Raw genomic sequence first — 58,612 nt, 5'->3', positions numbered from 1 at the left:
TTCGGATCAGTGCAGCACCAGCCATGGCAGCCATTTGGGGAGTGAACCAGAGGAGGGAAGACCTTTCTCTCTGTCTCTCTCTCTCACTGTCTATAACTCTACCTGTCAAATAAATATATATATAAAAAGGTCTAAGAAATATTTAGTATTGGCAGACAAGTCTCTTAATAATAAAACTATTGGAACATTGGACCTGCTCATGGTTCTGTGTCTTTAACTTGACAAAACTAGCCATTTTCTCAGTTTAGCAAGTTTAATGTCCCTAATACAACCTTTTTCCTTCCTCTTCCCACATCATAAAAGAGGCAACATTGTAACTCTAAAGTTCAAGTCCTTTCAGATCAGTTATGGCAAGGTTTGAAAATGAAGAATGACATACATACTAATAAAGCAGGATGTGTATATGTAAATTCCTTAATAAACATTCAATTACTGTTTCAATAAAGAAGAAATAATGTTTAGCTTGATGATAAAATGGCTAGATATTTGTCAAATCTATAGTCTCACCAGACCCTGTTACACATGTTATGCTTCATTTGAAGATGTTGCCTTGTTCTTCCTGGATGCATGCTCACTGTATACAGGTAGGCATTATTCTATGAACAATGTCACAAGGTGGCATTACTAGAGAAATAATAATAGACTCATATCATATTGTCATCCAGAAAGCAATATTCACTTTCCAAAATAAGTGAATGGTGAATTCCTGATAGCTGTGATTCATGACAAGATATATGCTTGAGTTCAGTATTTTTAAGCTTTTGGGCTCCCAAACTTTCAAAAGTTAGCTTCAAGCATAAACTAATATATTAGGAATGCAGTACACTGAACAGTATATCAAAGCCTGTAGGGTAGGTGAGAGGTAAGACAGAGGAAGAACTTTAAGTAATGAGGAAAGGGAAAAAAATTCATAAAAGTGAGAAGAAATTTTTTAAAAAAGCAGAAGCCATGATTGGATGATTTTCTTCTGATGTCACAATTGCTCTACTCAACAATAAATGTAGAAATTAGGAAAGACCCACCAAGTTCAAGTATAAAATAGAGGTCCCTACCCATGCACTCTCCTTAACACAAGATATGCCTACTCTCATGCTACCATTCCAGATGGAACCTTGATACTGGTAAGTTATATGAAATGGCTTTTAAGCCAGATTTCCTTGCTCAGCATTGCTCATCTCTTATCATTAACATATGCCTTCAGCCTGTTCTTCATGATAGTTTTAGGAATGGCAGGATCAGGGCACTCCTGATACTTTCTCTTCTAATCTCATCCTCTAACTCTCATCCTATAGCAGCAGTCCCTATATTCCTTCAGTATTGTTTGATTGTGAATAAATCCCTCTATTTCTTAATCTTCCCTCTAATAATTACTCTCTCTACCCCACCTTATCTGACATCTATTTTTACTGAAAACCAGTTAAATGGACATTTCCTCTTCTTATCTCTCCTTTGACTCCTGAAATCAGAGAGAAAGACTGTACTGTCCTTCCATTGTTCCACTGTAATTCTCTTTTAAAGTTACTTCCTTCTGATTATATCAGATTCTTTTCTATTTTCAACATGGTCCCCATATGAACACAAGATGTTCTCCAACCTTCTCCAGTGGCTTTAATGGCTCCTCAAAAATTTGAGATATAACTCATCTTTGACCCTTCATTTCTCATTTTTCTCCCATATTCCATTATCCAGAACTTTAGTTAGCACTATTGGCTTTGAAATCAAAATATATCTTGATTCCAGCTGCTTCCCAGCTTCACCAGCATTTTTCTAATCTTAGCCACAAGCATCTCCCATCTTCATTTCTGCAAAGCCTCTTAACTAGTCTCTCTGCCTCCGCTACTGGTCCTATATAGTTCCATCTTTGATTAATAGATAGTTATCCTAAAGCAACTGTCAAATCATTTTATCATTTAAAACCCTAAAAACCTTCCCTTTATATTTAAAAATAAAATCCAGAATTGCTAGAATGGCTACCAAAGGCTACACAATCTAGTATTCAAACCTCACCTCCCTTCAAGAGAAGACCCCACCAAGGAAATACATGCAAACTAAATGGAGATCAGGCAACCACATCAACAGAGATCACCAGCATCACAAAGAACCAGACAAACCCAAGGGGAGGCCTTGCAATATTATGCTCACCTGGTGGTGGTTTAATAAGCCCATATGTTTACTGATGAAGGAGGCATTGTTGAGTGGCCAATGAGCCAGAAAGCTGCTGGTGTTCTACATTACTTTTCAAGGATTACCAATAAGGCAAAATAGCAAGAAGTGAGTGTTCAACAGTTTTAGAATTGGAGGCAACTATTGGAAAAACTAAAAAGTAACTAGTTACTTTTTAGTAACTAGTTACTCTTTCTGACCAGTAGGACTAGAAAGGACAATCTAATCACAACAGTGGGACTATAATCTCTATTCTGCAAGCCTTATCAATTCCTAAACTACATTGTAAATATTTGGAATTCAGTGCTTATTTCCTGCTAAATCTCAGACCATCCCTAAAAAGGTCTTTAGCTATTTACCAGTTGTTCTTTCTATTCCTCTAACTTTCAAGCAGAATACAGTTTTTTTCCTTAGGCCCAGATGAGCAAGGCAATGAAGAAATGAATGAAAGAGATTTTCAAGAGATCCAGGGATGGGGCCGGCGCCGCGGCTCACTAGGCTAATCCTCCGCCTTGTGGTGCCAGCACACTGGGTTCTAGTCCCAGTCAGGGCGCCGGATTCTGTCCCAGTTGCCCCTCTTCCAGGCCAGCTCTCTGCTGTGGCCAGGGAGTACAGTGGAGGATGGCCCAAGTGCTTGGGCCCTGCACCCAATGGGAGACCAGGAAAAGCACCTGGCTCCTGCCATCGGGCCACAGTGCACCGGCCACGGCAGCCATTGGAGGGTGAACCAATGGTAAAGGAGACCTTTCTCTCTGTCTCTCTCTCTCACTGTCCACTCTACCTGTCAAAAAAAAAAAAAAAAGAGAGATCCAGGGATGATATTATTGCAGGCCTTGGTTGTATATGGAAATATGGTGAAAAAGATCAAGAGAAGAGACAATCAGTCCTTGGGATTTGAAATAACTGCTTCAATGAATGTTTATATGGCCTTCACAAAAACCAACACTGTACTAAGCTATCTAAAATCCAAAAACACATGCAGGTCATCCATATACAATAAAACTAAATTTCAAATCAACATAAATTTTGTTCACTCCTCTGTAAAGTCTCTTCTCATTAAACAACAACAACAACAAAGCCTGGACCTGGAGTACATTATGCTGTGAAATAAGTCAGACACAGAAAGAAAAATACTGCATGATCTAACTTTTATGTAGAATCTAGAGAAGTGGAATACACAGAAACTGAATAGCATGTGAGGACAATGGAAGGGAGGAAATTGGAAGAAACAAGCCAGAGTAGAAATTCATAGTTATATATAATGACTAAATCTAGTCTTATCAAACACACACATACACATAGACAGACTCATATAGAAAGATAATTATGGAAGGTGATAAGTTAATTTGCTTGGCTGTAGTAATCATTTTACTATGTATATGTATATCAAAACATGGTATATACCTTAAAATATATACAACAAAAATTTTATTGGGACAGTTCATGAAAGATTGTTTCAGATGGAACAAAATGACTGTTAACATATCTAAGTATAGTTTGCACATTGAGGAATAAGATAAACTATGGGATATATACCCTATGGACTACTACATAGCAGTAAAAAAAAAAAAGAAATCTTTTCATTTGCAACAAACTTGATGAATCTGGAAAATATCATACTTAGTGAATTAAGTCAGTCCCAAAGGGAAAAATGCCATATGTTCTCCCTGATCTGTGAGAACTAATAGAGCACCTAAAAAGAAATCTGTAGAAGTGAAATTGACAGTTTGAGAAGGGATGAATTGAGTTGTCCTTGTCTTGACTGTTGAGGAACAGTTTCTTTTTTCGTTTTTTTTTTTTTTTCTTTACTTAACATAGAGTTAATCATATGTGTATAAAGCCAATTTAGGATGGATCTCAGTGAAAAATAAGAATGGGAATAAGAGAGAGAGGAGGAAGTTTATAATGGAAAGCTGCATAGTTCTGCATACGTTCCTACAGACTTACTTATAAGAGTACAGTTTAAAAATTGTCATGGGACTCCAAATCCCATTTAGCTTGGGGGTAAAAATGCCATCTTAAGTGTTAAAGTGATCATTTTAAGTGTTAAAGTGAACATATAGATAGGTTTAGTTGCTAAAGTGATTATAAAAATAGGATCAAGTATCTAGTAATATTAATAGATGGAATTAAAAAGGAGAGAATGTTCCAACATGGGAAGCAGTCCACACAGTAGACTCATGGAATGACAATTGCTTTAAGTAGCACTCTGGCCTGAGAATCAGCCCTTAGGGCTTCCTGATCTGGCTTAAAAGCCTGTGAAAGCTGCTGTGGGGCACTCCTGGTGGAAGTCCACCAGGCCAGTGTGTGCCTGGATCTCTAGGTGGGCAGACTTAGGGGAGCAGGGTCAAGGGAACCCTTGTGCTCAGTGACTGGTGCACAGCAGGGTAAGGATCCTGAAAAAGCACACCAGCCTCAGCCTCCTTGCTAAAATAAAGTAAGAAAATCTAAATTAATAGCCAGCCTGGAAGTTGCTATTAACAATACGGGCTGTGTGCACACTTTAGGACAGAAGAAAGCCCCACAAATAAAATTTACAGTGAGATAATACCATGTAGAAAGATGATATCTTTCTACAAAGATGTGGAAAAAAATGAGATGCCTTTAATCTGGAAGGAGTATAAATTGAAGAAACAAACATTTTGGCAAACTCTAAAAACTTTCCATATGGTCAGGAGATGTGGTGCCACAGGTTAATCTGTGGCTTTCAACATTGGAATCCAACATCCAGAAGCAACAGCATTCCCTGACTCAGAACCTCCTATTGACTGTAGAGAAATCATTTTACACATTTCACAACAAGAATTTCCAAGGGTTCTCTTGCTAGAACATCAGCGTTTTTCTGCATATGGAATCATAAAAACAACAGAAAAAATCTATTAATTTATAAGATGTAAAATTATAATAGGAGAAAATTTTATACCTATTTCTTAGGCACATTAACCTGGGCTTGAGAATGATATAAGACTGCTTATCACTGAGTTATAAAATGAAAATTCCTCTATTTTCAAGGTTTAAGGTAAAAACTTGAATTCATTTCTTTGGACCCTGTACTCACCTGACAATTGGAATTGGTCTCTGCAACTTCTTGGAATGTATACTGGATCTGGTAGGCGATTCTTAGTTCCTTGGGCTCTGAAGGATCAGAAGGTCTCCACAACCCAGTCAACTCAAAGTCACAGAGCTGAATAAACCTTGATTGGGAGAGGTCTTTATATGAAGATGAGTAAGCCCCACCCTGATGTGGTTACTGCAGCACAGAGGACTGGGGAAAGGGGCACTATTTACATCATCCTTTGGGTGAAATCTTAAATCATATTTTTACATTCACAAATCAAATCAAGGAAGTTATGTATAGTGTTGTACATATCAATAAATATCAATGGAATATTTTCAGTAGCTGATTGCCGAGCCAAACATAAACAGTAGTGAATAATAATACTAACGCTGATAATAATGATACAATTACTATGTGAAAAAATGTAAACTGCCACACATTTTGTAATTTCAGTTACATGAACCAGTAGATTAAGGGATTATGAGAATGATGGAGGCCCATTTGTCTGGTGAGTGATTATTGGTGGATTACATACAGGTGAAGGGTACAAAGTTAAGCCAGAGGGCAGAAAGAACCAGAGAGAAAAAGTGGAAGATGAAGATTTTATCTAAAGTGAAACAGAAACAGAAATTTGACTTAGAATGCAAAGATTGTCAGAAACTAAACTAAAACATTTTTTTTTGTTTTTCTTAAAGTTTTTATTCCTTTATTTAAAAGCAAGATTATGGGGGGTGGGGGGGAGAGACTGTTAGTTCACTCCACAAATAGCAGCAATGGATTGGGCTCATCCAAGCCAAAGCAAGGAACTAGAGCTTCCTCCAGGTCTCCTAGTAAGACGTAGAGGGCTAAGCTCTTGGGCATTTGACACTGCTTTCCCAAGCATGATGGTAGGGAGCTAGATTGGAAGTAGAGTGGCTGGGACTCAAACCAGACCTCCCACATGAAATGCCAGCATTGTGAGCAGTGCCCTAATCCACTATGCAGAAGGCCATCCCTAAGTTAACCATTTAAGAAAACATCTGAGACCATGGAGCAGAGGTCTGGGGACCACTCTGGGGAAAAAAATACTGAGAAATGTTCACAGAATTGGAACAACCCAGAGAGCAGCATCTGAAAGAGCCTAACTATGGGTGCGAGAGGTTTGTGATGTAAACTACAACAGGACCAGAGTCCTGCAAGGAGGGTGACAGCATGGAGGAGGTGGTTCCTCTAAGGCAGAGGAGAGCCACAAAGTCTTCTGCCATCCTCTCACCCTCTAATGTACTGCCAGTGTCAGCTTGTGCAAAAACCTGGCACACTCAGCCCTCAGTGAAAATGTCTCATGGAACAATTTGCCTCAGGTCAACTTACGTACATCTCCCAAACCCAGTCTACATTTTGCTTGTCTCTTAGCCTCTGGGTACTCTTTTCTGTACCTTGCTAATCCAATTAATCACTTTCCCACCTTCCCTGTAACCTCATCATTGAAATCCAATTTGTTCTGAAGACAGAGGCTCTCTCAGTGAGTGGGTTTGATGGGTGGGTCAGGTGAAATCCTATAAAAAAGGACACACCCAGAGGAGTTTTGACCAGAAGAGATGATCCTGAACTGGAAGCAGCTGTGTGCTGGAGAACTGATCTGGCTGCCCCTCTTCCAATCAAGCTCTCCGTTATGGCCTGGGAAAGCAGTAGAAGGTCCAAGTGCTTGGGCCCCTGCACCCACATGGGAGACTAGGAGGAAGAACCTGGCTCCTGGCTTTGGATTGGAGTAGCGCCGGCCATTGCCATCTGGGGAGTGAACCAACGGAAGGAAGACCTTTCTTTCTGTCTCTCCCTTTCACTTTCTGTAACTCTACCTCTCAAATAAATAAAAAAATTTTTAAAGTTGGTATTGTTTTCCATAAAAAAATTGGTACTCAATCCTTCTTGTGCATTAAAACTATCTGGAGAAATTCTGAAAAACACTGCTGATCAGCTCTCATTCTAGGTGAAGGGAGAAGATGGTGGACATGCTCAACGTCCTGCGACAGTACAACATCCAGAAGAAGGAGATCGTGATGAAGGGGGTCAAAGTGATCTTGGGCAAGTTCTCCTGGCCCAAGAATGTGAAGACCAACTATATGGAGTGGGGGACTGGAAAGCAAGGCCACTCTAGAGAGGACTACACATTGGATTCCATCCCATTTCGACTGAATAATGTGTACCTTTCTCATCCTGTTTATGTTTGTCTCGGCAAGCAGCTACTGAAAATATTCTTGTGGTTAGAAGACCTGACCGAAAAGATCTGCTTGGCTATCTCAGTGGTGAAGTGTCAACATCTGCAAACATTGACAGAAATGCCCCCCTGGAGCTAGGTCTTCAGTGATTTACTCAAGTCAAAGGAGCTGCAGACGAAGTTCCAGCAGAAGCAAAGAAACCATGAAGTGAGGATGAAGAGTGTGTGTGCCTTGGTAAAGAAAGATTGGCTGCTCGTTTGGAGGGTCCTAAAGAAAGGATTGTACAGACTGATCATATTAGGTCTATGTCTGAAGCCATGTCTGTGGAAAACTTGACACAGTGCCAGTCCCCCTACAATCCAATCTTAAATTTCTCCAAATAAGTGTTACTTAGTTTTTTCTTATTTATCTTAAAGACTTTTAAAATTTATTTGAATGACAAATTTACAGAGCAAGTTAGAAACAGAGACAGACAGACAGACAGAGGTCTTCCATTCGTATGTTCACTCTCCTAATGGCCCCACCAGCCACAGCTGAGCCAATTCGAAGCCAGGAGCTATGAGCCAGGAGCTTCTTCCAGGTCTCCCACATTGGGGCAGGGGCCCAAGGACATGAGCCATGCTCTGCTTCCTTCCCAGGTGCATCAGGAGGGAGTTGGATCTGAAGTGGAGCAGCTGGGACTCAAACCAACACCCGGTGCTTTAAGTGCTGTCCAATGTTACTTACTTTAAACAAAGATAGTATTTGTCTCATTTTCTTATTTTTGTCAGCTTATAGACCCAGCATGTCTATATTCAGGAAGTCTTGCTTTGTTTGGGGGCAATTTAATAACTCAATGTGTCAGAGCCCAAATAGTGACAGAAAACTGTACATAGATCTTTGCTTTCTCTCATCGGGGAAGAACAACATTATTTCTTTCAGTTTTTAAGGTATATTACTAGAGACATGGATCCAGCCACGTTGCAAGTCTTCCAGTGGGAACTCACATGCCCAATTTGCGTAACTTTTTCCTAAACCCAGTCACCATAGACTGTGGGCACAACTTTTGTAGATCCTGCCTTTCTCTGAGCTGGGAGGAAGCCAATACTCCCATGTGCTGCCCAATGTGTAAGGAGATGCCAGAGAAGGCAAACTTCAAAACCAATGTCGTGCTCAAGAAGCCGGCTTCTGCTGCCAGACAGGACCAATTGAACCAGGTCACCAGGTTGCAGGAGCAGGTCTCTGTTGCACAGACAAAAGCAGCAGAGCTCCTCAGTGAGGTGGACAAGAGACTGCACCATCAGCCTCTCTCTGAATGCCCACAGCCCGAGACACATGGCCACACCATGATGGAATGTGCTGCTGAGGAGTCCTGGGTGAGTAGTTCCTCCAGAGCCATGTGGATTCTCTGGGATCCTAAAATAGAGAGAAAGATGGGGATTTATAGAAATGGAGTGGAAATGTGTGAGAATGGAGATTGTGAGGTTGGTGATTTTTCCCTGTGAATCCCAAGATGTAAATGTGCCCTTCCATGTTGTTGCTCAATGTGACCCCATAGTCACTATTGGGTTGAGCTGTCATGAGGGCAGTCCCCTTAGAAGCACTGTGCATGCATGTGAAGCTGGTGCAGGTGCAGTACAAGTGGTCATCAGCAGAAACTTGGGCTTGTGCTGCAACTCTGACTGCTTCACCGCCAAGTTATACAAACAAAGTTTCTAAGGAAGTAGATTTTATTGACTTTAGTCAAAATTTCTATTGTGGGCTGGCACCGCAGCTCACTTGGCTAATCCTTCACCTGCAGCACCAGTACTCTGGGTTCTAGTCCTGGTTGGAGCACCGGATTCTGTCCTGGTTGCTCCTCTTCCAGTCTAGCTCACTGCTGTGGCCCGGGAAGGCAGTGTAGGATGGCTCAAGTGCTTGGGCCCTGCACCCGCATGGGAGGCCAGGAGGAAACACCTGGCACGTGGCTCTGGCTTCAGATTGGCACAGCGTGCTGGCCATAGTGGCCATTAGGGGGTGGTGGTGAACCAACAGATAGGAAGACCTTTCTCTCTGTCTCTCTCTCTCTCACTGTCTAAATCTGCCTGTCAAAAAAATTTTAAAAAATTATATTGTAAGTTTTTTCTTTCATTTTTAAGGTCTATTTACTTATTTCAAGGGCAGATTTACACACACACACACACAGAGAAGAGAGAGAGAGAGAATCTACCATCCATTTTGAGGTTTTTAACCCAAATGGCCTCATGACCAGGGTGGGCCAGGCTGAAGCTGGGAGTCAGGATGCTCTTTTGGGTCTTTTATGCACTTGGGTCATCTACCATTGCTTCACAGGCCATCAGAAGGGAAATGGAGCAGAAGTGGAGAAGCCAGGACATGAACTGGTACCCACATGGGATACTGGTTTAGCATGTAGCCAATATGCTTGCTACACTACAATGATGGCCTTGTTGTAATTTTCTACCACCTTTAATATCCCAAATCTGACTCAAATTAGGTCAATTTGTGAAAATATGACCACTCTACTTTATTCAAAATTCCTATTATCAGAAAAAGAAAACAGAAGGAAAAACATTAGTGTTCTCAAAACTATTCTCTCAACCACTGCCATTTCCAATAAGTAAGGGGGTGGCATATATAAGAATATATTCCATGTTGCTAAATCTAATAATTATTCTGCAGGAAAAACTTTTAAAGGAAATGAATACTTTATGGGAACTGAACCAGGAATTGAAAAACAATGTGACAGAGGAAATTAAAAAGACTCATTCATTCAAGGTAAGAATGAAAATGATGTTCTTCAATTACTATAATGCTTTACAATTACCATACTGCTTTGGCAAATTCCGTTTACCATGAAGAGTTTGTGATTTCCTCCCAGAAGAAGTGGTGGTTTCAAATGGTCACTCAGTAATCACAAACCCTGTGCCAGCCAAGACACCTAGTGAGAAGGATACCATGGTTTAGAGGAAACAGGTCATCCCTGTTGACATTTGGGTCATCTGCTGCTGCTTTTCCCCAGGCCATTATCAGGGAGCTGGATCAGAAGTGGAACAGCTGGGACATGAACTGGCTCTCATATGGGATGCTCGTGTCATAGGTATCAGCCTTAACCACTATGCTACAATACAGGTCCCTTTTCACTGCATTTCTTAAAGTTTAAATATGGCACTGGTGGTTTTTAATTTGTTCTATATTCCATGTGTATTTATCCTGTACAGCTAAAATAGCTATTATTATTGATAAACCCAGAAAGACTTGACCAACCCAAAAATGAGAAATTATCAAAAGCAGAACCATTCCAATACTATCACATGATTATGAAAACAATCAAATGATGAAAGATTTGTGAACACAGTGCAATGGCCTGCACTAGACAATAGTTCAGAGAACAGAGGGTTGAAACACAGATTAGGCTAAATCCATGTTCTGAACAGATAAGCTGAAGTTGGAACATTCTTTAAAGATACTACTTATTGGGGCATGTGTTTTATGTTGGAAATATTCAGATGTATAGCTTATTTCCCAATTAGTAAGTATCACATTTCAAAGTAGTGTTATTTACTAATGGAATTAAAGAAAAAACTCAAAAATACTTTTCTAGCCGAGAAAGTAGATGTTGTAGGTTTGTCTCAATACATGCTATCTAGTGGTAGGCAGTTGGCACAGCAGTATCTTGGGCACCTGTACCCCATAGCAAAGTGCCTGGGACTCAGTCCCACCCCAGCTTCCATCCAACCTCCTGCTAATGCACACCTTGTAGGGCAACAGATGTTGTCCCTAATATCTGGATCCCTGCCATCCATGTGGGAGACCATGTTTGGATCTTGGCTCCTGGCTCAGGCCTGTTCCAGCCCTGGTTGTGGGTATTTGGAAAGTGAACCAGAGATGGAAGATTTCTCTGTCTCTGTGTCTCTTTTTTCAAAGAAATATAAACATACATATTCAAAGCTATTGAAACAATTAACACTCCACATGAATGAAAACCCTACTTCACACAGTATGTATATGTCCAAGTTCTTTTTCTTATTTTTCTCTTATTTAATTTTTTTTTTTTTTTTTGCTGTAAAGCCACTAGAACCCACTGATTTCTCAGTTGAGGGAATCTCAATTCATTATGCTTCCTTTTTTCTGTTAGATTTCCTTGCAAAGTGAAGTGAATTGATTCCATGGACAGCAAGTCTTTGTATTCAGGACATGGAAACAACATTCATTGATCAGATTGTTATCTTTCTGCAGTGGATAATGGTCTGAGGAAGGAAGTGGCCCACCACTATGTAAGGCTCTCTGAGGATCTCAGAAGTTCAATAATTGGCGAAGAACAACCTGGTATTCCCACCCATTTCCAGAGAGCAGAGAGCTTTGCTGTGTGGGGTGCTCAGACCTTCACCTCTGGCAAACATCACTGGGAGGTGATTGTGTCATCCCTCTTCCAACTGGATTTTAGGAGTCTGTAATGATTCCAGCACAAGTGATACCAGTGACATTATTAATCTTGAAGAAACATTTCTCCTGGCCTCCATAAAGAGTAACAGCCATTACGTCCTCTCCACCAGTGATCCACCCTTAACTCACTATGTGAAAAGGTCCCTGGATATGGTTGGGGTGTTTCTGGATTGTGACCATGGAACAGTGGGTTTCTATGATGTTGACAAAGGTTCCCTCATACATTGTACCGTTCCATCCCACTTTACTTCTCCACTGAATCCCTTTTTTTGCCTTGGTCCTCCATGAAATGTCAGGTTGGATGATGATTCTTTGTGAACTCCCATATGGAGGAAACCACTGTACTGGGATGCTTTTATGTGAGACATCGCGATTGTTTTTGAGCACATTGTAACTTATTGAGCATAGCGTAATCAAAATTACAGTATGGTTATAAAACATACAACCACAATGAATATATGAACTTTTTCTATTAAAATTTATTTTAATAATGAACTTTGCAACTATCATAGTTATCTGATCCCAGTACTTTTTCATCATCTTGCAAAGAAACTCAATATCTATTTGCACATACTCCCCCTGGGCATACACCTACTCTATCACCTGACAATTCCTTTTCTGCTTTTTCTTTTGTGGATTTGTATATTCTAAACACTGTATGCTAATAACATGATGAAATATGTGGCTTTTGGGGTCTTGTTTTTCCATTTAGTTCCAAGACACATTCACATGAAACAGCCTTTTATTCTCACATTCCAATATGTCTTGGGTAGAAGAGTGTAGTATCATCTCTCTCAGTTTACTAAATAAAACAAATTTGCAAAGGTTTCTCTTCAAATCTGGCCTTTTGGGGTAGATGCAAGTGCCTGACAGGCAATCATTTCAACAAGTCCTGATCATGCATCACATCTCAGCTCAAAGTTTTTTCCAGGAAGCCCTTTATGACTGCAGAGACCACAGTCTAAGTATAACATCCAACATCACCAGTAACCTCCAACATAAATTCAACAAATTGATAGTTAATGATGACTGCTTGAGTGCAAATGCCAAAATTTCCAAATGGAAAAATCTTAGCTGGTGATGTATTGCTATTACCCAGGGTACTGCTTAGGACATATTACACAAAACAAATGTAGTGAATGGGTAGACTAAAGAACAAATAAAGTTAGTATTAACAAAGTTATTCTAACATCAGGAACCTTCATGTTTGGCTTAGTGGTTTCAGATCCACTTGCAATGACCACATCTCATATTGGAGCACCTGAAGACATGGCCTGCTCCTCTCCAGATTCTTGATCCTTGGTGACAATGGGCACTGTGGGAAGCAACAGGAGATGGTTCCAAGTACTTACATGGAAGACCCAGAAATATGTTTTTGGATCTTAGCTTTGTCATAGCCCAGGCCTGGCCATCTTGAGGAGTGAATCGGCAGATGAGAGCTCTGTGGGCTTAATATTAGGTAATTTGCTAACTCAAGTCACTACTAATTCAACTAAGAGTGAGGGTCAATTCTGTCTCAAATTGGCCATCAAATGTCCAAAATCAACACTATTTCTGGGTGAGTCTCTGAAAGTGTTAGAAGATGAGACTAATTTTTTTTTACCCTAAGACTACTTTTTTTTGACATAAAAATACAAGGGGATTGGTGGGGGAGGGGAGTTTATTGTAAAATACGAAATCAATGATGCCAGCAAGTGAGTTTCTACATTATATTCCCAGCCAGAACACAAAATGGCAGGATTTCCTCTTCAATTCCAAGCTTAAAATAAAGAAATAATAATAATAATAAAGAACCACCATGAAGACAACATCACATTAAAATCTCTTTTTTGGGGCCAGCGCTGTGGAACAGTGGGTTAAAGTACTGGCCTGAAGCGCTATGATTCCCTTTCCACGTCAAAAATATATTTCCCTGAACTTGTAGTTTTAAGTTTTCTGCCTAGATTTTGTTTCCTGCCTGTATTTTGTTTCCTGTTTTCTCAAGAAAGAAAATGATGAAGCACCATCTTTAAACCAAGACAAGTTGTAGTTGAGCCTCTGAAAAACCTAAAAGATCATTTTGTAGTTCACTGACCTCTAGGGTTTATTTTTAGGTCTTTAAAAATTTTTTTAAAGCTTTTATTTAATGAATGGAAATTTCATAGGTACAAATTTAGGAATATAGTGTTCCTTCCCCCTGTACCCACCTTCCCACGCCTACTCCAGTCTCATCTCCTACACCCTCTTCCATCCCATTCTTCATTAAGATTAATTTTTAATTAACTTTATATACAGAAGACCAACTCTTTATTAAGTAAAGATTTCAACAGTTTGCACCCACACCTACCCACCCACACACACACACACACTCACACAACATATAAAGTATTGTTTGAGGACAAGTTTTATAGCTAATTCTCACAGTACTGTAGTAAGGAGTTGCAGGGAGAGAGAGAGAGAGAGAGAGAGAGAGTTATGCCATCTACTGATTCCTTTCTCAAATGACCACAGTAGTCAGAGTTGGGCCAGGCCAAAACAAAGAGCCTGAAACTCCATCCAGGTCTCCCACATGGATTCAGGGCCCTAAGTATTTGGGTTATCTTTTGTGGCTTTCCCAGGTATATTAACAGCTGGATCAGAACTGAAGCACCTGAGAATCAAACCAGCCCTCATGGAATGCCAGAGTGTGAGTGCCAACTTAGTCAGCTATGCCACAATACCGGCCCCTCCTCTGTTTTTATTTTTTAATAAAGATTTATTTATTTATTTGAAATTCAGAGAGAGTCAGGAAGAGAGAGAGAGGTCTTCCATCTGCTAGTTCACTCTCCAAATTCTACATTGTGTGCTAAAAATATTTATATCTCATTAGTAGCTATACCCTTTATGTATGATGGCCATTTTTGTGTGCTTATTTTGTTCCTAGAAATCTTAACAAAATATGATTCAAAGTGCTTGTCCAGATCAAAACACAGTTTCAAAGTATTTACAATTTTTATAGCACAAGTTTCCTTTTCTAAATATGTATATTGTGAGTATCAGAAACAAAGGTAAATAATAGTAATGATTTGATCTCATCTTCTGACTTTGAAGCTAATGGCTTCAGGATTTACAACCATAAACATTATGCTAACGAAACATTTGAAATAAATTAAATACTAAGTAAATGTCTGTTTACATATATTAATTTTATCTTTTTTAAGTATTTATTCGTTTTACAGGCAAAGTGACAGAGAAAGAAAGGTAGATCCTCCATCCACTGGTTCAGTCCCCAATTGGCCATAATGGCTGAGACTGTTCCAGACCACAGCCAGGAGCCTGGAACTCTAACCTGGTCTTCCATCTGGGTTGTGGCGAGGAGGGGGGAGGGGGGTTTCAAATACTTGGGCCATCATGTGTTTCCTTCTCAGGCACATTAGCAGGGAACTTGATCAGAAATAGAACAGTTTGGACACAACCAGAGCTGAGTTGGTTTGCCAGTGTCACAAGTGGTACCTCAACCAGCTGTACCACAATGCTGGTCCTGTTATTAATTGGTTTTAATCCATAATGTTTAGAAATTTTATCAAATATCTTTTCTTATATATCAGTGTGATTTATTCACCATGGATTAATTAGAAATCTCCAGAGAAACAGAATAACAAAAAATTGTGTTTCTCTGACACCATAAACAAGAGTGTCAAATTGTTAAGTCAACAACAGGAGTCACTGTGTACTTACTTCTCATGTGGGATCTCTGTCCTTAATGTATTGTCCAATGTGAATTAATGCCATAACTAGTACTCAAACAATATTTTACACTTTATGTTCTGTGTGGGTGTAAACTGATGAAATCTTTACTTAACATGTACTAAATCAATCTTCTGTATATAAAAATAATTGAAAATGAATCTTGATGTGAATGGAATGGGAGAGGGAGTGGGAGATGGGAGGGTTGCCGGTGGGAGGGAAATTATGGGGGAGAAAAAGCCATTGTAATCCATAAACTGTACTTTGGAAAATTATATTTACTAAATAAAAGTTTAAAAAATTGTGTTTCTGATTCATAAAAAGAAATAAGTTCATAGGATTATAGAAATTATGAAAGTGAGAAGCTCAGGAAAAAACAGTGGTGAAATTCAGTCCACGTGTGAAGGCCTGGAAATCAGCAGAGTCAAAGAGATAAGGGCACAAGATGTGATGAGATGTTCTAGGCCAATATGGACGCAGAAAAAATGAGGGACATATTCCTCTTTCTTTTACCTTTTGCTTTATTCAGCAAGCCAGTGGATTGGGGGGAGCCAATGGGTTTTGCAGAGGGGAATCCAATCATCAAAAACTTGTCTTGGTTTCAATGCTTTCTGTGTTGGAGCACACAGCGTCATCATGGTCGAGGAAGTGCAGAAGCATTCTGTGCACACACTTGTGTTCAGGTCATTGAAGAGGACCCATGACATGTTTGTAGCTGATACTGAAGCCTGTGCCTTTGGATGAAGAGAGTCACAAACGGAAAATGGCAATCAAGCTTCGTAATGAGTATGGTCCAGTGTTTGATATGCCAACGACTTCCAGTTTTGGAACACTCCCATTCTCCTGAAAAGACCTCCCTTGCCCCTTTAAGTTAATCCCTGCTCCATTTCAAAGCACCAGGGAACAACTGTTGTGCTTTATAGTTTTGCCATTTTAGAAATACCATATATTTAAGTTGTTTCCAATTTTGGGCTACTTGGAATAATATTGCTATGAAATTTGTGTGCAAGTCTATAATTTAGTAGTGTAGGTATTATGGGTAGTTACTTAGGGGCTAAAATTCTGGATTGTTTGGTATAAATACTTGATGTTTTTTAAGAATTAAACAAATTTACAGGAACAAACTGCATTTTTTTTTTTTTTGACAGGCAGGGTGGACAGTGAGAGAGAGAAACAGAGAGAAAGGTCTTCCTTTGCCGTTGGTTCACCCTCCAATGGCTGCCGCGGCCGGTGCGCCGCAGCCGGTGCACCGCGCTGATCCAAAGGCAGGAGCCAGGTGCTTCTCCTGGTCTCCCATGGGGTGCAGGGCCTAAGCACTTGGGCCATCTTCCACTGCACTCCCGGGCCATAGCAGAGAGCTGGCCTGGAAGAGGGGCAACAGGGACAGAATCCGGCGCCCCGACTGGGACTAGAACCCGGTGTGCCGGTGCAGCAGGCAGAGGATTAGCCTAGTGAGCCATGGCGCTGGCCACAAACTGCATTTCAATGTGGCTGTACATTTTACACCACCAGTATTTATCTATAAGAGATCCACCAACACTTAGTATTTTCAACCTTTATTACATTACACATTCCAGTTTTAGAGTGCCATGGTAGTATCTGATTGTGGTTTCAATATGTTTACATATTACCAATGATTAAATGATGTTGATGAATGATTATGTCCTTCACTGCCATTCAAAATGTTCTCTAGTGAGACATCTACTCAAATCTTATGCTGTACAATGTCCTGGTTGGATAATTTGTCTACCCATTGAGTCCTAGCAACAGTTTTGATACAAATCCTTTATCAGAATTATGTTTCACAAATGTCTTTTACCATTCTATGCCTTCTCTGCTAATTTTATTACCTCTTGAAGAATAGATTTTTAAATTTTTATGAATCAATCATGCATTTTTTTCTTTCTGGTGCCACATGCAGAAAGTATTTGTAAAACACAAAGTCACTGAATTTTTTTCTATGATTATTTCCAAAAGTTTAATAATATGAAGTTTACATTCAGAATAATGATTGATTTTGTCCCTTGAGTCTCTAAGGACAGAACTGGTTCTCAGATCAAGCAGTCACCATGTGAGTGAGCTGTACAGCTGACATCTAGATCAGGGGTCCCCACCAGGACGCTCAGGGTAGACAGCAGCCAAGTTTAAGAGGGAGGTGAGATTCTGTTCCTGCATATGGCATCCTGCTACTTAGCTCCAGAGGCAGATGGGTGGCTACCATTGTGTGGCAGAGGGTTAAGCTGCTACTTGTAGTGCTGGCATTCTGTTTCTCAGTGCCAGTTGGAGTCCCATCTACTCTGTTTCCTATCCAGCTTCCTGCTAATATGTGTGAGAAGACAACTGATGATGGCTCAAGAACTTGGATCCCTGCCACCACCCATGCGGGAGGCCAGGATGGAGATCCTGGCTCCTGACTTCTGCCTGGCCCAGCCCTGGCTATCTCAGCCTTTTGGGGCATGAACCAGTGGATGGAAAGTATATTTCTTTTCCTTCCTTCCTTCCTTCCTTCCTTCCTTCCTTCCTTCCTTCCTTCCTTCCTTCCTTCCTTCCTCCTTCCTTCCTTCCTTCCTTCCTTCCTTCCTTCCTTCCTTCCTTCCTTCCTTCTTTCTTTTTCTTCCCTTTTCTTTTTTTTCTCTCTCTCTCCCTCCCAATACTCATTTAAGTCAATATCTTATTTTTATTTTTTTAATTTTTTCATTTAACCTATTCAATAAAATTCATAGAGACAATTCTGTGAGTGTAATGATTTCCCTTCCTCCTTCCTCCCTTCCATCCTCTCTCTCAATGTTTTGAAACATCACCAAAAAAAGATACATGGGTTGTCCCAGAAATTCAATTTTCATCAAAGCTGTACCTGCAATGTGAGCACGTGTGGGCGAGGCCAGTGCACAGAGGACCCAGGAACTTGTGGTGCAGTGCAGCTCCCTCTTTCAAGGACTCTGTCTCTGGAGAGTCTGCGGACTATCACTTGGGTGGAGAGGGAAATTGACTGGCAGTGTTCTCAGCGCCTGTTCCCTGTTATCCTGGTATTGTTTCAGTCAGCCCATGATCTCAGGTCAGACGCGATTACTCTCCCTGGAGAAAGAGGTTGCTACCAGTGACCTGTAGGTAATGAACGGTAGGAGAGTTTGAGGGAGGCAGAAAATGACATTGTATTGTGGGTGCCCTAGAAATACACTCTTGAATGTGTGCACTTTAAGAATAAGTTATAAGTAAGGAGGGTACAGTTACTGCCAAGTCCAGAAAGGATGCCAGAGTGGGGACCCAAAGGCAGAGGAGCAGGGATGTCAGAGCTGGCGGTGCTCAGGAACGAAGGAGACTGGCTCGCTCCCTTCCTCTCACTGCCTCTCAGTTTACTTTGTTCTGCAAGAACTAAACAACTCAACTGGACTCAAACCCGGCTGCAGTGTGAGGAGGAAAGGCAGAGACAGAGATGGGAAGAAAACAGGGAGGAGGGCTCTGGAGGTGGGGAGGAGAGGGGAGAAAGTCGTGTGTTGTCCGTGTTGCCGGTTCCTATCATTTTCTGACTCCTGGCAGGGAGGAGGAGCAAGCTGAGAGGTGCAGCGGCCTCTTGTCCTCCAGGACTGCAGCACCTGTGGGGGATGATGAGGCTGCCTGTGTCCTGGAGACCTAGGCCCTTGAAGGATGTGACCAGCAGCCAGGGCAGCACATCCTACCTGATGTCTGCCTGCATTAACCCCCAGGGCTTGGGTGTGGTCCCCAACTCCTTCCTCTGCTTCCCCCTCTATAACCCTGAGTCCCAGCACTCTGTGCCTGTGCTCAGGGTCTGTTTAGGGAAGCCTCAGCCCCTGGCTGCTGTCACTACTGCCCTGCTCAGCTCCTGGCAGAGATTGTATGAAATAAAATTCCTTTAGCATATTATCAGATATTGTGCGTAAGTCCATCATTCCAAAAGCAACATAGTTTATGTTGTATTACCATTTCTTCTGGATTTTTTTGGGAGAAGGATAAGGAGGGAAGAAAAGTGCTTAGAAAACTAGCATATTAACAAAAAATGTAGAGAAGATTTCTTTGTAAGAAAAAGAAGTGTGGCTTTTACATGAAGATGTGCTTTTGGCTTCTGAGATAGAAATATTCATAATGGAAATGCCCAAACAGGTCAGTTGTAACCAGCCACATAAGGAAGCTCACTATGATTTCCTAAGAAAAGTAATCTGATGTTTGCCAGGTGACATCTTTTGTTATGCTGTTTTCCTGTTCTTGTGCAAGCTACATTACAGAAACTAACTGTTCTGCCATATTCAGCAAAGCTACTTTGATTTATGAGTTGCAAGTGAATGGCAGTTACATCATTTAAGTAATTTGTTGAAATCTGACCTTCTGTGTTTTTATTTTTTGGCATGGGCATTTAGCCCAGTGATTAAGAATCTAGGCCGGCGCCATGGCTCACTTGGCTAATCCTCCGCCTGCAGTGCTGGCACCCTGAGTTCTAGTCCCGGTTGGGACGACGGGTACAAGTCCCGGTTGCTCCTCTTCCAGTCCAGCTCTCTGCTGTGGCCCAGGAAGGCAGTGGATGATGACCCAAGTGCTTGGGCCCCTGTACCCACATGGGAGACTGGGAGGAAGTACCAGGCTCCTGGCTTCGGATCGGTGCAGCTCCGGCCGTGGAGGCCATTAGGGGAGTGAACTAACGAAAGGAAGACCTTTCTCTCTGTCTCTCTCTTACTGTCTATAACTCTCTCTCTCTCTCTCTCTCTCTCTCTCTCTCTCTCACTGTCTAACTCTGCCTGGCAAAAAAAAAAAAAAAAATCTAGTGTTCTACATCGGAGTGCCTGGGTTTGATCCCTGGATGCAGCTGTGACTCCCTCTTCCTGCTGCTAAAGATATGGTGATGCTTTAAGTAACTGGGGTCTTGCCACCTATGTGGAAGACCTGGATCGGATTACAAAATAAATAAAATACATTTTAAAAATTCTTGAAATGATGGCTGAGAAAATTTAATCAAATCATCCTTCTTCCCACTTCCAAAATCAAAGGTGCATCTTAAAGATGTACATGGTAGGTAATTGTACCTATCTGCATAAGTAAATCAAACCTAGGTAGGAATTTTATCTATAAAATTTCTTTGAAAATATGAGCAAACTTGAGATCAATAGCAAGATGATAAGTAGGGTCTTTGGGCTATTGCTTATTGAAATTTTAGTGTCAATAGAGAGATCTTGAGAAATTCACATGGAAATGGAATAGAGTGTTGGACCAAAGGTGCAGAGCGTGAATTTATGCATTCTAAGATCAAGTAGAGAGAGATATAACTCCTCAAAAGTAGATGGTGATGGCTAAATATAGAATCTGGTTGTTTCAGGCACAGAAATGATGGAACAATTCCAACAAGTATTTTCACAGTTTGAAGAATCATTTCTGTCTTCATCATCCGCTTAAGAATATTAATTGATGAGTTAGGGTTTGACTATGTGGCACTGCAGGCTGGACCACGTTTTGCAATGTTAGTATGCCTTGTTGGAGTGTTGGTTTGAGTCCCAGACGCCCTACCTGTACCCAAATACCTGCTTATGTGCCTAGGAAGGCAGAGTAAGATGGCATGAGTGCTTGGGCCCCTGCTACCCATGTGGAAAAATGGCTGCAGTTCCTGGCTCCTGAGTTTGACCTGGCTCAGCCATGGGTATTGAAGCCATTTAGAGAGTAAACAAGTGAATAGAAAATATCTGTCTTCTCTCTCTGCCTTTCAGATGAATAAATAATCATTTTAAAAATAAGCAATCCTATTAAAATGAAAAAGGAAAACATATAGGTATAATGCTCACTGCCACATGACTCTAAGTTAGCTAGACATTGAATAAGGAAGGAATCAGTGCACTGACAATGTTGAAAGCATTTTCCCCATCTTGAGTACTCATGCCTGGTTCTAACTCAAAGCAACTTGTATCTCTTTAGTTAATGGGCACAATATTTTAATGGAATCCAATCTCATGCATACTTTTTACAGCATGCTTGTTATTTGTTTTTTTTCCTAAACTAAAACAAAAATTCCATTAATACCTTCCCAGATGTATCTTACAGTTGTATATGCCACGTGTCTAAACCTGACCCAATATGATACAACGAGAAAAGTAATTTCCTTAAATTTGATCCTGCTGCTCAGGGTGCTTTTTCAGCTTTATTGTTAAAAGTGACATGGCAACAAATTATACATCCTTACACACAGGCATAAATTCCAGCTGTTAGAAGTGTCCATCTTCCTCTTGGCAACCTCCAATGCTAGGATGAACAGGTGAGAGGAAGACACTCTTCCATCTCATTTAAAATAAGTTTCTTAGCTCAAGTAGAAAAGCATCTGAATCTGGAAATCAATCTACACTTTGGATTTTATTGACAATACCCTTCAATATTTTCTATTCTGTTCTGTTAGCCACATGTTGGAAGATGTTCTCAGTACTAGAATAATATTTGTTTAGATCTCACTCATTATTATAGTGGAAGGGAAATAGAAGGGCTGCATATATCTAGAAGTAACAATATAGGTGAAGCACACCACAAACATTTTCGCAAACATATTCCATATGCAATGTGTAAACTAAGTACAAATTTTTATGTATGTGTGTGACAAATTGAAATACAGTGATGAAGTTCCTCTGTAAGGCAGTAAGTGGGTATAACTGTGAATGTAAGTCAGCATAAATTCCATTTTACTTACAAGTTAGGATACAAAGGTAAGCTACTGAGGATAAATGTGAAGGTGAATTGGGTTTGCTGTCAGCAGTAAAGATGTGATTATCCAGTGACAGGATAAGTGGAAGAAAACGTATACCAAGAAGTTAAGGTAGCAATTATTTCTTTTCATAATTAGATTTAATATTGGCTGGGATGATTATTAGTTATTAGCATAAACTCCTTTTTTTAAAACTTTTATTTAGTAAATATAATTTTCCAAAGTACAGTTTATGGATTACAATGGCTTTCCCCCCCCATAACTTCCCTCCCACCCGCAACCCTCCCATCTCCCACTCCCTCTCCCATTCCATTCACATCAAGATTCATTTTCAATTATCTTTATATACGGAAGATCAATTTAGTATATATTAAGTAAAGATTTCATCAGTTTGTACCCACACAGAACATAAAGTGTAAAATACTGTTTGAGTACTAGTTATGGCATTAATTCACATTGGACAACACATTAAGGACAGAGATCCCACATAAGGAGTAAGTACACGGTGACTCCTGTTGTTGACTTAACAATTTGACACTCTTGTTTATGGCGTCAGATCTCCCAGAAACTCCCTTTTTTTAAAGATTTATTTCTTTATTTGAAAGGCAGAGTTACAGAGAAGCAGAGGCAGAGAGAGAGAGAGAGAGAGAGAGAGAGAGAGGGAGATCTTCCATCTGCTGGTTTACTTTCCAAATGGCCACAATGGCTAGAGTTGCACTGATCCAAAACCAGGAGCCATGAACTTCCTCTGGCTCTCCCACCAGATGCAGGAACCCAAGGACTTGGACCATCTTCTACTGCTTTCCCAGGCCATAGCAGAGAGCTGGTTCAGTAGCGGAGCAGCCAGGACTTGAACCAGCTCTCATATGGGATGCCGGCACTGCAAGCCACAGCTTTACCTACTTCTCCACAGCACTGGATCCAGGATAAACTCTTTACTTGGACTGGGCAATCAGATTGTCAACAATCATTAGAGGGTTGCTGCATTATCTATACCATTTCAGCTGAGAGATGCATACCACACAGATAAGAGCACCCATGTTGGATATATAATCTCAAAGGACTCAAATTACTCTTTTTTATAAGAAAGTTTATTTATTAATCCAAGGGGCAGATTTACAGACAAAAGAGGGAGAGACAGAGGGCAAGGTATTCCATCTCCTTGTTTACTCCCCAAATGGCTGCAATGGCCAGAGATGGGCTAATCCAAAGTCAGGATTTTCTTCAAGGTCTCCCACATGGCTATAGGGGACCAAGTACTTGGGCCATCTGCCACCATTTTTCCAGGCCATGAACAGAAAGTAGGATTGGGAGTGGAGCAGCTGGGACTTGAGCCTGTGCCCATATGGGATGCTAGTGCCCCAGGTGGAAGTTTAATCTACTACACCACAGTGCCAGCCCCTCAAACTACTCTTGTTAGTGGCTGATGCTTTGCTTAGCAGTTATCTCACTAAAGAAAGTGCTTGCATCCCATATCACAGGATCTGTGTGGAAAGCCCAGCTCTGGACTCTGACTCTAGGTTCCTGCTAATGGTGACACTTAGAGGAAGTGGTGATAGCTCTAGTAATGGAATTTATGCTGCCCACATAGGAAACCTAGAATGAATTCCTGGCTTTGTTTTTGGGTCCCTGGCCACTGTGGGCTTTAAGGAGTAAATCAGTTCATTACAGCACTCTCTGTCTCTGATAGATTTAAAAAAAACTCTACAGGCTCAGTTTCTTCACGGTAACTATTGGATATAGGTGTTTTATATTTAGAGTATATAGAATGCAGAGCCGGTGCTGTGGCATAGCAGGTAAAATGGCCACCTGCAGTGTTGGCATACCATATGGGCTGATTAGAGTCCCCACTGCTCCATTTCTGATCCAGTTCTCTGCTATGGCTTGGGAAAGGAGAAGATGGCCCAAGACCTTCGGTCCCTGCACCCACATGGAAGACCCAGAAGAAGCTCCTGGCTCCTGGCTCCTGGCTTCAGATTGGCGCAGCTCTGGCTGTTGCAGCCATCTGGAGAGTGAACCAACAGATGGAAGACCACTCTGTCTCTCTGCCTCTGCCTCTAACTCTGCCCTTCAAATAAAATAAATAAATCTTTTAAAAAATAAATATATAGAACCAACGGCAAAGGAAGACTTTTCTGTCTGTCTCTCTAACTGTCCACTCTGCCTGTAAAAAAAAAGTATATAGAAGGCAGTTTTATGTAAGCTTCATGGTGTATCTAATAAATGTAAACTCTTTAAACTGTGACTAGGATTAGTGAATGATGAAATTGTGGCAAAGAAGATGTAAGTGACTTCTTCATGGCCATAGCTCACACTCATTCCCAGGAATGGGCAACAGCAATGTCTAACAAACTTTAGACAATTTTTTTCATTTACAAGAACTTACTCTCTTTTGCACTATGTTCTGGTGGAAATGCATTGGTGAACATACACTGAAGGGTGACAACAGAACAATTAAAACAAACAAAAAAATCAATGAATTAGCGTTTGATCGGGTAATGGGATGACAGTAGGAAATCATGTCTGCATTTCACTCTTCTGTCCTTCCATCTCATCTGCCACGGGATGATTTAAAGTAATGTATGAGAATTTTGACTAACACACACATTCACTTCTATATGATACACTATTAGAGCCCTGGTACTCTTTGACTCCCCTAGCATGCAAGAGAATACTTCAAAAACAATGAAGCATGAATCAGGATTTAAGGAAGCTCACTTATTTCAATAAGTTTACAAGTCAACCTCAATCTCTGAAATTTGAAACATTAAGCGAAAAAGACTCTCTTAAATAGCAAAACTCTTCTTTCAAATGAGATAATTATCTCATCCATTAGTTTTATCATTCAAGTATTTGATAATTCCCCTTACAATCTAGTCATGTTGCCTGCTGGAAATACTGCATTGACTACAAAACAGACATTTCCTTCAAATTTTGACTCATGTACCATAAATGAAAAGTACTAGCTCTTCTGGGCAGGCTAAATTCTTTTGGCTCAGGGAGAATTCTCTCTAATGGATTTGGGCTGCTTTTTCTACTGAGGGTGAACCAAGGAGCAATATTTATAGGACCAAGAAGACTTCAAACTGACATTGTACTGTAGGTAACCAGATCTGGTCCGGATGTGCAAATTGTGTTCCTGTAGAACTTCCTTTGGAGTCACACACCCATGTGTATTTCAACCACTACAAGCTCAGAAAGCAGTAGGCAACCACAGCATATGTTCTGGATAATGAATAATAAAACTTGATTTAATTAATAAAATCAAACCATACAATTTTCCATTCACACTGTCTTCATATTTAATAACATAAAATGAAGTTACAATTATAAAGTAGAGAAAAACTTAAGACAGTGAAGTATGATACTGATTATTTCACTTGAGAAGGACTTCTTCAGATATGGTGTTCTCATGCATCCCGCCTGGTCCTATAATGATCCCGGATCATGTGCAGCCAGTGAAAAAAAGGGGCCTGACAGGGAAATTGAAGGAGCCAGCAGGGTACCTCCATATGAAGGAACTTTTAGCAACATTCACAAAACTCACACTTCCATTTTCAAAATCAAGAAACACACCAACTCTGCTCATAGGTTTCTCTATATAGTGAGGGAACATTGGGGAAGTGGTTAAGAGTCTGTAATGTTTGTCCTCCTTCATACACAGAAGAAGAAATATGTCCTCAGATCGAATCAGCGTGCCCTTCTTCCTGATGCTGGAATCCTTGCAGACTCCTAGAGCCCAGTCCCAAGAGTCATTCACTTCCAGCTCCCAGTAATGTTTCCCAGAGGTGAAGTTCTGGTCTCCCCAGGCAGCAAAATAGTCAGAGATGTCAGAATGTGGAGATGTGTCTTGATTGTCCTGTCCAAACATTAACCCTCTCACATGGCCAAGGAGCATGACATAATTGGTTATTTCATTATCGAAGGAAATTTCCACTGTTGGAAAGAGCATAATATTCTGATCACAATCAGTCCTAAACTTTTCTTTGAGATAACAGAGTCTACCTGGAGAATTACAAGAAATGAAGATTAGTGGGAAAACTCTGGAAATATAACAAATTAAAAAGCAACCAGTAGGGGCTGGCAGTGTGGCACAATGAGTTAAAGCCCTGGCCTGAAGGGCAGCCATTCTATATGGGCACCTATTCAAGTCCCAGCTGCTCTACTTCCAATCCAACTCCCTGATAATGCACAGGGGAAGGAAGTGGAGGATGGCCCTGGTTCTTGGGCCCCTGCACCTATGTGGGAGACCTGGAAGAAACTCCTGTCTCCTGGCTTCAGATCTGCTCAGTTCTGGCCATTGTGGCCATTTAGGGAGTGAGCCAGTGGATGAAAGACCTCTCTCTCTCTCTCTCTGTATCTAATTCTCTAACTCTTTCAAATAAATAAAACATATATATCTTTAAAAAAAGCAACAAGTTGGGGCCAGCACTGTGGCTCAATGGGTTAATGCGCTGGCCTGAAGCCAGCTGCTCCACTTCAGATCCAAGTTTCTTCTACCTCTTCTCAGGTGAAAACTAACATCTCAGACCTGAAAATGACAATCACTTTATGACGGATTTTTTGATATGCCAGTTAAACAAGAAAATTTGTGTTTAAAAAAGTATAAATATAACTTCTGAGAAATGGACCCCACTGAGAGTTTTCTGCCTCACACACCTTGGTGCAGCTGCTCCAGTCTTCCTTCTTCTACTAAATAGCCCTCCAGCGTTAGGTGTGCTGTGGAGTTCTACGTATTACCTCATGAACCAACAACTTACTTTATTATGTTTGTCCCTAAAGGATTTTCTATGTTTATTTATCTTATGTTTATTCATGTATTTTTAAATTAATCTCATGTATGTTGCTAATTCAACTGCTGAGAAAATTGAAGGCAATATATTAAATATAAAATATATAAAAATATAAAATACAAAGATATTTTTAAATATAAAATAATGGTCCTATTGACATAAGCAATGACATTGAAACTGAAATTCTTTGATTTACATTCCATTAGTTTGAGTTGATGACCAAGTGACATTGCCTATTATCATGTTCCATGGCTCAAGGAACCCTCTTTTGAGTTTCCTTTCCTCAAAAGAATTTTTTTTGGTTAGGACTAATTAATGTTTTCCATTATGCCAGCTTTCATTTTTTTCTCCCAATATCATAAGAATTACACTACCAAATACAATTATAAATGCCTATTAATAGACAAAGAGGCAAAGATTGCTCACAGATGACATTATTGAGAAGCATTGTATAGTAATCTCTCCAAAGAGCTGACACTCACCTTGGAAGTGCCTGAGCCTGTCTATCAGCCCAGTGACAGGTTGAGCCTTGAGCTCTGGGTTCACAGGCTGGGGCATAGGCTGCTGTAGTGACTCACACCTAGAAGAAAGAATAAGAAATTGATGTTTCAATAACTCAATAATTCATCAGAATGTTTAATAAAACATTTAATCACAGAACTGAAAAGTCCACATCAAATCCGTTTTCTGATATTGTAGTGTAAAACCACACTGATGAATTGAGCTTGTGCCATTTTCAGGGGATCTTTATTTTCCTCCTTTTCCTACTTCCCTCATTTTCCAGCTGAAAAATCTACTCCCTGCATTTTAGTATGGCTGTAAGTTGAAATCTAAAAGCATGGGTAGCTTTCTTCTAGAAACATCTATACATATCCCTCCGCCACAGAAAGGCTTATTTTTGACAAAGAAAACATATTCAGCAAAACAAACACAAAAGGTGGAGTATCTTTGCTAACATTGTCTTTACTTTGTTAGTAACAGCTTGGTCTCTCTCATAATCCTAAAGGTGCCTTAATTTATATTGAGGACTAAGCATACCTTGTTAATATGTCTCCCAAATCCTGCCAAGAGAAAAAGAAAAGCTTAGATCTCATTAGAAGAGGGGTATTCTGCCTGCCTATCCAGGCCTTGAGTCTGGCAAAATACCAACCACAATCATCCCAACCACCCTTATAAATTTGTTTCCTTTTTCAAATACAAAGGACCCCCCCCACCCCGCCACTATATTGACACAATCAAATTGTAATGAATTCAGACAATGCAGTGAGGAGAGAAATGCTGACTGCATTGCCCCAAATCCCCAGCCCCACAGTTTGTCTCCAAAGGGTAGCATGCTTCATGTTAAAGGCAACTGCAACTAAAGGCATTCAGACTGAAAGGGGAAATAATGACTTCTTCCAAATGTCTCTGAATTGCCCAATTGGAGGCTAATATGGCTTTTCTGGGAAAAATAATTCTTCATATCTCTAGAGAAATGAGATACAAGAGGCAAATCTCAGAAGAAAATATTCCCAAGGGAATCTCCTGTAACAATTTTGGATAGCGTGTTTGTTCACAGGGGGGACAGGAGTTATTGGGTGTCTAAGTTATTTCCACTTGAGACATTTCCCCACCTAAATAATACTGAGTAGTATGTATACTATTTAATGGGCACAGAACACATATGGTCCTGAATAATGTAGTCAAAGATATGGGCTTGAGATAGTATAATTCTCCTCATGCATGCCCTCATTTCCTACCTGGAGCAGCTCCCCATCTGGTTGATGGTACATTTTCATCATTTCTTTGTACATTTTTCTTAGCTGTTTCTTCTTTAGAATCATTTTGGTTTTGCTTTTCTTAAGCTGTTGGAAAATCTTATTCCGTTCCTTTATAAGTGTCTCTATGTGTTGTCTTTCATCTTCATGGGGAACTGGATGCAGCATTTTATAAGATGCCCTGATAATCTGTCTGTGCAGAGACACATACCACTGCAGGGACAAAGATTTCCCCAGTCACATACCCAGGATGACTTCATCTCTCACCACTTGAAACTCATATATTCACTTTTACACAAAACTTCTGCCAATAAGCTATGTACATAAGTTGATGTCATTCACTTATCATAGGTCATAAGTTCACTGATAATTTATTTAAAATATATTCTCCCAGGTCTGATAGATTATGTGCAAGTTGTTCAGATTTATTTTTTATCCGGAAGTAATTATATGCAACATTCGTATCTCTGCACTAGTGAAAAAATCTTTAGAAGGAAGGGGTAGACACCTACATCTTCTATCAAGTGCCTGGGTTAGAATTCAAGCAAGTTACACTTTGGGCTCCAGCTTCCTGCTAATGACCACCTTGGGAGGCAGAAGATAATGATCCAATTACTTTGGTTCCTGCCACCCATGTGGGGAATCCAGATTGAGTTTTGGGCTCCTAGTTTTGGCATAACCCAGTGAACTCCAGTTGTTGTCAGCATTTGAGGAGTGAACAAGGAATTGATGATCTCTTTCAAATTAAAAAATAAGTATATATTTTGAAGTTCTTTTTAATAATTTTTAAGTATGAAACCTTTCTACTGCATAGCTCCACCATTCTTTCTGATCAGCAGTGTACTCACCACCAGATCATCATAAAATCTTCCCTGAGAAAGTTTTAGCTCTCTGATGAATGTCCAAGTTTCTAACAGATCTGTCTCAGGTTGCCTCTGAGGCATACTCAATACTCACCATCCACTGGGTGATTGTTCTGCTCTCCTCATTCAGATTTTTCTTGTTTTCTTGGATCTTTTCCCATAAGAATCTCATTTTCTTTACCAGCTCCTCCTGTGAAAGAATTGAATTTGAACACCAGAGAAGCACAGACTTGTATTTGGGACCCATAATGTGGGAGAAAATCAACTACTTTTAGAGAAAAGAACATTAGTGAGAGTAAAAGGATCATAATACCTCCCTGTTTGCCTTTGTAATTGTCAACTTTATGATATTTCAAACTACAAATGCACAAAATGTAATGCAAGTATGTTCACAAATAAGTTGATAAAAAAAGCATTGCTAATATTTAATATGGCACCTTACATCAGAATTTGGATCTACTAACACTTTTCCCCTGTTATTCCAAAGCATATGATCCTATTTATTTCAGGAGGGTTAGTAACTACTATTGAATCTTTTGGAACTTGCTTAAGTAGCCTAATACTCTTCTCTGATCTTGACTTCTTTTCACTGCCTTGACCATTGTGTTTTTCCAAAACATTATAATGACAATTAAGTGTCTGTCCCCCAGCTGACTCTAGCAAGAATATTCAATTTTTAAAAAAATTTTAAGAAGCAATGAGAGATAAAGAGTATTCCTGTTTACTGCTTCAAAGCCTAGATCTCCAAAACAGACAGGGATAAGTGTGACAGAAGCTAGAAGCCAGGAATTCCATCCATGTTGCCACTTGGGTTAGAGGGACCCCACTAATTGAGCCTTTACTGCTGCTTCCCATGGTCATAATAGCAGAATACTGGAATTAAGAGACAGCACAAGGCATTGAATCAGGTACTCAAATATGGGATGTGGGTGTCTTAACCATGAGGTTAAATATCCATCTGTAAACACATATTTTTATTTTGATTTCTTTGTTGTTATCTAGAACAGAACCTGGCATTCAGAGCAGAGTGAGTTAATCCTCAGCATGAACTTCATTATGAGTTGAGCCTGCTATCCTCTGGCACTCAAAGTGCTCCCAGAAGCATCACTTACCCTATAGTCCTCGGCAGCCGCGCTAATGGAGCGGTGTCTGTGAGCCTCATGCTCGGGGGAATCAGAGCAGTGCACACAGAGCAGGCTCTGGTTCTCTTCACAGAATATCTTCTTCATCTTCTTATGGGTCCCACACACGCCCTCCTCAGCGTCCAGGAACTGTTGGAGACTAGCTTGTCTGGCAATGGAAACTAGGTTCTTCAAATGAATATTGGTTTTGAAATCTTCCTGTCGTGAAGGTTCCCTGCATACTGGACAACGGGCAGGAATTTGGGCTTCTTCCCAGGTAAGGCAGACACAGGGCCTACAAAAGCTGTGCCCACAGCTGATGGTGACTGGGTCCATCATGAAGTTTAGGCAGATGAAGCAAGAGAGTTCTTTCTGTAAGACGTGTGGGATGCCTGAGTCCATTTTCCTAAGGGAAATGAATTCAAAGTTTATTCTACTTTGTTGCACAGAGACCAAAGGAAAATCTGAATCAGGTGCTTCTTCAGTCATTAGTTTGTGTGATGTCAAAGGGTTTGAATCTTGCATGTGGCAGAGTAGAATTTTGCCTAAGAGTAGGCACCATACATCTTACCCTTGTCTCCCAGATTAAAAAGAAATTCCATTTTGTTGATGTGGACTTTCTTCCAAATGTTCTGAGCTTGGGACTGTGACCCAATTCTGACTTATAGGGTGGTCTCTGCATGCTCTGAAAGTCAATTATAGGGGCTTGCACAGCCCAGCTGTTGCAGCCAACTGGGGAGTGAACCAGTGGATGGAAGACCCCTCTCTCTCTCTGTCTCTCTGTCTCTGTCTCTGTCTCTGTCTCTCTCTCTCTGTGTAACTTTGACTTTCAAATAAATAAATAAATCTTTAAAAGAAAAGTCAATCATAATGCTCATTACCAGCAATTGGGTTAGCAAGGGATGAGTAACTGACATCTCCTTTCATTATTTAATTTAATTGTTGAATTTTTCTTTGGTTGCCTTTTTCAAAATTCCATAATCCACCACCCAAAAACAATTTCTGAGTACTTGACTTTCTGTCTTATTTCAGACAGGATCTACCAACATGAATCCAGTAATATACTGAGCTTGCATTCTTATCTGTTTTTTTTTAAAATTTATTCATTTATTTGAAAGTCAGAGTTACATAGAGAGAGGCAGAGACAGAGAGAAGTATCTTCTATCTGCTGATTTGCTACCCAGGGCAGACACAACACCTAGGGTGATACCAGACCAAAGCCAAGAGCCAAGATCTTCTTCCAAGTCTCCCACTTCCCAGGTCTCCTATCTTCTGCTGCTGTTCCCAGGCTGTGGGCTTGGAGCTGGATCAGAAGTAGAGCGGCTGGAACTGAAACTGATGCATATATGGGATGCTGGTGTCTCAGGCGGCTTTACCACATTTCTATCTTTATAACTATATCTCTGAAAGCAAAGAAATAGCAGACTAGCTAATAGCTATATTTCATTTTTTTAAAGATTTATTTTACATATTTGAAAGAGTTACAAGTTTGGTGCTGTGGTGTATCAGGTAAAGCCACCACCTGCAGTGCTGGCATTCCGTATGGATGCTGGTTTGGGTCCCAGCTGCTCCACTTCCAATCCAGCTCTCTGCTATGGCCTGGGAAAGCAATAGAAGATGGTCCAAGTCCTTGAGCCCTTGCTCCAGCGTGGGAGACCTGGAAGAGGCTCCTGGCTCCTGGTTTCAGATCAGTGCAGCTTTGATCTTTGAAGCCAATTAGGGAGTGAACCAGTGGATGGAAGGCTACTCTTTCTTTCTCTCTTTCTCTATAACTCTGACTTTCAAATAAATAAATAAAAATCTAGAAGGAAGGAAGAAAGGAAGGAAGGAAGGAAGGGAGGGAGGAAGGAAGGAAAGAAAGAGAGAAAAAGAAAGAAAGAGAAAGAGAGAAAGGAAGGAAGGGAGGGAGGGAGGGAGGGAGGGAGGGAGGAAGGAAGGAAGGAAGATTTACAGAGAGAGGTAGAACTATAAAGAGAGAGGTCTTCCATCTGCTGGTTCACTCCCCAAGTAACCACAATGGCTACAGCTGAGCTGATCTGAAGCTAGGAGCCAAGAGCTTTTTCTGGGTCTCCCACATGGGTGCCAGGGCCCAAGGATCTAGGCCATCTTCTACTGCTTTCCCAGGCCATAGAAGAGAGCTGGATTGAAGGTGGAGCAGCAAAGACTTGAACCGGCACCCATATGGGTTGCTGGTGCTGCAGACAAGAGCATTAACCCACTGTGCTACAGTGCCAGCCCCATGGCTACATTTCTAAGTTTTTAAAACTAATACCAAGCACCACTTCACAGTACTAAATCTATTACCACAGTGAGTACCAGAAAATAGACGTGGTTTTAACTATGTATTTTCCTAATATGTGGGCCTCCCCAAATGGCTGTAATGGCCAGGACTAAGCCTGGTGGAAACCAGGAGCTTCCTACAAGTCTCCCATGTGCATAGCTGGAGCCTGAACATCAGGGATATTTTCCACTGCTTTTCCCAGGTCATTAGCCGGAAGCTAGATCAGAAATGGAGCATCCTGGAAACAAATGGGCTCGCCTATGGGAGGCTTTACCTGCTACACCAAAATGTCTGCCCCTGGGTTCTCATATTGATACCAGGTAAGTAAAATCAGAAGTCTTCTAATCACAGGTCAATGATCTGAGAAGTATGTATTTAGGTCATGATGTCACTGTGAACATTATAAATTTACACCACCTTGGTGGTTTAGGCAATCATTCCACATGGCCTATTGATGCAATCAAGGAATAAGGTAAACATGAGATGAAGGAAGCTGCTGCCAGGATAAGACAGCAGGCTGTTTTCTGGTGCAGTTTTTATTTATGCACCGAAGGAGCACTCAGCATAATAATGGTAGAAAGTATAGTGTAGTACATAAGCCTGGAACTGTGATTTGTTATCCTTATCATGTTATTGTACATAATGACCTGTACTTTCATATAGTGTTTCTTTACACCAACTACATCCCATACACAAGTGATGTGTTTTGATAGAATGTGAAGATGTCTGCAGTGGCTACCCCAGGTCAGGCTACAGCAGGTGACAGGAACTTTCAGCTGCTTCTCAATCTTAAGGGATCATAATGTACGTGGCTCTCATTGACTGGAATGTGGTTATGCTTTGCATGACAATGTTCCTTTCATTTCTAATACTTTTCATGGTCACCACTGTTCAACCACTCTTTTTATCCTTTCAGAGAAATCTATTTACCCATTGTAATGGAAACAAAACTAATGGGATTAATTGGGTGTGGTTTTCTGAGACTATACAGCCAGTCAATTCCTGGATTCTTTAAGTCACAAAATTGAAATTTTGAGGCCAGCATTGTTGGTGTAGTAGGTTGAGTACTGCTTGCAACCCGGGCACCCCATATTGGAGTCTCGACTGGAGTATCAGACTGCTTCCGACACAGCTCCCTGTTAGTGAATCTCAAAAGCAGCAGAAAATGGCCCAAGCACTCGGACCTCTGCTACCGATGTGGGAGACCCAGATAGAACTGGGCTCCTGGCTTCATCCTGGGTCAGCCTTACTCCGGAGGCCATTTGGCGAATGAACTAATAGATGGAGGTATCACTCTATCTCTTACTCTCTGTCACTCTGCATTTCAAATAAATAAGAAATTTTTTATAAAATATTTTCTTCAAAATCAATAATACTTTCATCAAATGATTTAATATATTTTTAGGTATATATTAGAATACAACATATATCTAGCAAATATAATGAACTAATTTCAATAAAAATGAAGGCTCTATAGCAAACAAGAATTTACACATTGGGTTAAGCCACTTCCTGGGACACCAGCATCCCATATGAGTGATGGTTCAGTTCTTGGGTGCTCCACTTCTAATACAGCTCTCTGCTAATATGTCTGGGAAAGCAGTAGAGGATGGGCCGAGTACTTGGGCCCCTGCTACCTATGTGGGAGACCCAGGTGGAGTCCAGTTTCCTGGCTTCCATCAGGCCTGCTTTAGGACATTGTGGCCATTTTGAGAGAGAACCAAAGATGAAAAGGTCTTTTATTCGCTCTCTCAGTAGCTCTGCCTTTCAAATAAATAAACACACACACACACATATATATATATATATATATATATATATATATATATATATATATATTTTTGACAGGCAGAGTGGACAGTGAGAGAGAGAGACAGAGAGAAAGGTCTTCCTTGTACCGTTGGTTCACCCTCCAATGGCCGCCGCGGCCGGCACGCTGCGACCGGCGCACCGTGCTGATCCGAAGGCAGGAGCCAGGTGCTTCTCCTGGTCTCCCATGGGGTGCAGGGCCCAAGCACTTCAGCCATCCTCCACTGCACTCCTGGGCCACAGCAGAGAGCTGGCCTGGAAGTGGGGCAACCGGGACAGAATCCGGTGCCCCGACCGGGACTAGAACCCGGTGTGCCGGCGCCGCAAGGTGGAGATTAGCCTAGTGAGCCGCGGCGCCGGCCTAAACACATATTTTTTAAAACTTACATGCATTTGACAACAACTTTCGGAGTTGTAATACACAGAAACACCTCAGTGCTGCAGTGATAGAACTTAGTCACCTCTCTAACTCCAAAACATAGACCAAGACAAGATTTTTAAGGAGGAGGAGAGGAATGGTGAGAATTGGAATCATTTTCCTACATCAGAAAATAGCATAATTTCATAGGAACACATTCAGTGTGCTGAGAAATTGAAATTTGGAAATTTTTTAATTTTGTTTTGGGAAAGTAGCAGGGCTGTAGACTCACCCAAGGACTCTCTCTGTGATCCCCCAACTTCTTCCTGTAGAAGTAAGGACAAGAAGTCTGCTCAGGGCTCTCCAGGTGGTGGTGGCAGCTTTCACAAGTCTGCAGAGCTACTTCCAAAGCCACCCTGTCTGCTCTGTGGAAATGCGAGTTTAGTTCCTTGTGGGTCTTTATGTAGTCTCAGAAAACTACACCCAATTAATCCCATTAGTTTTGTTTCCATTACTATGGATAAATAGACTTCTCTGAAAGGATAAAAAGAATGCTTTAACAGTTTCCCTAATTTCCATAAACAAACATCCATAAGCTTCATCCCATCAACAGTGATTCAACATTATACTCCAAAACACTAATTTTATATTTGAATTTTTTTATAAATTTTTTTTATAAAAGTGTACAAAAGAGGGGCCAGCTGTGTCACAGTGGGTAACGGCACTGCCTATAGTCCCAGCTGCTCTACTTCTGATCCAGCTCTCTGCTATGGCCTGAGAAAGCAGTAGAAGATGACCCAAGTCCTTGGGCCCCTGCACCTGTGTGGGAGACCCAAAAGAAGCTCCTGGTTCCTGGCTCCTGGCTTTGGATCAGCGCCATTCTGGCCATTGCTGCCAATTGGGGAGCGAACCAGCGGATTGTAGACCTTTCTCACTCTCTCTGCCTCTCCTCTCTCTGTGTAGCTCTTACTTTCAAATAAATAAAGAAATCGTTAATAAAAGTGTACAAAAGAGGATGTTGTTAATATAATACACTAATGAAAGTCACACAAAATTTAGAATACTTTTGCCTGAGAGTGGCTTTAATTCTATTCTTTCATGTTGATACTGGTCAGTTATTGATTTATTTTTTGTACTGTGAAGCGACAATACCCTTGTCCTTCAACATAGAATGATAATCCTGCCCCTCACATTCTAGACTAAGCCTCCAAGGCCTCATAGCTAGGTAAGAAGCTAGAGTCTCTGCCTGGCACTGCCAAAGATATTCAGAGAATACAGGAGAGAAAATCCAAGAAGTGCAACTCAGGGACTCCTAGGATCAACATAACTGAAACTCTTCATTGTAGCAAAAAAGAAATACCTTAGGAAAATATGAGAAAGATATATTTTTAAATATTTATTTATTTGAAAGTCAGAGTTACACAGAGAGAGGCAGAGAGAGAGAGAGAGAGAGAGGTCTTCCATCTGCTGGTTCACTCCCCAATTGGCTTCAATGGCCAGAGCTCCCCTGTACTGAAGCGAGGAGCCAGGAGCTTCTTCCAGGTCTCCCTTGTGGATGCAGAGGCCTGAGGCCTTGGGCCATCTTCCACTGCTTTCTCAGGTCATAGCAGAGAGCTATGAGGGACATAAACTGGGCCTATATGGGATGCCGGCCCTGCAGATGGTAGCTTTACCTACTACACCACAGCACTGGTCCCAGAGAAAGATATTTTATAAAGAAAAAATTCATATTCTCATCTGTCAGAACTTATTCATTAAATCTGAAATATCTCCTTTTCTTGTTATATTTCACACCAAAAGATTTAACTATGGGAATGTTGAGTTTTTGAAGGAATGGAAATTGTGATCTCATTTAAATCTTTCAAAATATATACATGCATACATTTCTCTTTTTTAAGATTTATTTTATTTATTTGAAAGTCAGAGTTACAGAGAGAGAGGGAGAGATTAATGAGAGAGTGATCTTCTATCCCCTGGTTCACTGTTGAAATGGCTACAATGGCCAGGGCTGCGCCAGGCCAAAGCCAGGAGTCAGGAACTTCATCTGAGTCTCCCATGTGAGTGCAGAGGCCCAAGCACTTGGGCCATTCTCTGCTGCTTTCCCAGGCACATTAGCAGAGAGCTGGATTGGAAGTGGAGCAGCTGGAACTTGACAGTGGCTTAAGCCACTGAGCCACAGCACTGGCCCTGCATATCTACATTTCGAGTGGGTGATCTGCCACGTATTTACCACTATGCTTTTTAAAACATGGGAGCCCAGGATCCAGCATTGTGGATCCAGTACATTAAGCCACTGCCTGCAGTACTGGCATCCCTTTTGGGCACTGGTTCAAGTCCCAGCTATTCCACTTCTGATCCTGTTCCTTGTTCATGTGCCTGGGAAAGCAGCAGGAGATGGTACAAGTACTTGGACCACTGCACCCTCATGGGAGACTTGGAATAACCTCCTGACTCCTGCTTTCAGCTTCCTTTGGGCTAGTCAGTGCTGATCCTTGCCACTGTCAAGCTAAAGTGATCCTTGCCACTGTCCAGTTAAAATAAGATAGGACTGCTTGAGAGCAATGTTTTCAGAAGTCCTTGATCTATTATCTTTTCCAGTAAACCTGTAACTTTGAGAACCTTAAAATAAACTTTGGTAAAAGTTCTGGGTGGGTGAGTGATAGACGCCAACAATGTACAAGACCCCAGGTGTCTGGTATGGAAATTGCATTTTCTCAGCTCTTGCTCATGCTTTCACTCAAGATATCCATAGCCCTCCTTTGAGATTGCTCTTTAAGGAATACTTCATCTTCAGCACCAACCACTAAGAGCAGTCCAGAGGAAAAGGTGCCCCTCTTCAGCCTCTAGGGCTCCTTCTAGTTTGGATGGTGTCTTGTAAAACTTCTTCTTTTATACTGAGTAATGGAAAAGCTGATTCAGCAGTATGTATCCAAGATGATTTTAAGATGTGCAAATAATAACTTTAAAAAAATCACATCAAAGTAGAAAGAGTGGTGTGGAAACATCGGTCTCAAATTGCCACTGCCATGTCCTTTCCTGACAGCCAGGTTATTGGAAGTCTCGGTAACAGCAGCTGCCCTAGATGGCTACAGAAATGCTCAGGGGGCTCCATGGCTTTACGCTTTCTTCAGATTGGCAAAGGCAAACATGAGAGAGGCCCTCGAGTCTCCAGAGACCCCTACAACGGTGCCATTCACATTTCCCCCACTTCCATCCAAAATCATGAGACGAGGGGCTCCAGGTCTGCAGAGCCTGGCTGAGTACCAGGACGTTCCCTTAGGCAAGTGCAGTGTGAGCTCAGGGACATGACCTAGGAGGATGCAGAAGGGGTGGGGGACAAAGTTAGGCAGGAATTTAGAGGCACTTCCAGTGATCCTTGAAAGTTAGCATTGGACCTGACTTTCACCCTGGGACCAGGCAAGCATCTATCACTTCCTGTCGGAGGGAAAGGGAGAATTCAGAGGCAAGAACCTGCTAAGAGTAGAGTCTGTGTCCTGGAATCCTTTGAAGTCAAGTGGCCACATCCTTTAACTCCAGGTTCAAGCAAGTAGGGAAGAGGACACTACACAGCCTGTACCTCCTGCAGGGAGGCCAGCTTCACCCTTTTGCCTGCTAGTGTCCTTTTCAAACCCCCAGAATTGCTTTCAATTTTTGTTCTTCACCCATAGAAATTTTTAATTTAAAATAAACTATATCAGGGCCATGGGACCACAGTTTTTAAGGCAGAAATTAATCTATGACTCAGGAGAAGTCTAGTGATTCTGACTGAAGACATCAAAAAACAGGATAATTTGTGTCAGAGAGCATGGGAGGAATTTGAGGGACTGCATTGTATAAAATGATAATCTGTTTTTTAAAAGATTTATTTTTTATTTATTTGAAATACAGAGTTACAGAGAGTTCAGAGAGAGAGAGAGAGAGAGAGAGAGAGAGAGGAAGAGATCTTCAATCCACTGTTTCACTTCTCAAATAGGGCAACAGCCAGGGCTATGTCAGCACAAAGCCAAGAGCCTGGACTTTTTCAGGGTCTCCCACATGGGTAGAGGGGCCCAAGCACTTGGACCATCCTCTGCTGTTTCCTCAGGCACATAAGCAGGGAGTTGGATTGGAAGTGGAGCAGCTGGGTCTTGAACCCGTGCCCATCTGTGATGCTGTCCTTACAGCTGGAGGGTTAACCTGCTATGCCACAGTGCAAGTCCTCAACAGTCATAATCTTAAGTTATGCATCACTAGATTTGCTAAAAAGCTCAATAATCAATCTTTTCAGTATGGGGTGATTATTACACCTGAGGTCAAATTTTGGAAGGAAGAAACAGAGGCTTCACTACGCAGTGATTGATTTGATTAATGCTCATTTAATCCTCCTTAAGTATTAATATAAGTATTAATGGTTCTAGGTAACTTTAAGTACAGAATTGGAAATAAATTCTTTTTTTAAATTAAAAAAAAAATTTTGACGGGTAGAATTATAGACATAGAGAGAGATAGAGAGGACAGAGAGAAAGGTCTTCTTTCCATTGGTTCACTCCCCAAATGGCCTCCATGGCTGGTGCTGCACCGATCCGAAACCAGGAGCCAGGTGCCTCCTCCTGGTCTCCCATGTGGGTGCAGGGGCCCAAGCACTTGGGCCATTCTCCACTGCCTTCCCGGGCCACAGCAGAGAGCTATACTGGAAGAGGAGCAACCGGGACCAGAACCCGGCACCCATATGGGATGCTGGCACCACAGGCAGAGGATTAACTAAGTGAGCCACCGTGCCGGCCCCAGGAAATAAATTCTTCAAGAAGTTTCATGCACCAGCACCTTCCTATCACGTATTTCAGTATCTTTCAAGGGCTTCCACCCTCCACCCAGGCAAACTGGCAAGCCAAAGGACTGTGATTCAGGGACAACTGTAGGAACCTTCCTGTCTTAAGTCAGTTGAAATGCTTTACCCTATTGCCGCTAAGTCTCAGTTTTCCCCCATGGAGACAGTGGGAGTGAGCATCCCACTCACATAAACAGCAGTGGTTTAATGTAGCACAGATTCTCAGTGAGGAAAACTCAGAATCAGCCAAGGAAGAATGGTTAAGTTTGAGAAGCAACCCCTAGCAATACTCTATAAATTTTTGTTCCACCGCGAAGAAAGGATCATTGCTCTAGGCCCAGAATCATAAGCGGATTACATAAATTACAAGAGAATTTGAATCTGTGAACAGATGGCTTTGTAAATCTTTTGGGACTAGTTACTAATGGGCACTTACTATGATACAAGTGATGGATTATGCTTGACTTATTTCATACTCATAACATGAGCTGCAGTTGTAGCAAAGCAGGTTAAGCTGAAGCTTGAAAGGACAGCCAAGATCTTATATCAGAGTGCAAGTTTGAGTGCAGCTACAGTGCTTTTTATACACCCCTCTGCTAATGTGCCTGAGGAAGCAGCTGATGCGGGCCCAATTACTTGGGCCCTTGCCACCCATGTGGAAAACTTAGATAGGGTTCCAGGCTCCTGGCTTTGGCCTGGCCCACTCCTGGCCTTTGCAGCCATTTGAGGAACCAGAGAATGAGACTATAGCGTTAGGGACTCCTGCTGATTGAATTCCCATAGATTTTGTCTAAAATTCCTGCTTGAAGACACCCAGGATCTCTTCTTTACTTGAAGAGAAGTGGGGTATACAGGGGGGGAATGACAGTCGTTTCAGGGGTTGGATAATGTTTGACAAGAAAGAGGCAACTGATGTGAAATTTAGATAGAAGTGCCAATTTTATATCACCAAAAGTAATGAATAAAATTTAGCACATATTAGACCAAAGTGGGAAAGGTTTTTGGTGAAATATCTTGAGCCAACAACTGATATTTGTGTCTTGACTGTGTGTTGCCCTTTGGCTGGTGGCATTCTTTATAGAGCAAAGCTGGCGCATATGCTCAGTCCCCAGCCAGTGAACCCACAGCTGATTTCACAGAGCATCACTGGCATCACAGAGCTGTTGAACAACTCCAGAGGTAAGCCTCAGCCTCCATCAGTCTGGCCCTCATTTCCTTCTTCAGTGTTTTTGTGAATGAGCCATTTCCCATTTTAATTTAATTTTTCTAACATGAAGTTGGTACCTGATTTTCTAGAATTTCTTTCCTTGTATAATCAGATTACAATGATCAAGACCAAGCTTTGTAACTCAGTTTGGTGACACAGGCAGAGTAAGAGGAGTATTCATTTGATTAGGAAGAAATACAATTCTCACTACTGGGAACAGCAGTCAGTATTGTATGCTTACTCGGTTCAATGCAATTCAAAAGCTCAATGCAATTCAAAAGCTCAAATGAGTTACTTCAGGTTTATAATTTGTTTTATATTCCAAGTGCATTTATCATATATTGTATAAATATTAATTATCATTTATAAAATCAGGAAGTTTTTATGGACCTAGTAAATGACTAAAATCATCATAAGCATCTGATAGCAGAACCATGAAAGCAGTTAGAAGGCTCTATGGAAACAGTCCTAGCCATGTTAGGCCTGTCTACAGCACAGGTATAGAAAATAGACTCAAACCCAGATTAACTTGAATCCTGGGACTGAATAGATAAATTCAAGTCAGAACATTCTTTTCAGAAATTTCTCACTTGTGATTTTATAGATTTCCATCAAATTTTTTGACATTTGAGAATGCAATATGGGGCTGGTGTTGTGGCATAACAGGTAAAGCCACCTCCTGCAGTGCCAGCAATCCATATGGACAATGCTTCGAGTCCTGGCTGCTGCACTTCCAATCCAGCTCTCTGCTATGGCCTGGGAAAGCAGTAGAAGATGGCTCAAGTTCTTGGGTCTCTGCACCCCTGTGGGAGCTCTGGAAAGTCTCCTAGCTCCTGGCTTCAGATCAGCACAGCTCTGCCTTGTGGCCAAGTGGGGAGTGAGCTAGCAGATGGAATACCTTTCTCTCTCTGTTTCTCTCACTCTCACTCTCACTCTCACTCTCACTCTTCTCTCATTCTCACTCTCCCTCTGCCTCTCTTTCTCTCTGTGTTTAATTCTGACTTTAAAATAAAGAAATATTAAGAAAAAAAGAAGAAAATGCAATAGGTATATTAATCCCAAATAAATACCTATGCTGTAGCAAAACAATATCCATTATTGCCACTAAAGATCAAAATAAATACATAAATAAATAAATAAACCAAAGGAGAACTTTCTAATAAATAAAGAAAAAGTTTTAGGTGTCTTCAAACAAACTATCCTGGGGTAGGCACTTGGTCCTATGGTGAAGAAGGCCTGGGATGCTGACATCTCAAATCTGAGTCCCTGTGCTTAAATTCTGGCTCCTCCTCCCACTCTAGCTTCCTGCTAATGCAACTCTGAGAGGCAACCCATGGTGGCTCCAGTTCAAGGGTCCCCGTTACACCTGGACTGAGTTCCTGGCTTCTGGCTTTAGCCTGACCCAGCCCTGGCTGGGCAGGCAGCCAACAGATGGATAATCTGTCTGCCTTTGTCTGTGAACCCCTGCCTTTCAAATATATAAAACTAAATAAAAATTCAAAACTGCACAAAAGACAACTATCCAAAGACAGACTACAAATCTCAATTTCACGTGCCACGTATGTCCAGTTTGTTATTTTTTTTTTTTCTGTCTTGCTAGATTCTGTGTGCTGTAGAGGTCACAATAACCCTTCTCTTCATAGATGAGTGAGGTTCAATTATCTTGTCTCTCTTTATTCTATTTCTTCTTAGAATATAGCAATTGAAGTGATCCTTTGCACAGAAAATCTTTGCATGTTGGTTATGGCAATATCACTGACTGCCATGGTTTTTGCCTCTTTCTGCAGTGAATAACAGGCTGAGTAAGGAAGTGGCCAGTCATTACATGAGTCTTTCTGAGGATCTTAGAGGGGCAGTATTTGGAAAATACCATTGCAGTGCTCCTAGTCATTCTCAGAGCGCAGAGACCATTACTATATGGGTTGCTCAAGCCTTCACTTCCTGCCTTCACTTCCGACAGCCATCACTGGGAGACAGACATCCTACTCCTCCACTTGGATCCTGGGAGTATGTGATGATTCCAGCATGAGTGATTCCCTTCTTATTACTAATCTTAAAGAAGCAAAAAGGAGCAATCATTACACTGTCCAGAAACACTCTACCCTTAACTCACTATGTGCAAAGTCTGCTGGTTGGGTATTTGTAGATCATCACAATGGATCTATGTGCTTCAGTAATGCTGACAAAGCTTTCCTCATAAAAAGTTTTTTGTGTCTTGTTGGAATCTTCATCACCTCTTGAAGGCTTTTCTTTGCCTTTGTTCCTCATGAAATGTCAGGATTCATGAGGATTTATTGGTGAACTCATAGGATGGGGGAAGGTGCAGTCCTAAGACCTTGTTATGTGAGGCTTCAGGACTGTCTTCAGGCACCTTGAAACTGAAGGAAGCATAATTTTTATGGTTATCAAGTAACATAACCACATTCAATGTATGAATATTTCATTAAACTTTACTTTAATAAAGAATTTTGCAACCATTATAGTTATCTGATTTCAGCACATTTTGATATTTGTAGATTTGTGTATTTTAGATGTTTTATGCAAATAACATTACAAGGTTTCTGACTTTTGAGCCTTATTTCTCTCATTTAGTTTAATTAAACAAGCCACATCCTCCAGGCAAACAATGTTTTAGTCATATATTTGAACTTGGCTGGGTTAGAAGAATGGAATAGTGTCTATCTCAGTTTACTAAATGAAAGAGAGAGTGAATATATTTCTCTTCAAATTCTACCTCCTTGGGTAGACAGGTGATCATTTCTCTATGTCCTGGTCATTCATCACCTCTCAGCTCGAACTGCTTTTAGAGAAGTCCTATCTGACTATCCGTAGACCAGGGAGGTCCAATTATTACACACTCTGAGCTTAGTATATTAACCCATCAATAATATCCAACAAACTATCATCATTGAGAGGTATTTAGGACGACTAGTCTGCAAATTCCAAGATGGAAAGGGCAGTATTAGTCTTACTTAATATTGTACTGCTAGTACCCATTGTAGCCCTTTGAACATATTACACAAACCAAAGGTAATGAATGAGTGGACAAATATATTAATAAAGGAGTTAATGTAAATACATTTATTTGAACATTAAGTTCATGAAAACTGGAGGTAGGTATTTGGCATGGTGGATAAGATGCCACTTGTGACCATTCCATCTGATATTGGAGTGCCTGGGTTCAAGGTCAGCTCTACTCCACGTTTTCCTAGTTTCCCACTAATGGCTGCCCTGGGAGGCAGAAGATGATGGCTGAAGTACTTGAGTCCTTGTCATCTATGTGAGAGAAGCAGAATTCAGTTCCTAGATTCTCACTTGGTCCTGGCCCAGCCATGGCCATTGCAGGCATTTGAAGATTGAAAGAGCATATGGGAAGTCTTTCTATTTGCCTCTCTCTCTCTGTTTTTGAATAAATAAACCTTTTTTAAGTTTATGAAAATATAGCTAACATGATAAAACAGAAATATTGTCCTTTTATAACAAGAAGTTTATTTATTTATTTGAATGTCAGAGCGACAGAGGGAGAGAGAGAGAGAGAGAGAGAGAAGAGAGAGAAAGAGAAAGAGAGAGAGGATTAACCTACTGTGCCACAGTGGCGACCCCCCACATATCTTTATTTTTTTCATAAGATTTACCTGCTTATTTGAAAGGCAGATTTACAGAAAGAAGAGACAAAGGGAGAGAGATCTTCCATTCTCTCCCCAAATTGTTGCAACAACTATGTCTGGGGCAGCAGAATCCAGGAGCCAAGAGCTTCCTCGGAGTCTCCTATGTGGGTGCAGGAGCCAAAAAATTTTGGTCATCTTCTGCTGATTTCCTAGGTGCATTATCATTGAGCTGGTTTGGAAGCTGAGCAGCCAGAATTTGAACCAGTGCCCATAAGGATGCCAGCATTGCAGGTGGTGGCTTTACCTGCCAGTCCCAAATGTCTTAACTAGAAAAATCTAATCAATGTGTTTTCTTTTAGGTGTTGACATAACTGGATTCATTGTAACTTCTTAACCTTTTAAAAAGTTTAATGCATTTGAAATGCCGAAAGACAGAGATCTTCCATCTGCTGATTCATTCCCCAAGATCACAGAAGCAGAGCTGGGCTATACATAAGCCAGAAGTCTAGAGCCCAGTACAGGTCTCCATGTGGCTGACAGGAACCCAGGCACTTGGGCTATTGTTTACTGCTTCTCAGGCTCCTCATTAGCAAGACTCTAAGCATCTGATCTGGGATTTCAGCCCAAGCACTCATGTTTATTTTCCTTTCAGCAAAAACTCACTATATCCTATGTTTTAAATAAGTAACTGCACATTTTAAATTAATATATATATATATATATATACACACATATATGATGCTTTTCTTGGCTTTGATGTATGGTTAACATTTTTTGACCAACAGTAAATTTTTCTAATTGTTGTTCTCTTCAGATGAATTCTGTTTCTGTAGATACAGGTATACATTTCCTATTTTTTTTATATTCATACATTCATCACAATATTTTTAGCAACAAAATTAAATCATAGTTTTTTTTTTTCTCTTCATCATCCATCCATTTTTTTACTGTCTGGACTCTCATTCTAAGATCATTTCTTTTTTGCTTTCAAGTATATTATTTTCAATTCTATGCATAGCAGTCCATATTTCACTTTTTTATCTCTTTTCTTCCAGGGTTTCTTTTTTTTTTTTTCTTTTTCTTTTTTCTTTCTTGCCAGGGAGAGTTAGACAGTGAGAAAGAGGGGCAGAGAGAGAGTTATAGACAGTGAGAGAGAGACAGAGAGAAAGGTCTTCCCTCCGTTGGTTCACTCCCCTAAAGGCCACCATGGCTGGCGCTACACCGAACCAAAGCCAGGAGCCGGGTACTTCCTCCCAGTCTCCTATGCAGGGTGGGACCCAAGCACTTGGGTCATCCTCCTCTGCCCTCCCGTGCCACAGCAGAGAGCTGGACTGGAAGAAGAGCAACCGGGACTAGTACCCGGCACCCCGACTGGGACTAGAACCGGGGTGCCGGCGCCGCAGGTGGAGGATTAGCCAAGAGAGCCATGGCGCTAGCCTCCAGGATTTCTTTTAGCAGGACATTGTTCTTTACTATTATCCTCCATAGCATTTTTCATTTTTAAAGCAATTTGAAAGGCAACTGTATTCACTGTTGACTTCCTATAAGAGAGTTCCTCATTGTGAGTTTTCAGTGTGGCGTTTTGTTTTGTTTTTTTTTTTTTTTTTTTGACTGTCTCTACAAATGATCACATATATTTTTTCTTAATTTTAGCTATTATTTTGAAAATTTATTTGCATTCTACCTGAGGGGGGATTATCTTGCATTCACTGGCTCACTTCTCAAATACCTGAAAAAGCTCATCCAAAGTCAAGGGCCTGAAACTCCTTCAAGGTCCCCTATGTGGGAGGCAAGGACCCATGTACCTGAGCCATCGTCAGTCACCTCCTGGAATGCCAAATAACAGGAAGCTGGACCAGACATTCCAATAGAGTATGCAGGTTTTCCAACTGGTGACTTAGCTGCTGCACCAAACACCTAGCCCTATTCTAGGTATTACTCATATCTAAGGATCTAGCTGCTCTTTTGTGTGCTTTTGCTTTTTGTCTGACATTTTAACGTCTATGCTCCTTGGTGTATTCCATGCATATAACATTTGCTGACAACACACAGTATTATCTCACTTTGTTTTGTTTATTTTGAAGGCATTTAGTGATTCAATTAGAGGTTTAATTTGTATTAATTTAATGATTAGTTAAGATGAGAACATTTCTATATTTGATTGCATATACACGCATATCTCTCTCTATGTATGTATATTCTGTCTTTGTGAATGTCTGCTCTAAAATCTTACCTAATTTTATAGCAGGTTGACATTCTGTAGTTACTAAATGACAAACATTAAGTAGGTATATAAATACGATATCTTGTTTCATATATATTTGGTAATGTCTTCACATATTGAATTGCATTTCTTTCCTGTGAAAGAGAATCTTTCAAAATACGGAAGTCACTAGTTTTAATAGAGGCTGATGATTTTTTTTACCTTCCTGGTTACTGTTTTATGTCCTGTTCAGGCAAACTTCCTCTATGAGAATATTCTCCTGTTGTTTTCCTGTTCACCTATAGAGCTTAAGTCCATCAGGGGTCAGACATTCAGTACAGTAGGTCTGTACTAAAATTGTTGACTTGTACATCAACTTGATACCCACACTGGCCTGATGAGCTTTGCTTTTCAAAGTAGGGGAGAACAAGTGGGGAAGCTCACTGCAGTACCCACATCTCATAAAGGCAGACTTGATTTCCAGCTGCTTCACTTCCAATCCAGCTCCCTGTTAAGGTGCCAGGGATAGCAGTGAAGGATGGCCCAAGTGGTCAGGCCCCTAAGCTCATGTGGGAGACCTGTCTTCTATATATATATATATATATATATATATATATATATATATATATACATCTTTCAAAAAAGAGAGACAGAGAGAACACTGGTAATGAATAGATAGATGTGTCATGAGGATTGCAAGGAAAAGCACCCCACTGGATTTTAAATATGAATATGCCCCAGTATAGATGATTAAACTGAGTCAAGATGGGTAGGTAGTGCTGTATTCTGAATCTGGGTTGTTCCCATCAAAACTCATGTTGTGGCCTAATCCCACCAAGCAGCACTGTTGTAAAATGGAGCTTTGAAGAGGTGATAAAGGACAGGGCATTTGGTGCAGAGGTAGGGATGTCACCTGGGACACCTGCATTCCATACAGCCTCCTGGTTCAGACCCAGCTCCTCCACTTCCAATCCAGCTTCCTGCTAATGCAGCACTCTGGCAGGCATCCAATGATGGTTTGAGTGCTTTGGTGCCTGTCAGCCACATGAGAGCATACAGCTCCTGGTTCCTCCAGTTGGCCCGCCCCAGCCATGGCTCTTTGGTGTATTTGGGGTGTGAATCTGTGGATGAAAGCTCTCTCTCCAAATGTCTCTCTACCTTTCCACTCCATGAAAATGCTTTTAAAAAGTGGGAATTCAGTCCTTAAGAGGGATCCTACGTATCTATTGGGCAAAGGTGAAAGGTGAATGAATTCTTGTCCTTGGAGGAATGGATTGTTTCTGGCAAGACTGGGTTATTTTTTTAAGATTTATTTCTTTGAAAGAGAGAGTTACAGAGAGAAGTAGAGACAGAGAGAGGTCTTCCATCTGCTGGTTCACTCCCCAGATGACCACAAAGGCCGGAGCTGTGCTGATCTGAAGCCAGGAGCTTCTTCTGGATCCTCCACGTGGGCACAGGGCCCAAGGACTTGGGCCATCTTCCACTGCTTTCCAAGGCCATAGCACAGACCTGGATCAGAAAAGGAGCAGCCGGGACTGGAACTGGCACCCATATGGGATGCTGGCGCTTGAGATCAGGGCGTTAACCCACTGTGCTACAGTGCCGGCCCCAAGACTGGGTTGTTGTAACTACAGGCCACCCAACCACATGGTTCCTTCTGCACAAATTCTCCCTTCAGCTTTTCTGCCATGAATTGATGCTTCATGAAGTTTCAGCAGAAGCTCAGTAGATGCTGACACCATGATTGTGAAATGCCTTGGCTCACTCTCAAGAGTTGTGAGCTAAAAACAGTGCTTTTGAGGACTTAAAGCCATTTCAGTTATTTGCTATTACAGTATAAAATGGAAAATGACAGGTAGATTACTGGTACATAAAGAGAAAGGACAAACTATTTCCATATCTCCATTGGGTGTTTACAACCATGTTTGTTTGAAAGATTTGTCCTTTATTGAATTGAATTTGGACATTGCTGGAACACCTCCGTAACCTATTCTTTCTCCTTCTGAAAGTTGATAAAGTGAGAATCAGACAATGTGTTGTTTTCAATGCATCATGAGAAAATATTGAATGAACAACAACATGTGCAGCATACATAATTTTATTGTTACTACAATTGATAAGAACTCAGTAAATGGGATTTCATGATAGTAGGAGGAATTGAAATTTCATAAAATGCCACCCATTTTTACTATTTGGTGAGGCTCAAGGATGAGGATTTCAGAGAGTGGATTTCCCCCGTGTCTGTTCATAAATGACAACAGCAGAAGATAGGCTTGAGACGAATAGAAAAGGAACAAGAAGGGATGGTATGTATCAGGGAACTGCGATCAACATCAAGAAAGCTCATAGTTCTAGCTTCATAATCCAGGAACAGTCCTATGCGATTAATTGGCCTTGCTACATATTGCACTGAAAGTGGAGAGGTGGTGAAGAAACTGTAATGGGCATCTTCCTTAACACATGCTATAAGAAAGAGTCCCTCATCGACAAATGTCTCGGTATTCCTGTTCCTGTCTTTCCAAAAGTCATTACAAACACCAAAAGCCCAATTGCAAGAGTTTCCTACTTCTACCTCCCAGTAATATCTGCCAGAAGTAAAAGTCTGAACACCCCATGACAGAAAACATCCGGGCCTCTCCGGGAGACAGGGCACATCATGAGGAAAACAACCAATGTTCAGGCCTCTGAGATCTCCCTGTAGGAACATGTGCCGGTTGAATCTTTCAGGATCCAGAGTGACAGTCACTGCAAAACAAAAGAACAGAAGTAGACACACATGTCAACAATGAGAGTTTAAACTCCAGAGGGAAAATTTCTCCCAGAAGCTAATCTCCTGGGAAGTCAGAGGTTACCACAGTGAGCAGAATTTTGGTTGTAACACCTAATCAAAGAGAGAGACCAATACACACCACAGAACAAAGTCCTAACTACAGAAACTGAAATAGTTTTTCAGAATTCAAATATGGGAATCAAATGTAAATCCAGTGCCTTGCAACTCAATTTTCAAAGCAACGGACCCATGGACAATGTGCCTGGAACTGTCTCCAGTTGTGCAACATCAGTCAGAAACAGATTTCATGTTTCTAATAACAATGTTATATGGGATAAGATTGAAGATTTTGTCCTAGTTAAATCACTTCTGTAGGAAAAATAATCTACATATTTCCACTGTAGACGTATATGTATATTTATGAAAATCTCTATGTCCATTGCAGATGTTACTTAAAATTTAATGTTCCATGTGCACTGGAGTTTTGTAAGTCTTCTGGGACACCTTGCACTTTGAAATTAGACAGGCACATATCTATGATGGGGATAAACTGAGATTATTATTAATTTCTTTTAAATATGTTTTATACAAGATTTCTCTATTCTAGCATTGAAACACTAGTATATATATACACACAAGATTAAGCTTCAAAGACGTCAAATTTAAGATTCACAGTTTTCACAATGTTCATGGGAAATGCTAATTGTGGAAAAACTAGGGATGGGTTTAAAAACTGTTTGCTCCAAAATGAACTTCTTTTTCCGCAAACTTCTATATGTACTCTCATATGCCCATTATACAAAAAAACCAATAAATAAGATCCAATAAACTCTGTAACCTTAGAAGCATCTTCTTCCAAGCCAACTTTAATATCGTGAACAAAAGTATCCTTTTGTATGTTTTACACTAAAGAACTAACCTGCATTTGCTCAGTCTGCCCACACTTCCTCATTCCTTTCTCTATATGGTAACTAAGTATGGTCTTGGATCACGTTTATATTTTTCAATAGCTTTTTCCCTCTTCACATTATAAAAGCTGACTATATAGAAAAGCCCGGGATGTATGTACATAAGCCTATGGTTCCCTCACATGCCAAAATGTGTGGAACAGTTAATAAATTGGAAAAGGTCACCTATGTGATCTGCACAACAAGCCAAGGGTGTAGAGAATACAGCCAATGGGCTGGAATTCACCTTGGAAGCATCTGAGGGTTTCTATCAATCCAGTGATAGGCACTGCACTCAGCTCTGGATTCACAGGCTGGGGCATGTGCAGGAGCATGGATTCACACCTGCAAGAACAAGATACAGTTCACATGAGTGAAGCCAAAAGAAATCATTTTCATTGAAAAGAAACCAGAATCTTAATAAACCCAATCTGGAATTTCAGAAATCATCACATTGTCTAACTAATTCTATTTTTAACTCCCGAATTTCCAAATAGCATACAAAAGTCAATCAGGATTCAGTCCAATCCTTCTTATTGCTCAAGAATCTGTGTAGATGCTACATCCCTTATGCTCCAAAGAATAATCAGGAGGGGGAGTCTGGTGTCCACCCACCAGTCCTCCCTGAAAACTCTCTACCTGGCCATGTGTGGTTCTCTGAAACCTGGCATGTGTGCTGCTTCCTTCTGTGGCTAAAGGCTGTGGACCTTGTCCCATAAGGGAGATCTGTGTCCCAGAGCACAGCTACCCTCTGCCCACAGTGTTCTAAATCATTCGAGGTTTCCTTTGTGTTCTTCCCAAAACTGTGAACTCGTAAATGCAGGATCAACACAACACCAGGATTTTCTCACTGCTGGAATATGCTATCCCTCTCTTGCCTCAGCTGCCACTGATGGTCCCTGGAGGGATCTGACAGCTCACTCTCACTCCTAGGGACTTCCAGCCTTCTCTTCCACATGTGGAGATTTTTTAGAACGGAAATGAAGACTGCCTAATGAAGGCACTTGGTTATAACCACAAAAAATTGTGTATGTGCAGGTGGGGAGCAAAGAGGATTCAGGAAACTATTCAGTCAGCTCCCTAAGAAGCTCTGCTCTCACTCCAGAGGATCCAAGGGCTTACTGGTGGAGACCCTGGGAAAGCCCCTGTGGGAATGCAGGTACACACTCACCTGGGCAGGATGTCTCCAAAAGCCTGTGAGAAGAAAAAGAAAAAGGCTTAGTGAGTTTCCCAAGACAGCTCTAAAACTGTGTCCAGGGTGGGAATTTGAGATGGTTCTTGTCAATATTTCCACACTGTCTCCCTTCCAGGGTGCAGTTCCTATTATTTCTTCTTAAAAACCTGGCCTATCACATTTTCATTAATTGTAGTCCTCCTAAGTTCTGAAAGTGGATGACATTTGTTGCGGGAATGAAGGGGAGAGCGGGCAGGAGAGCTGTGTGCTCTGGTGTAGCCATAAAAAAAGGAGGCAGCTGTCTTTCCCAGGCCCTCTTCCCAAGGGACAGGAGCAGAGAATGACAGCAATACACCCAGATTCTCAGATCTCCCCATCAGCCTTGTTATGAATTAGCCTAGCTGTCAATAAACAATGTACTTGTTGTGAAGTTTCAAAAAGCCAAAGTAGTTTATTGATGTTTGTGAGGTGATTATCTTTGGAGCGATTTTCATAACCATTACACAAGTTAGGCCACTCGTGGAGAACGTCTGAGGGATCTTTGGTCCATAAAATTCCAAAAGGTGGCTTCAGTGTGGAGATAGGAGTCAGGAACAAATAATGGAAGGAAAGGGAGAGGCGGATGTCAGCAGAGAGAATGAGGAGCTACGTATGAATGTCTAACCTGCTGAAGCCTGGCTTGTCAGTCATTACCTGAAGTAGCTCCACATCTGGTGTGTGACACATTTCCTTCAGTTCCTTATACATTCCTCTTAAAGTCTCCCTCTTGTGAGCCATTCTGGCTTGACTTTCGTTGAGTTGCTCAAAAATTTCCCTGCCCTCTTTGTACAGGATCTCCAAATGGTGTTGCTCCTCCTCCTGGAGATATAGAGGCATCTTCTGAAATATACCTCTGATTGCTTCTCTCCTTGTGTAGACATAATCCTGCAATCACATTCAGTTATTCAAAACAAGAACCCGATTATCTCTATCCTGCTTTATCTCGTGAATTTGATTTTGTCTCATACACATCAATTACCTATAACCCTCAACACTTGTTTCCCAAAATCTACAAAATTTCATTCTGGTTTTTTTTTCCTGTATGAGGATCAACATCATGTTATCTCATTAATTACATTCCGATGATTCGTCATGAAGTTTTCTTGAGAAAACAATAAATCTATTTATTTGATTTGTATTTTCTAACATACAACACATATACATGCATACATATATATCGAAAGGCAACAAAACTCATGAGTAGAAAATGCCCTTTATGGCAGAAGCGACTGGATTGGAATCCATTCCTTAGCACTGTTTCTCAGATTTATTTCCAGTTATGGAAAACCATATGTGTGCAGTACATCAGACTAGCATACTCATTCTCATGCAATTTCTTCTCCCATAAACCTGACCTCCTAAGCTTTCCTCTCTATCTGACCCTCTTTACCACTTCATCTCATTTACTTCTAGCCTCCTACATCACTCAATCTGCCCAGAGATTTGGTTGTGGACTCTCAAGCTCCTCAACCCCACCCCATATACACAACTGACACACTTCTGCATGGACAGTTTTCTCCACCAAGAATTCTCTTCCTGGCCTTATCATTACAGTGGCCTTCTTTATTTCAGTGTCATCTTTTTCTCTGATGTAGACATTTAAACTCATACTCTCTCATCTCCAGTCTGTATTCTCTTGTACTGCCTCACAAACTCCTTACTCAAATGTTTCTCCAAAACCTGGCCACATTTGAACATACAATGCATTTTACTTAGATGTTTACCATTTGCCTCTCTGATTTTGATTTTAGCCTCATTTAGCAAAGGATTTTTTCAGTCTTGCTTGCTGTCACATTTTCTGTCACAATTTGGCGTAGAATACCTGCTCATGACATATTGGTTTAAGGAATTCGCCTTCTTTCAAATTAGCACACTCCCAAGAAAACCATCTGCCAAGACACACTTATATTCCTCTCTTAAAGGCTGAGCCCTACACTTAGGTTGCAAACCAGTCCCATATTTTGGTAGGTTTCTATGTATCCTTCAAGAGATTGAAACTACATCTTCTATCATATTTATACACAATTTATTATAATGTTTGTTAAAGATTCACATTAATTGCTGAGGGTACTCCTTTTAGCACTTCCTCAGATTTGAGTCAGTGTTGTGTTTGTTGAGTGGTTTCTAGCCACCTCCAGATGCTATTTAATTCAAATGCAAGCTGACTATGCCAGGACGCTTGACTTGACTGTCCCATGCCTCCCGGATGTCATACTTACCTGGGTTTTGCAACACCTCAGCACACAGGACCCTGTCTGTGTGAGACAACCCCGTTTCTTGTAGTTGATATGTGGTACTGAATGTTGTATTATGGGGGTAAGTCAGCACAACTGTGGTGCAACCAGAACTCCTAGGCAAGGGCCACACTACCCTGTGGAGTAACCGAGGACGTCACTTCCTATGGCCTCACCCTCTTTAGGATGAAATCCAATACTGTGTAATTTCAGATCAAGTTCCTATTTTAAACACTGTCCCTATGTTCATCTCAAGTTTTGGCAAAGCTAAAGGTGGCAGCACACTTACCTCCCATGATCTGGTTTTGATTATTTCCATATTCATGTTTCTGCTATTTTCACAAAGGTTTTCCCATAAACACTTCATTGTCTTCAGGAGGGTCTCCTACAGACACAGACACAATCATTAATTGAACACTAGTGAAGAGGAGAGTGTAAGATGCACATTGCAACAAGAACTGGGGCTGCCAAGGAGAGGCAAATCTGCCTCACTGAAAATAAAGACGTCATAGTGCTTCCATGTTCATGTCAGACATTTGTCACATGTGAGCCTGAGAATACTCAGAACAGAGCTTCAGAATGGGACATAGAGAGGACTCATGCAATGACCCAGGAAACAGACCCAGGAGAAGGCCCTTGTCCTTCAGGGGAGTGGATCTTCAGAGACATCACTTACTCTGTGCTCCTCGGCAGCCCAGTCCACTGACAGGTGTCTGTGACCCTGATGCTCCTGAGAGTCAGAGCAGAGCACACACAGCAGCTTCTTCTTCTCTTTGCAGAAGATCTTCTTTGTCTCCTTGTGCACCACACACGTGTGCTCCTCTGAGCTGAGAAACTGCTGGAGACTGGCTTTTCTGGCAAGGACTGCCAGGTTCTTGATGCTAATGTCTGTTTTATAATCTCTCTTGTCTGTCACTGTCTTGCATTTCAAGCACAAACTAAGATCTGACATTTCTTGCCAGCAGAGGTACAGACAAGGCCTGCAAAAGCTGTGCCCACAGTCTATGGTGACTGGGTCAATGAAGTACTTCTTGCAGATGGGACAGGTGAGCTCCTTCTGGAAGACGTGCCAGACTCTGGAATCCATGTTTCTGAAGAAGAAATAGCAGGTCATTCCTAGGCCTGGGTTGGTGAGAATTTCTCAAGGGTTATATGAGGGGAGACACAGCTACGTTTCCTTCTGAAATAGTCTCATTAAGGCAGGAGATACTAAGCATTTTTCAACGCAAGTGAAAAATAGACTCCACAGGAGATTCTCAGCCTTCGGGAGACCCTGTGCCTGCTTGATGACTCATGACCCCTTCCACACTCAGACCCCACTCCTGAGCAGAATACCAGTTTCTTCCAGTCCCATTTCCTGGTTGTGGATGTGGGGCCAAATTGCTAGTCCTGAGTGATCAAAAACCTATCCTAATTTTCCCAATCCTCCTTCCAATGGCTGGAAAATTGTCTCAGGAGGGGGGGAGGATCTCTCTGATTTAGTCATGACATATGAGGACGAGATGGTGAGAAATTTTTATAGAAGTCCTTGGTGGTGGGGGCAGAGTTCGATATAATAGCTCACCTCTTTTTTTTTTTTTTTTTTGATAGGCAGAGTTATAGTGTGAGAGAGAAAGACAGAGAGAAAGGTCTTCCTTTTTGCCGTTGGTTCACCCTCCAATGGCCACTGCGGCCGGCGCATCGTGCTGATCCGAAGCCAGGAGCCAGGTGCTTCTCCTGGTCTCCCATGCGGGTGCAGGGCCCAAGGACTTGGGCCATCCTCCACTGCCTTCCCGGGCCATAGCAGAGAGCTGGCCTGGAAGAGGGGCAACCGGGATAGAATCCGGCGCCCCGACCAGGACTAGAACCCGGTGTGCCGGTGCCCCAAGGTGGAGGATTAGCCTGTTAAGCCACTCATTGGCCAATAGCTCACCTCTTAATCAACCAAAACCAAATCAGATTGAAGCAATCTAGATTCACTAGAAAAGATGGAATGATACAACGTGAGGTTTATTTAACCTCTCTTAAGATGACAGCATTTCTCTCTGGAGCCATCCAAACTCTGCACTGACACGTTGTCTTAAGTGAACAATTAATTAATATAAATTTCCAAAGTACAGCTTATGGATTACAATGCCCCCCCCATAACTTCTCTCCCACCCACTACCCTCCCCTTTCCTGCTCCCTCTCCCTTTCCATTCACATCAAGATTTATTTTCAATTCTCTTTATATACAGAAGATCAGTTTAGTATATATTAAGTAAAGATTTCAACAGTTTGCACCCACATAGCAACACAAAGTGAAAAATGCTGTTGGAGTACTAGTTATAGCTTTAATCACAATGTACAGCACATTAAGGACAGAGATCCTACATGATATTTTTTAAAAATTGATTAATTTTCTATGCAATGTCTAATTTAAAGCCCAGTGTTTTTTTTTTTTTTCATTTTCACTTATCTTTTTATACCGAAGATCGATTCAGTATATACTAAGTAAAGATTTCATCAGTTTGTACCCACACAGAAACACAAAGTAAAAAACAAATGGGTACATGTTCAAGCCCCGGCTGCTTCACTTCGCATCCACCTCTCTGCTATGGCCTGGGAAAACAGTGGAAGATAGCCCAAGTGTTTGGAGCCCTACATCCACATGGGATAAACAAAATCACCTCCTGGTTCCTGGCTTTGGATGTGCTCAGCTCAGGCCTTTGCTGCCGTTTGGCTTGTGAAACAGTGGATGGAACATCTCTCTCTCTCTCTGTCTCTCAATCTCTCTCTCTGTCTTTCAAATATAAATAAATAAATTATTCAAAAAAGAATTGCAAATATCTTTTAGAAGGGATCAACATTGTGTTACAGTGAGTTAACTCACTATCTGAAAAGCAGATATTGCATATGGGTGCCAGTTCTAGTCCCTGCTGTCTCACTTCTGATTCAGCTCCTTGCTAATATGCCTGGAACAGAGGCTTAAGATGATCCAAGTCCCTGTGCCCCAGTACCCTTGTGGGAGACCTGGATGAAGCTCCTGGTTCCTGGCTTTGGCATGGCTCAGGCCTGGTTGATGTGGCCATTTGAAGAGAAAACCAAGTAAAAAAGTACTTTATATTTTATGTCTATGAGGGTATGAGCTGTTGAAATCTTTAGTTAATATAGAGTTGACCTTCTGTATATAAAGATAATTCAAAATGAATCTTTCTGAAGAATGGGATGGGAGAGGGAGTAGGAGGTGGTGCACTTTGGAGGTGGTAGGGCAGGTATGGGGTGAAGAACTGCTATAATCCACAAGCTGTACCTATGAAATATATAATTATTTAAAGCTTTCTAAAATAAAAAAAAATTTTTAAAAGAGTAAACCAGCAAATGGAAGCCCTCTCTCAGTCTCTATCTCTGACTTTCCCATAAATGTATCTTTAAAGATAAATAAATAAATAGTTTTAAATAATAATGAATGACTCACAAATATTTATATGTTCAAGACTGTTAGGGCATAATTTTCCTATATCAGATAGAAGAGGGAAGGATTGTCATCCCACATATAATAGTTTATTATACAGTAATGGCTTTTCAAAAACTCTTCCCTGATCCGGAGTAACTAATACAGTACCATAAAGGGAATGCATTGGAATTAAATGCACAAAAATTTTGAGATTTGATGACTGTTTACAGCCCTTATCTCCTGTTGAGGAAGAGTGTGTTACTTAATACTATTTCTTGGTGTGTGCTGCAGCTCACTTGGCTAATCCTCCACCTGCGGCGCTGGCACCGTGGGTTCTAGTCCCAGTTGCTCCTCTTCCAGTCTAGCTCTCTGCTGTGGCCCGGGAGGGAAGTGGAGGATGGCCCAAGTGCTTGGGCCCTGTACCTGCATGGGAGACCAGGAGGAAGTACCTGGCTCCTGGCTTCAGATTGGTGCAGCACACCAGCTGTAATGGCAATTTGGGGGGGGGGGGTGAACCAACAGAAGGACGGCCTTTCCCTCTGTCTCTCTCTCTCTCTCTCTCTCTCTCAGTAACTCTGCCTGTCAAAACAAAAATGCTGTTTCTTGAACTCTTTACATAGTTTAGGGCTGCCCTCATGATCATTAAGTAAACTGAAAATGGATTTTTGTAAAAATTAAGAGTCAGAACAGTAGATGGAGGAGAAAGAAGAGTTGGAAAAAAAAAAAAAAGGCCGGTGCCGTGGCTTAACAGGCTATTCCTCCACCTTGCGGCGCTGGCACACCGGGTTCTAGTCCCGGTTGGGGTGCCAGATTCTATCCCGGTTGCCCCTCTTCCAGGCCAGCTCTCTGCTATGGCCCGGGAAGGCAGTGGAGGATGGCCCAAGTCCTTGGGCCCTGCACCCGCATGGGAGACCAGGAGAAGCACCTGGCTCCTGGCTTTGGATCAGCGAGATGCGCTGGCCGCAGCAGCCATTGGAGGGTGAACCAACGGCAAA

The 58,612-nt window shown here is 41.3% G+C and overlaps 2 protein-coding genes and 1 pseudogene across 2 annotated transcripts; 1 reads left to right on the top strand and 2 right to left on the bottom strand.

Moving 5' to 3' along the window:
- Nucleotides 1–8,361: 8,361 nt before the first annotated feature.
- On the top strand, nucleotides 8,362–12,126 carry LOC133763859 (tripartite motif-containing protein 64C-like; annotated as a pseudogene).
- Nucleotides 12,127–25,676: 13,550 nt separating this feature from the next.
- LOC133763858 (tripartite motif-containing protein 43-like) lies at nucleotides 25,677–31,167 on the bottom strand. Its single transcript, XM_062197579.1, has 6 exons — nucleotides 30,757–31,167; nucleotides 29,739–29,834; nucleotides 28,764–28,994; nucleotides 28,063–28,085; nucleotides 27,507–27,604; nucleotides 25,677–26,167 (listed from the first exon to the last, which is right to left on the bottom strand). Exons 1-6 carry the CDS (start codon nucleotides 31,165–31,167, stop codon nucleotides 25,677–25,679), a joined length of 1,350 nt encoding a protein of 449 aa, XP_062053563.1.
- Nucleotides 31,168–49,283: 18,116 nt separating this feature from the next.
- On the bottom strand, nucleotides 49,284–55,289 carry LOC133764623 (tripartite motif-containing protein 51-like). The gene is made up of 6 exons (XM_062198302.1): nucleotides 54,879–55,289; nucleotides 54,492–54,587; nucleotides 52,623–52,853; nucleotides 51,927–51,949; nucleotides 51,003–51,100; nucleotides 49,284–49,783 (listed from the first exon to the last, which is right to left on the bottom strand). The coding sequence occupies exons 1-6, from the start codon at nucleotides 55,287–55,289 to the stop codon at nucleotides 49,284–49,286; spliced, it is 1,359 nt and encodes a 452-aa protein (XP_062054286.1).
- Between the last annotated feature and the right edge of the window lie 3,323 nt (nucleotides 55,290–58,612).

Source organism: Lepus europaeus, chromosome 7 (genome assembly GCF_033115175.1).
Source record: "Lepus europaeus isolate LE1 chromosome 7, mLepTim1.pri, whole genome shotgun sequence".
Classification (NCBI taxonomy): Eukaryota; Metazoa; Chordata; class Mammalia; order Lagomorpha; family Leporidae; genus Lepus; species Lepus europaeus.
This window is presented reverse-complemented; position numbering and strand designations above follow the sequence as displayed.

Bases quoted from the DNA above. Each gene is read 5' to 3' on its own strand.
- LOC133764623 (XM_062198302.1), bottom strand. From the start codon at position 55,289: ATGGATTCCAGAGTCTGGCACGTCTTCCAGAAGGAGCTCACCTGTCCC. The intron at 54,588-54,878 runs GTAAGTGATGTC...CTGTGTCTGTAG, and splicing joins GGGCTGCCGAGGAGCACAGA to GAGACCCTCCTGAAGACAAT. The intron at 49,784-51,002 runs GTGAATTCCAGC...TTTGTTTTGCAG, and splicing joins AACCCTCAGATGCTTCCAAG to TGACTGTCACTCTGGATCCT.
- LOC133763858 (XM_062197579.1), bottom strand. From the start codon at position 31,167: ATGGACTCAGGCATCCCACACGTCTTACAGAAAGAACTCTCTTGCTTC. The intron at 28,086-28,763 runs GTAGGAAATGAG...TTCTCTTGGCAG, and splicing joins CAGATGGGGAGCTGCTCCAG to GATTTGGGAGACATATTAAC. The intron at 26,168-27,506 runs GTGAGTGTCAGC...TCTTTCCAACAG, and splicing joins CAGGCTCAGGCACTTCCAAG to TGGAAATTTCCTTCGATAAT.